The sequence below is a fragment of the Lactuca serriola genome, chromosome 2 (genome assembly GCF_051521515.1).
Source record: "Lactuca serriola cultivar US96UC23 chromosome 2, Lser_US96UC23_V15, whole genome shotgun sequence".
Taxonomy (NCBI): domain Eukaryota; kingdom Viridiplantae; phylum Streptophyta; class Magnoliopsida; order Asterales; family Asteraceae; genus Lactuca; species Lactuca serriola.
Window position 1 is genome coordinate 140,855,979 of NC_136409.1, and position 72,089 is coordinate 140,928,067.

The 72,089-nt window shown below is 40.1% G+C and overlaps 2 protein-coding genes and 1 pseudogene across 2 annotated transcripts; 2 read left to right on the forward strand and 1 right to left on the reverse strand.

Moving 5' to 3' along the window:
* The first annotated feature begins 5,220 nt into the window (after positions 1 to 5,220).
* Positions 5,221 to 36,699, forward strand: LOC145086886 (TMV resistance protein N-like). The gene is made up of 5 exons (XM_079024736.1): positions 5,221 to 5,752; positions 33,209 to 34,220; positions 34,315 to 34,584; positions 34,689 to 35,711; positions 35,869 to 36,699. The coding sequence occupies exons 1-5, from the start codon at positions 5,244 to 5,246 to the stop codon at positions 36,628 to 36,630; spliced, it is 3,576 nt and encodes a 1,191-aa protein (XP_078880862.1). The 5' UTR covers positions 5,221 to 5,243; the 3' UTR covers positions 36,631 to 36,699.
* Positions 36,700 to 38,298: 1,599 nt separating this feature from the next.
* Positions 38,299 to 41,855, forward strand: LOC145089616 (mediator of RNA polymerase II transcription subunit 22a pseudogene; annotated as a pseudogene).
* Positions 41,856 to 44,225: 2,370 nt separating this feature from the next.
* Positions 44,226 to 45,530, reverse strand: LOC145089617 (uncharacterized). Its single transcript, XM_079028033.1, has one exon. It carries the CDS (start codon positions 45,528 to 45,530, stop codon positions 44,226 to 44,228), a length of 1,305 nt encoding a protein of 434 aa, XP_078884159.1.
* Positions 45,531 to 72,089: the final 26,559 nt, after the last annotated feature.

Consider the following 72,089-nt stretch of genomic DNA (forward strand, 5'->3'; position numbering starts at 1 on the left):
CGATAAGAGATTCTCCATGACCCATCTTAGCGGAAATCATGTTAGTGAAAATCTCATAACGCTCTTGTCTCGCATTTTGGTGGTATCTCTCCAACAAGTCTTGGTGCATCTCATAAGGATACATGTCCTCATAGGTCTTTTGGAATTCGGAGTTCATAGTGGCTATCATGATGCAATGAACCTTCGTTGCATCACGTTCATGAATCTCGAAAGCAGTCATTTCAGCCGGAGTAGCGATTTCGGGGTTAATCTTCTCGAGCTTCTCATCGAGGACATACTCCTTGTCCTCATAGCAAGCAATTGTGCGAATGTATCTTATCCATTCGCTAAAGTTCGTCCCATCGAAAGTCACCTTTTGACAAAGGCTCATCAATGTGAATGAAATAGCAGCAACGTTGTTCGCGTTCGACATCTACAAATAGAAAGGACAAAGATAGATTAGAATTTGAATCCCTAATTATCACCCAATAAGAAAAATTAGGGCTAGGATCCAACAACAATATTTACACATTAGAAAAGGGATGTCGTAATCTAACATGCAAACAATTTGAAGGTAAGTGAATGACGATTCACTAATTCTCCATCATGAAAACATAACTTTAAGTTCTAAATGCATTGAGAATTCCTAGGTTTGGATGAGATTCATTGAAACTTTTCAATGGCATGTTTAAATCTCGATATGCCCCTCTCGTTTGTGACTGGGATACCGAGGATCACAAAGCGGGTGTAAATTACCATGCAAATTCACATGGTGTCTTCATTGTAACGATCACCTATTCGATGTGCCGGTAAACCACACACACTCCATCGAACTATGATAAAAAATGAATCACCCTTTTGCCACCTTCGCTTAGAACCAATTAGTGTGTCGGTAAACCACACACGCTCCACTAACTTCTTAGCAAGGTGCAAAGTGTAATTTCATGGGATTGCATCAATTCACTTTTCCTAAAGTAACTAGGATTGGGAAATTTTGAAAAACATGTAGTTACTTTGTATTTCATATTATACTTTTAATGAGAGGATGAGGTTGCCCTATCCTACCCGTTCGGCTAACGACCCTCCACGATCAGGCAAGCGATGGGTGTTAGTGTACACCCATTAAGCGCCATTTTATAGGCCGCAACCTTATACCCACCTTATAGACCGGCTTCGTGAATGAGGCCTACTAACGGTAAGACTAGCATTTTAATTATACATATATAGATATTAATCTTGTAATATTATATTAGTATAGGGTTGAATTTTAATCTTGTAAAATTCTAGGGTTTGAAATTTAAAGTTGTCTAAATTAAACTTTTAATCACAAAACATAAATTTCAAAACTTGAGGGCAAGTTTTAAACTTTTCAAAACATAGAGCATCAAATAACAAATAATCTAAATTAACAATTAATCACATAATTATCCATATTTGATTTATTTATGATTTCTTGCAAAACAATTTACCAATTTAATCAAAATAATTAATCAATTATCACATAAGGAAATTAAATATTTTATTAATTGATAAATATCTTTAATTAGATCAAGAATATAGTCATATATATCAAAAAATCGGATTTAGGTTGATCTAATATGATAAAGGCAAGTTTCCATAAGATAAATATCAAAAAATCCCGATTTTTGCTCTTCCTGACGCTCGGACTCGCCGAGTACCCAACTGGACTCGCCGAGTCAAGCCAACTCGCCGAGTCCACTATGGGACTCGCCGAGTCCATCACACAGAACCTCAAAATTCGAATTTTGCAAGCATCAAACAAAGAACTAATGCATCAATTTAATAGAAACCAATCTAGGCTCTGATACCACTGATGGGTTTTGGCCATATGAACATTCCTATGTGCACATGCAAACCCTAATGCTTGGATCTAGGTTTCTCTAATTAAACATGCATTGAATCCAAGACTTCTAATGGCTAATAGAGTATAAGAACAATACAAAATCAGAGTTAGAAGTTTACCTTGAAACACTTGTTTGATCTTCTTGTTCTTGGAGCTTTAGAGTCACAAATGTCACTCCTCTAATGGCTTACAAACACCAACTAGCAAGGAGGATGAGTTGAGAGAGAGGAGAGAGGAGAAAAATTGGCCAGGGTTCTTCCAAAGACAAGGGTGCCGATTTCCTCACCCCAAGGGGTCTATTTATACTTGTAAGGCTCCTAGGGTTTCACCCTTAAACCCTAATTGGATAACTTAAGCCCTAAGCAATCCAAATCCTTTCCATGATAAGCCTTGGACGAATTTATGGCTATCCTAAGCCCTAGAATTCGTCCACCTCTTATCCTTAAAGGATTTATAGCCCAAAGTGTAACTATCAAACAATTGACAGTTTATACCCCTTTATTTAATTAATCTCTTTAAGTCACCAAATTAATTCCTAATTAATTTATGACTTATATTAATCAAATAATAATATTATTATTCCTTATATTATTCTAATAATATTTATTCTCTCATAATAAATCATCCTGTCAAATTGCTGTGGTGAAGGCAACCCAAAAGGACCATGCAAAATCGGGTCAAATACTTGCCTAATATAGTTGCAGCCTTAGACATTATTCCAACAGATCTTGCCATCAGCTTGCCTCTTATGAATGTCTAGACTCACAAAACTTAATTTTGATCTTGTCATCAACTTATCCTTTGTGAGTGTCTAGACTCATAAGACTTAATGTTGATATTGTCATCAACTCACCCCTTGGCCTTCAATATGAAGTTGATCCACCTTTATCTTGGCCTTTCGCATAGAACTAAAACGCCTTAGCTCACCATGAAATATATCGACTTATATGTAATACATATTAACATACAACTCAAGATCACACATAATATTCTACAATTTTCAAAATAAAATTTTCATTTTTAAAACATAATAAACACCCATTTTCATAAAAATATATTCAATGTAAGACCGTTCACTCATAAACTGTAATTCAAAATCAGAGTTATAAATAAAAGCATCGCGGAATCTCATATCATAAAATTGATGATGTGTGTGTACAATCTAACTTTCGTCTTTCCACGATTTGATGAAGTTCCTAAAAAGGTTCAATCTATAACTGTAAGCCAAAGATTCACGAGTTCCCAAAATACCATATACAACAATAAACATACATGCATACAAGCAAAGCTCTCGATGCTAAAACCGGTCTGCCTGAACAACATCGAGTATGAAGGCTCACAACACTTAATGTTGATCTTTCCATTAACTCGCCCATTGTGAATGTCTAGACTCACAACACTTAATGTTGATCTTGTCATCAAATCACCCCTTGTGAGTGTCTAGAGTCACAATACTTAATGTTGATATTGTCATCAACTCACCCCATAGCCTTCAACATAAAGCTAATATGTCCGCATCTTGGCATTCTGTACAAATCTAAAATGTTTCAGCCCACCACAAAATATGTATAGTTTTCGAGAGAGGAAATTGCAGATAGCTAAATGCAATCTACGATTTCGGTCGGTGCAAAATGGGAAAAATCAATTTTTTTATACCCAAGACGAAATCTCAGATGGGCCGTTGAAATAGCATCCTGTTAATCGAAATGATAGGCGAGGAGGTGTATATGCGGTACCATTGGCTATTTGGGTCATTTCTTTATTTTTTTTTTGGCTATTTTCCGGAAATTGATTAAGGATTTTGGCAAAATTGTCTTTTTCTTATAAAACTATTGGAGAATGTTAATTATTACAGATGTCATTTAATTAAGAGTAAATCACCGTTTTGATCCCTATGGTTTGGTTAGATTTTTATTTTCAGTACAACATTTGAAAATTTAACAAAATGCATCCCTATGGTTTAAAGAAATTGCACTGAACATCCCGAATCCATTAAAAAGACCATTTTACCCTTACTTTTATATTTTGGTTTTTCATATATATATATATATATATATATATATATATATATATATATATATATATATATATATTACTTTTAATTTTATTTTATATTTTGATGCTTATATTTTATTTTATTTATTTATATTTTTTATTATTAAGAATTTATTTAATATTTTTTCAAGTATATTGTTTAATGTTTTTTTTACAATTTGTTCATTTATATTTTTTGATTTTTTTAGTAGTTTTTCTACTTTTTTGAAGTGTTGTTCGAATAAGTTTTAATATCTTTTTTGACGTTTTGTTTGTTTATATTTTCAAAAATATTTTTTTTGTAAAAAATATTAAAAAGTTCGTTAAATATGCATATTTTTAATATTGATTAGGTATAAATATTTTTTAATAGGGTTAATAAATTGGCTGATCGAAATTCAAAAATGGGTTTCAAGTTATATAATGGCTAATTGGAATTTGTATAACTCGAAAACGAACAAAATTTATAAAAAAAAACCCGAAAACACTGACTTGTGTTTGAGTTATAGGAATTCTGATTATCAATTGCTATTCGAAACAAAATGTCAAAAAAATTCTAAAACTAAAAAAGTTGAAATTGAAGCCATTCACACTCATTTCGAATTCTGGTTAGCCTATACAATAACCTTATTAAAATAAATAATTTATACCTAATAATCTAATATGTGTTAATCATATTCACATTTAACAAACTTTATTTTTTATAAAAAAAAATATCTATAAAAAGCTTTACAAAATAAGAAAAAAAAGCATATATATATATATATATATATATATATATATATATATATATATATATATATATATATATATATATATATATAAAAGATAAAATAATCTTTTTAAATGGGTTGAGGATGTCCAATGTAATTTTTTTAAATCAGAAAGATGTATTTGTCAAAATTTTAAAGGTTAAACTGTAAGTGAGAATATTACCAAACCATAAGGATAGATTCAATTTTTAATTTCGGCCGACTTCGGTTCCCTGGCCCGGTCCGGTTCGGGCTAATTCTAGCCGGGTCGGTTCCGTTGCTTATCCCTAGTTGAACTAAAGTGAAAAGGATGCAATTGTTAAAATTTTAAAGATTGAACCCAAAGCGAGAATGTATCCAAACCATAAGAACCAAAACTATAGTTTAAAGGTTACAGTTAATAGGATGACGTGTCACATGACAAATGATCTTAAAAAGGGAACCATTTTAAATTTTAAAACTACAAGGACCACTTATGTAGAGAAATTTAAAGTTGTCGTAAACCTAGAAGTTTTAAAAAACGTTATGAACCATTTATGAAACTTCGTCTTGATTTAATATCCCCGCAATTCCAAACAACCCCTTAATTTATTTCTTGAAAGTTGAAACCTCCAATGGCATCTTTCAAGTCGTCTCCATCTTCATCTTCTGTAGCAGCTACAAGATGGAGATATGACGTGTTCCTCAGCTTTAGAGGCGAAGACACTCGCAACAATTTCGTAGATCATCTTTATACCACTCTAGTTCAAAGAGGAATACATGTGTTCAAAGACGATAAGGAACTCCAGAAAGGGAAATCGATCTCTCATGAGCTGCTGAAAGCCATCGAAGAATCGAGGTTCTCAGTTATTGTTTTCTCTAAAAGTTATGCGGACTCCTCGTGGTGTTTGGACGAGCTTGTTAAAATCATGGAATGCGAAGATCGTATCGGACAAGTAGTCTTACCAGTGTTCTATCACTTAACTCCATCCGATGTTCGTGGACAGAAAAGAGACTTCGATACTGCCTTTCAGCAACACGATGACAAGTTTAAGGAAGAGATGGATAAAGTGAAAGATTGGAGGAAAGCTTTAGCTGCAGCTGCCAGTTTATCTGGCTGGCATGTATCGGAATCAGGCAATAGGTTAGTTTTCCTATATCTGTTGAATCAGTTTCTTTCAGGCACTTATATATGGATTATACAACACCCCTTATATCAAAAATATCCTGGTAATATATATAATATTAATTCTTGAATTGAACTTTGAAGTTACTATGAATCCATGGACTTATAGGATTAGGAACAGTGTGAGAAAAATATTGGGATTAGTGTGAGAAAAATATTGGGATTAGTTACATACTTACATCTACAACCACAATGACGTTACCACCAACCACTTGACAAGGGGTTATTGTAAATATACATATAGTCAATTTCTATATAGTCACTACTCAATATACATACACCTGCATGCCTATTATTATATTATATATTATTTTAGACTTTTATTTTTTTCATCATTATTATAATAATCACACCTACAATCATTTAACTTTTAAACATTTACTTTATAATAACATAATCATATTGACTTTATTAGCTAATAATTATATTTTTATTACTAACTTTATTAATATTATTAATTTTTAAACTTCTTTTTCTATAAGATAAAAAAATAACAATAATATTGTTTTTATATAAAAAAAATCATAAATTTGTTTAACCTTGTTTTCATTGATTTTTTAACTTGGTTTTTAGATGTTATCCCACAAATTTAATATATTTTTATTTTTTCCATTTGCATAAATTGAATACATTATATTTTTTGTTAGCAGGCCATTTTTTTTTTTTTTCATTTCAATAAACCTAATATCATTAGTTGAAATATATATATATATATATATATATATATATATATATATATATATATATATATATATATATATATATAGGGCTATGTTATTTTGTTTTTTACATTTATTGTGTGTTAAAATGCACCAATAGGAATTTAGTAAATTAAATAATTATTTAATTAAATAAATATAGATATTAAATGATTTCCATAATTATATGTATATTAAATGATATCCATAATTATAATTCTCTTTTTGTAGAAACTAACTAAATCTGTCATTAATGTCAGCAATAACATTTTTTTAGAATGAATTCACATCTAGGTTTTTATATATGAGTTCATATTTTGCTTCAGGGTTCACTCACTTAAAATACAATAAAGTTGCATTAAATATAAAGAACGAAAGTGTATTCTACTAAAATACACTCTCATTATTCTAGATATGAATTTTTTCTGAAAGAATATTATTGTTAACATTAATGATGAATTTAATTGGTTACTATAAAAATGAGTTATAAGTATGGATAACATTTAATATAGATATAATTAATACTAAATTCCTATTGGTGCATTTTAGCACACAATAAATATGAAAAACATTTGAACCTACCTCTCTCTCTCTCTCTCTCTCTATATATATATATATATATATATATATATATATATATATATATATATATATATATATAGACTTAGGTTCAAATGTTTTCACTATCTATTGTGTGCATGTATGATTAATTCTGAACCAAATATTTTTGTTATTTTAAGAAAGTAATTAATGCATATTAAATGCTGAAGATGTAATTAATATACATTATATCGTCAACATGTAATATGCATTAATTACTTTCTTAAAATAACTAAAATGATTGGTCCAAAATCAATTATACATGCACACAATAGATAGTGAAAACAAAATAAGTTAACCATATATATATATATATATATATATATATATATATATATATATATATATATATATATATATATATATATATATATATATATTAAACAAATCCTTTTTATAAAATATAGACATGACTTATATATAGTTTGTTGTAATTATGGTTATTGATGTTAGATTATCACCTCAAAATTGTATATCAAATAAAAGTTTTTCCGAAACCTTATTTTATATTAATGATTAAATGTTATGAACCTTATAAAAATTATATTGTTTTAAAAATAATTAAAGGTTAGAGTATCATATCTCCGATAACTCTCCGTCAAAACCGATTAAAATTTTTATTTCAATCTACCGACTAAAAAGTATTATATGAAAATAAAGTATATATAGAGACATTAAAATTACAATTATATTATGGTAGTTTAGTTTTTCAAAATTTACTGCACAAATATAAAAAGAAACACGAGTCTTGGTGTGTATAAAAGAACAAACAAAAAGAGGAAAAAAGGAAGAAACAACACATATATACATTAAAGGCTGTTATGTGTAAATTGAAAACCCTATAAATAAAATTGATTTGTGTGTTATAAAACTAGAATGGTGTGTAAATTCCAAGGTTCTAAATAACGTAAGGCGTGATTTGGCGGCAATGTCAAGCCTCAAACTTTTTCGAGCCTTGGCGAGTCATGACGTTTGTAAGGCAAGACATAAGGTGGCAATTTTCTATATAATTAATATTTTTATATATTTATTTTCAACTATTATTCGTTTTTATACACATATATAAGTTAAGGCGGCGTTTTGACAAAACTTGACGGCAGGAGCAAGCCTTGGAGTCGTGGCTCGTTATGGCGGAGCCATGACAAGCTTTTTAAAACCATGGTAAATTCTAATAATATATATTAAAAGTATAAGTCCCGAACTAATTTATTTTGTTTACATAGTATGCTATTTTCGTTATTTGAAATATTATAATTTAGAATTTTTATATTAATTAATAATTGTATCACATAAATTCTATTGAAAAGAAGAAAATGACTTGGAACGAAAAAAATAATTTAAAGCGCGTTATAAGTTTTGGAGAAAAGAGAAAAGAAAAAATAAATAACATTAAGAAAAATGAAAAACTACTCATAACTACAGGTAGGGTTGTGCAAAAAACCGCACAAATCGCCCGCACCGCACGAAACCGCACCGCATAATATGGTTTAGAATTTCGTGGTGCGGTTTGCGGTTAATCATTTTATCAAACCACACTATACGGTGTGGTTTACGTTTTGTATTTATAAATCTTCGGTTCAAACCGCACCGCACCGCATGTTATATATATATATATATATATATATATATATATATATATATATATATATATATATATATATTACTTTGTTATAACATCAAATCAGTATTTATAAATGATGTATATAAATATATTTCTTACGATAACCAAATATCTATAACGTAATATTAAATCACTATTAGATCAAGATCTCATGGTTTACAAGAATATAGTAACTATAACGGCAATATAAAGTTATAACAATGATACTTACAAAACTATAGTAGCGTGAGTCACAATTTATTAAAAACGATGAAACAACCCAAAAATACAACCCAAAAATTTCATTTTTAATATAGCCAAAAATCATAAATCTGAGTATCATATAATAAAACCACACACTATGTATCTCAAACCATAGTAAAATATTGTGAGGAAAACTGTATCACAACTGTATCAAAACATATCAAGAAACTGAATCAACTCCCAGGATAAAAACTGAAGCTGTGGTGTGTGCGATGCCATCATCCCGAGCTCTTCCCTTTGCTTGTAGAAGTACCTGAAACCAAAACTGAAACTGTAAGCACGAAGCTTAGTGAGCTCCCCCAAACTACCACATACCATACAATACATATAAAGCACATATTGAGCCTTGCCCACTGCATCGGACCGAAATCCGGAACTAGCTGCATCGGACAGAAGTCCGGAACTAGCTGCATCGGACCGAAGTCCGGAATTGACTGCATCGGACCGAAGTCCGGAACTGACTGCATCGGACCAAAGTCCGGAACTGACTAATCATAGCATAACATAACACATATCAACTAATATAAACACATATACTACATACTGCATCGGACCGAAGTCCGGAACATATAACACACAAACATGCTCGAATCACATAGACCTCAAGCATACTGCATTGCTGCTTCGGACTGAAGTCCGAAACTGCTACTAACTAAACGGGCCGGCATTGTGGCCGTAGACCCGTTCCTACTGGAAGGAAACTCACCTCGTGAACTGGCTGCTGTGTGTATGGCTCTGGAAGCTAACTGCTGCTGCTCCGGTATCTCCCCGGCTACAAATCCATAACACACTCAATCAAATGCTAATCACTGCACTGGGGTAAAATGACTCTTTACCTTGGTCAAAGTCAACTCTCCTGGTCAAAGTCAACCTACAGTTGACCTGACTCACCGAGTTGGGCCGCCAACTCGCCGAGTCCCTATTCTCACTTCTCAACCCTACTCGCTGCTACTCGTCGAGTATGGCATCAACTCGACGAGTTCCCTTTCGAATCTAAAACTCAGGCAATCTGCATCCGACTCGCCGAGTCGTATGAACAACTCGACGAGTTGTTCTTCGAGCTAAGAAGATTGCCTTGGACTCGCCGAGTTGTATGAACAACTCGCCGAGTCCCTCCATTACTGAGTCTGACCTCCAACTCGCTGAGTCCACTCTACTACTCACTGGTCCCCACTCGGCATCACTCAAAAAGGGAAAATCGGGGACTCACGACTCGACTCGCCGAGTCGTTCTTCTAACTCGCCGAGTCGCTTGCATGCAGCAACTCTAAACTCGATTCTGCTTGAATCCAGTGTATAAAACTTATAGATCTGGGCTCCCTTAACTCGATTAGCACGTAAAGATTCTATCTTTACGTGCCCATATGCATCCATGAAGATAAAATGGCTCAAAAAGCATAATAAAGGCTAGATCTAGGGTTCTCATGCAAAGTGTCTTAAAAAAGGCAATAGATCCGGGCTCTACAACTCCTAAATGAACAGATCTAAGGATATCTCGACTTATTAAGGCATCCATACAACTATAGGGTTTGGGAAATACATCAAATTAGCCCTAAAAGTGTTCTAATGGAGGTTTAAAGCATAAAACAGAAGGAATCCGAAGAATACCTCAATGAACTCTGATTTTGCCCTTGGATCTTTGCTCTACACCTCTTCTCCTTGTTCCTTTCTTCTTCTTCCTCTTCAAGCCTTCAAAATTCACACAAAAACACTTAAATCACTCAAAGGATGGATTAGGGTTTTCTCACAGCTCTCTGAGGGTGAAGGAGGCGAGTTTGGGGGCTCATAAGGTTGTTTAAATAGGGTGCAACCCGGGGATTTAGGGTTTCTTCCAGGCAGGCAGAGTCGCCGAGTCGCCGACTAACACGTACTCGTAATCCTGTCCCTACTCGGCGAGTCGGGCTATAGACTCGCCGAGTCCCTCAAGAAAACCTCTTAAGCAAATATCATGGAAGCAACATACCAGAGACGGGGCATAACAATTCTCCCCCACTTGTCTCAGACTTCGTCCTCGAAGTCTGCTATGGCTGAATCTGCAAATAACTCCGGGTAGTGCTCTCCCATCTCCTCCTCAGCCTCCCACGTCCACTCAGACCCCTTCCGGTGCTGCCATTGCACCTTCACTAACTGAATCTCCTTGTTCCTCAAGGTCTTTGTCTTCCGGTCCAGAATCGTGACCGGCCTCTCAATATAATTCAGGCTGCTATCAACCTGAATATCCTCTAGGGGAACAACTGCTGACTCATCCACCAAACACTTCCTCAACTGAGACACATGGAAAGTGTTGTGGATCTGGCTAAGCTCTACAGGAAGATCTAACCGATAAGCAACCCGACCCACCCGGGCCAAAACCCTGAAAGGACCAATAAACCGGGGACCCTGTAACAACGCAAATTTTCAAACAAAATTTTCATTTTTAAAATATAATTATTTCCATTCAAAACAAGGCATAAATAGTTTAAGTATTCTGTCAAATACAATTATTCAAAATCCCAAGATCATAAAAGCATTTCTCAGTGTGTATCGATCACGCCGGCGCCTTCCCACGGTCCTCGCTAGTACCTGAAATACATGCACAACAACTGTAAGCATAAATGCTTAGTGAGTTCCCCAATATACAACTTACGCACATACGCCTTTCCAGGCCCTGACCTTCCGGTCATCAACATCACGCCTTCCGGCCCATAACATATTCGCCTTCCGGCCCATAACATATTGCCTTCCGGCCCACATAACATACATAGCACATATAACAAATATCTTACCACATATAGCATACATATCACATATCATATCTGACCTTCCGGTCACACAGTCAAACCCTTCCGGGTACAGTATAGTGAGAAAACTCACCTCGTGAATGCTGAGAGCTAGCAAATCCTGAACTCACTCGTGCACAATCCGACGAGCTACAACCTTCCTATAACATCACATATCTCATTAACACATATATCTTCTAAGTGTGACTATCCCTAAGAAGTCAGACTTAGGTCAACTCTGGTCCACGGTCAACGGTCAGCTCGTCCGGACTCGGCGAGTACCATGGCGACTCGGCGAGTCTGGACGTCCTCCAACTCTCTGGGATTCCCTATCTACTCGTCGAGTATCCCCCCTTGACTCGACGAGATCCACGTGGAAGAATCGCGGGGCCACCCCGACTCCACTCGCCGAGTCTGAAGAACAACTCGGCGAGTCCTAGTGAATCTTCAAGCTACTCGCCGAGTCTGAAGAACAACTCGGCGAGTCCCAGTAAATCTTCAAGCTACTCGCCGAGTTTGATCATTGGACTCGGCGAGTCCATGCCATGCAGACGAGCAACTGCTTCCTGAAATACGTATGGTCCCGAGATATACAATCATGGGACTTTCTGGACTTCTAGACATCTTATTACTGGGGTATAAACGTCTGGGTAATAACATAATAACCCACCTATTCACTAAATGGGTTTCATAAACCCTAGATTCGAGTACACATCAAAATAACAGAAATGGTCCGAGTATTACCTGAAAACGCACTCTCTGTGTCCCCCAATCCTCAGGACTCGATCCTCCTTGATATTCCTTTGGCTAAACTCTTCTTCTTCTTGCCTAACAAGTTCCTCCAAGCTCCAATGGCTTTCTCTCCTGCTCTAGACGTCCACAACGATTTGGGTTCTTCTCAATCGACCAAAAGACGGACAATGACGGCCTAAGAGGCGTTATATACGATCCAAAACCAAACGGCTAGGGTTTCTGCTGAACAGCGTCGACTCGCCGAGTCCATATTTGGACTCGTCGAGTCCAGTCGCGAACCCGCGACCAAGTCTGCGGTCCTACTCGGCGAGTCCGGCTCCAACTCGCCGAGTCCCTTCCTAAAATGCCTCCAAAAATAGTTTTAAAGCGATACCTGAAATTCTGGGCTGGTACAACTCTCCCCCACTAGAACTAGACTTCGCCCTCGAAGTCTCACTCTGCGAATAACTCCGGATGTTGCTCCCGCATCTCACGTTCCGGCTCCCAAGTCATCTCCGATCCCTTCCGGTGTTGCCACTGAACCAACACCAGAGGTACCTCCTTGTTTCGCAGAACCTTGATCTTCCGATCCCTGATAGCTACTGGCCTCTCGGCGTAATTCAGACTCGCATCCACCTGAATATCCTCTAACGGAACCACTGCCGATTCATCGGCTATGCACTTCCTCAACTGCGATACGTGAAAGGTATTGTGAATCTGTCCCAACTCTGCTGGCAACTCTAGTCGATAAGCTACCCGACCTACTCTTGCAATTACCCGAAATGGGCTTATGAACCGGGGTCCCAACTTGCCCCTCTTTCTGAACCGGATCACTCCTTTCCAAGGAGAAACTTTCAGGAGAACGAAGTCGCCAACCTGGAATTCAAGCTCGGACCGGCGTCTGTCCGCATAACTCTTCTGTCGGCTCTGGGCGGTCAATAACCTCTGCCTAACCTGCTGAATCTGCTCTGTCGTCTGGAGTACGATCTCTGTATTGCCCATCACTCTCTGTCCCACCTCTCCCCAGCAAATGGGAGTCCGACACCTCCTACCATACAACAACTCAAAAGGTGGCATACCAATGCTCGAATGATGGCTGTTGTTGTAGGAAAACTCAGCCAAGGGTAAATGCGCATCCCAGCTACCCCCGAAGTCTGACACACACGCTCTAAGCATGTCTTCCAATGTCTGAATCGTCCGCTCGCTCTGACCGTCTGTCTGGGGATGGTATGCGGTACTAAAATGCAACTTAGTACCCAGCTCCTCATGAAATTTCTTCCAGAACTTGGAAGTGAAACGCACATCACGGTCTGAAACAATCGAAATTGGTACCCCATGCCGAGATACCACCTCTCTCACATATATCTCCGCCAACTTCTCCGTTGAAGAACTCTCACTGATGGCAAGGAAGTGTGCACTCTTCATCAACCTATCCACAATCACCCAAATTGCATCAACTCCTCTGACAGTCCTCAGCAATTTGGTGATGAAATCCATAGTGATCTGTTCCCACTTCCACTCGGGAATCTCCAATGGCTGTAACTTGCCATGCGGTCTCTGGTGCTCGGCCTTAACCCTACGGCAGGTCAAGCACCTCTCAACGAACCATGCCACGTCCCTCTTCATACAGGGCCACCAATACTCCTTCCTCAAATCCAAATACATCTTTGTAGCACCGGGATGGATCGAGAATTTCGATCTATGAGCCTCTTCCATCAAGGTAATACGCGTACCGCCCACGAACGGTACCCAGATCCGACCTTGAAACGTCATAAGCCCTCGCCCATCCTTAACGAACTCTGAAATTAACCCCACAACCCGCTCTTTCTTCTGCATTTCTGGTCGCACAGCCTCTGTCTGTGCCCCACGAATAGCATCCAATACTGGAGTCATCACAGTCAGTCTCAAGCATACCTCTCGCAATGGTGTGCTCTCCGCCCTGCGGCTCAATGCGTCGGCTACCACATTAGCCTTGCCTGGGTGGTACAGGATCTCACAATCATAATCCTTGACCACATCCAACCACCTCCTCTGACGCATATTTAGGTTGGGCTGATCCATCAAATATTTCAAGCTCTTGTGGTCCGTGTATATCGTACATCGAACCCCATACAGGTAGTGACGCCAAATCTTGAGAGCGAACACTACTGCCCCCAACTCTAAATCATGTGTGGGATATCTCGCCTCATGAGGCTTCAGCTGCCTCGATGCATACGCTATCACATGACCCCTCTGCATCAACACTGCACCCAGTCCCGAAATCGATGCGTCGCAATATACCACAAAATCTTCCATCCCTTCTGGGAGGGCTAATACCGGGGCTTCGCACAACCTCTGGCGAAGCGTCTCAAAGGAGGTCTGCTGCTCGGGCCCCCATGAGAATGCAACACCCTTCCGGGTCAATCTGGTGAGTGGCACTGCGATCTTGGAGAAATCCTTGATGAATCTCCGATAATACCCTGCCAACCCAAGGAAGCTCCTGATCTCAGAAGGTGACTTCGGCACCTCCCAACTCATCACCGCCTCAACCTTGGTCGGATCGACCAATATCCCTTTCTGATTGACAACATGTCCTAGAAATTGGACCTCCCGCAGCCAGAAGTCACATTTGGAGAACTTTGCATAAAGCTTCTCCGACCTCAATACCTCGAGGACCTCCCTCAAATGCTCCTCATGCTGCTCTCTAGATCTAGAATACACCAGAATGTCGTCGATAAATACAATCACTGACCGATCCAACATCGGTCTGCATACCCTATTCATGAGATCCATGAACACAGCCGGGGCATTGGTGAGCCCGAAAGGCATCACCACAAACTCATAATGCCCATATTGCGTCCTAAATGTTGTCTTCTGGACATCCCCATCCCGCACTCTCACCTGATGGTACCCTGACCTCAGATCGATCTTGGAAAACCAAGATGCTCCCTGCAACTGATCGAACAAATCATCGATCCTCGGCAACGGGTAACGGTTCTTGACCGTTAACTTGTTCAACTCCCGGTAATCAATACACATCCGGTGTGAACCATCCTTCTTCTTGACGAACAGAATAGGCGCTCCCCATGGCGAGCTGCTCGACCGAATGAATCCCTTCCCCAGCAACTCCTGGAGCTGCGAGGACAACTCTTGCATCTCTGGAGGTGCAAGACGATAAGGCACTTTAGCAATAGGCGCGGCCCCCGGAACTAGATCGATACCAAACTCTACTTGCCTCACAGGAGGTACTCCCGGCAACTCCTCGGGGAAAACATCTGAAAACTCGCGCACCACAGGAACCTCCTCAGCTGATTTCGGTCTCTCGGAAACCTCCCGCGTATCCATCACATACGCCACAAAACCCTTACAGCTCTGCTGTAGACACTGCCTCGCCCTAGCGGCCGAACAAAAAGCTGATCCCGAACGGGTACCCTCGCCGTACACCGAAAGAACTCCCCCACTAGGGTCTCGTATAGTCACCAACTGACGCTCACAGTCGATGACAGCGCCGAATCGGCTCAACCAGTCCATGCCCACGATGACACAGACATCACCCATCGCAATAGGAATCAGGTCAATCAGGAACTCCACCCCGAAAATCTCTAGCACACATCCCCGAAGAACCTCCGTGGCACAAATCACTTTCTCGTCAGCTATAGAAACTCTCAAAGGTCGACTCAACGACTCACGACTAACGCTGATATGCTGACTAAAGGCTAAGGACACAAAGGACCTACTCGCACCCGAGTCAAATAACACTAAGGCAGGCACAGAGTTCACAAGGAAAGTACCTACGCATATAATAACATAAGCATAACATCTCGACATTAAAAATAAATACATGAATTACAACATACCTGCCACAACATCAGGCGCAGCGCGGACCTCCTCCGCAGTCAGCTGAAAGGCTCTCCCACGAGCCCTCGGGGCCTCGACCTTCACCGGTCGAGTCTCAGTAGTCCTGGCAGTAGGTGCAGATCCCTGACGAAGCTGAGGGCATTCGGTCTTCCGATGGCCGGTCTGGTTGCAATGAAAGCAAACCATAAACCCCTTGGGGCACTCCCTAGCAATGTGCCCCTCCTTGCCGCACTTGTAGCAAGCACCGGCTCGACACGCCCCATCGTGACCCTTGCCGCACTTTCCGTAAGTGCGACTCTTCGAACTTCCCGTCCTCGAATCGGCGGACTTGATCCGCTTGGCTGCCGGTTGAGACTGAGCCGGCCGCCGGTCTGTCTGCTGAGACTCGGCCTCCTCCCTGGCCTGAGTCTCTAACTCGATCTCACGCTTCCTGGCATTCGCCTGAAGCTCAGTAAAAGTATGGTAAGTGGAGTTTGACACAAACTCCCGGATCTCCCTCCTCAGAACACCCAAGTACCGGCTCATCCGAGCCTGCTCTGTGGCCACCAGCTCGGGGCAAAACATCGCCCTCTCATGAAACTTCCGCGTGATCGCCGCCACCGAGTCAGTACCCTGCTTGAGGGTTAAGAATTCCTGAACCAATCGTTCCCGCTCCACCGGGGGAACGTACTCATCCCTGAACATGGCAGTGAACCCCTCCCATGTCACTGCTGTAGTCTCTGCCAAAGTGAAGTTCGCCATCACGAACTTCCACCAGTCCTTCGCTCCCAGACGGAGCTGGTTCAAAGCGAACCGTACCCTTAGGTGCTCCGGGCATGAACAAGTGTAGAAGCACCCCTCTATATCTGCGATCCACCTCATCACAGCAATCGGATCCTGCGTCCCATCGAACTCTGGTGGCTTCGTGTTGCTGAACTCTCGGAACAGCAACGAGTCACCCCCTTGTGGCCTAGCAGCGGCCACAGCTGCGGTAGCTGCAGCGGTTGCAGCCTCAGTCAATGCGGCGTACCGCTCATCGAACGTCTCCATCAGGGTGGTCTTAATAGACCCAAACATCTCCGGGATCTCAGCCCGGATCGCCGCCGCTACCTCCTCGTGAATCATTTGACGAATCTCCTCGTCACTCACACCGCTCGAACTCGCTCCGTGGCGTGGTCTAACCATGATGTCTCTGAAATACAACATAAAACTATCAGAGACCCCAGCGAGTGTATTTACACTCGATAACGCAACCCTACTCAGTCTCCGATCTCCAGGGATTCTTACTTGGGCCTCCCCCTGACCCGGTGTCCTCGGTAGTACGGGCCTAATACTACCGACCACACCGCATCAGTGTTCATCACAAGTCTTCCTCCTCGAACCCCGGATAGTGAGTACTCTACTTCTGATATGCACTATCTACCCGCATACTAGCAAAGCATCTCATATAGGCAAACTTCCCTAGACTAAGGCATCACAAATCAGACCACTCTAGTCCTATCATGATTACCTAGTCTTCTAGCATGCATAACAATTCATATCATATAATATTGTAAGGTATTTTGAGGATCTTTACCGTTCGGGCGCTGACTGATCGTACACACTGCTTCTTTCTTGCTTACCACGAAACCATTTACAAAAGTTTATGCCTTTATTTAAAAAGTTTCCTTAAATCCTCGGTTTGAGTTCAGTTACCCCCGAAGGTGCACCCGAATCCCTCAAACCAAGGCTCTGATACCAATTGTAACAACGCAAATTTTCAAACAAAATTTTCATTTTTAAAATATAATTATTTCCATTCAAAACAAGGCATAAATAGTTTAAGTATTCTGTCAAATACAATTATTCAAAATCCCAAGATCATAAAAGCATTTCTCAGTGTGTATCGATCATGCCGGCGCCTTCCCACGGTCCTCGCTAGTACCTGAAATACATGCACAACAACTGTAAGCATAAATGCTTAGTGAGTTCCCCAATATACAACTTACGCACATACGCCTTTCCAGGCCCTGACCTTCCGGTCATCAACATCACGCCTTCCGGCCCATAACATATTCGCCTTCCGGCCCATAACATATTGCCTTCCGGCCCACATAACATACATAGCACATATAACAAATATCTTACCACATATAGCATACATATCACATATCATATCTGACCTTCCGGTCACACAGTCAAACCCTTCCGGGTACAGTATAGTGAGAAAACTCACCTCGTGAATGCTGAGAGCTAGCAAATCCTGAACTCACTCGTGCACAATCCGACGAGCTACAACCTTCCTATAACATCACATATCTCATTAACACATATATCTTCTAAGTGTGACTATCCCTAAGAAGTCAGACTTAGGTCAACTCTGGTCCACGGTCAACGGTCAGCTCGTCCGGACTCGGCGAGTACCATGGCGACTCGGCGAGTCTGGACGTCCTCCAACTCTCTGGGATTCCCTATCTACTCGTCGAGTATCCCCCCTTGACTCGATGAGATCCACGTGGAAGAATCGCGGGGCCACCCCGACTCCACTCGCCGAGTCTGAAGAACAACTCGGCGAGTCCTAGTGAATCTTCAAGCTACTCGCCGAGTCTGAAGAACAACTCGGCGAGTCCCAGTAAATCTTCAAGCTACTCGCCGAGTCTGATCATTGGACTCGGCGAGTCCATGCCATGCAGACGAGCAACTGCTTCCTGAAATACGTATGGTCCCGAGATATACAATCATGGGACTTTCTGGACTTCTAGACATCTTATTACTGGGGTATAAACGTCTGGGTAATAACATAATAACCCACCTATTCACTAAATGGGTTTCATAAACCCTAGATTCGAGTACACATCAAAATAACAGAAATGGTCCGAGTATTACCTGAAAACGCACTCTCTGTGTCCCCCAATCCTCAGGACTCGATCCTCCTTGATATTCCTTTGGCTAAACTCTTCTTCTTCTTGCCTAACAAGTTCCTCCAAGCTCCAATGGCTTTCTCTCCTGCTCTAGACGTCCACAACGATTAGGGTTCTTCTCAATCGACCAAAAGACGGACAATGACGGCCTAAGAGGCGTTATATACGATCCAAAACCAAACGGCTAGGGTTTCTGCTGAACAGCGTCGACTCGCCGAGTCCAGTCGCGAACCCGTGACCAAGTCTGCGGTCTTACTCGGCGAGTCTGGCTCCAACTCGCCGAGTCCCTTCCTAAAATGCCTCCAAAAATAGTTTTAAAGCGATACCTGAAATTCCGGGCTGTTACAGACCCAACTTGCCCCTCTTCCGGAACCTGATGACACCCTTCCAAGGTGAGACCTTCAGAAGGACCATATCACCCACCCGGAACTCCAAGTCTGAACGCCTCCTATTGGCGTAACTCTTCTGCCGACTCTGCGCAGTCTGCAGTATACTACGGACTTGCTGGATCAACTCGGTCGTCTTGAGCACCACCTCTGTGCTCCCAATGACTCGCTGACCGACCTTGCCCCAACAAATCTGGGTCCTACACTTCCTCCCATACAGCATCTCAAAGGGAGGTCGATTAATGCTCGCATGATAACTGTTGTTATACGAAAATTCCGCTAACGGAAGATATGTATCCCAACTGCCACCGAAATCCAGAACACATGCCCTGAGCATGTCCTCGAGAGTCTGAATCGTCCTCTCGCTCTGCCCGTCCGTCTGAGGGTGGAAGGCGGTGCTGAAATGGAGACGAGTACCCATCTCGTCGTGGAACCGCTTCCAGAATCTGGATGTAAAATGGACATCTCGGTCTGACACCATCGATACCGGCACTCCATGACGTGCCACGATCTCACGCACATAGATATCAGCTAACTTTTCTGCCGATATACTCTCCTGGATTGGGATAAAATGAGTACTCTTCGTCAACCGATCCACTACTACCCATATCGAATCTACTCCTCGTGCGGTCCTGGGAAGCTTGGTGATAAAATCCATGGTGATGTCCTCCTATTTCCACACGGGAATGTCTAATGGCTGCATCTTGCCGTGAGGCCTCTGGTGCTCCGCCTTGACCTTTCTACAGGTCAGGCATCTCTCAACATACCAAGCGACGTCCCGCTTCATGCAGGGCCACCAATAATCGGGTCGAAGATCTCTATACATCTTCGTCGCCCCTGGGTGGATAGAAAATCGAGACTTATGAGCCTCGTCCATCAACACCTGCCGCACTCCACCCCAGTACGGTACCCACGCCCTCCCGTGAAGCGTTAGCAATCCCCGACTGTCATAATCAAACGAAGCTACTCGGCCCACTATCCTCTCGCACTTTTGCCTCTCCTCCTTGAGGCCCTCAACCTGAGCCTCCCTGAGCCGTTCCAACAACGGAGTAATCACTGTCATCCTCAAACACAAATCTCTGATAGGGGCTGCCGACACTTTGCGGCTTAGGGCGTCGGCCACCATGTTGGCCTTCCCTGGATGGTAAAGGATCTCACAGTCATAATCCTTTAGCACATCCAACCATCTCCTCTGCCTCATATTCAGACTCGGCTGATCCATAAGGTACCTCAAACTCTTGTTATCCGTGTAGATAGTACAACGGACCCCATAAAGATAATGTCTCCAAATCTTGAGGGCAAACACAACCGCCCCCAGCTCTAAATCATGGGTAGGATAATTAGCCTCGTGAGGCTTCAACTGTCTCGAGGCGTAAGCTATCACATGGCCTCGCTGCATCAACACTGCTCCCATACCTGTGATCGAGGCATCATAGTAGACTACGAAGTCCTCTACTCCCTCTGGCAAGGTAAGGATCGGAGCCTCGCACAATCTCTGTCTGAGGATCTCAAACGCTGCCTGCTGCTCCGGCCCCCAACGAAATACCACCGACTTCTTGGTCAGTCGGGTGAGCGGCACTGCTATCTTGGAGAAATCCTGAATGAATCTCCGGTAATACCCTGCTAACCCTAGGAAGCTCCGAATCTCGGATGGAGACTTCGGGACCTCCCACTGCATCACGGCCTCTATCTTGGCCGGATCTACCAAAATACCCTTCTGGTTGACGAGGTGACCAAGGAACTGCACCTCGTGCAACCAGAACTCACACTTGGAGAACTTTGCGAAAAGTCTCTCCCTCCTCAAAACTTCCAGCACCTCCCTCAGGTGCTCCTCGTGCTGCTCCTACGTCTTGGAATACACCAAGATATCATATATGAATACTATCACTGACCGATCCAGCATCGGCCTGCACACGCGATTCATGAGATCCATGAACGCGGCTGGAGCATTGGTGAGCCCAAATGGCATCACCACAAACTCGTAATGACCATACCTGGTCCTGAAAGCAGTCTTTTGCACATCCTCATCCCTAACCCGCATCTGATGATAACCGGAGCGTAGATCGATCTTGGAGAACCAAGACGCTCCCTGAAGCTGGTCAAACAAATCGTCTATCCTTGGAAGTGGGTAACGGTTCTTCACCGTTACCTTATTCAACTCCCGGTAATCTATACACATCCGATGCGACCCATCCTTCTTCCTCACAAACAGGATCGACGCTCCCCAAGGTGAACTACTCGGCCGAATGAAACCCTTGTCTAGCAGCTCTTGCAGCTGCGTAGACAACTCCTGCATCTCAGGGGGAGCTAGACGATACGGTGCCTTGGCTATCGGAGTCACACCAGGAATCAGGTCGATCCTAAACTCAACCTACCTCTCAGGAGGTATTCCCGGTAAGTCCCTGGGAAATACATCCGGGTAGTCTCGCACTACCGGAACATCATCTACTGCCACCTTACCCTTCTCCCGGGCATCTACAACATAAGCTATATATCCAGCGCAACCCTGTTGGAAATAGCGTCTTGCTCTCGCGGCGGAACAAAAGGTCGGTCCGTGCTGTGGCCTCTCGCCCTGAATCACTAACTCTCCCCCACTGGGAGTGCGAACCCTCACTAACTGTTGTTCACAATCAATCACCGCCCCATTGGGGCTCAGCCAATCCATGCCTACTATAACCTTATTCCCTCGTAGGGGAATAGGAACCAGGTCCACCGGAAACTGCTCGTTAAACAACTGAAGCGAACACCCTCTATATACTCTGGGGACCCTCACGGTCCTGTCATCTACTATCTCAACCTTTAGTGGACAATCCAGATCCCCTGGAGCTCTACTAAATCTCTTGCTAAGCGCAAGTGATACGAATGATCGGGTAGCCCCCGAATCGAATAATACCATAGCAGAAATGCCGTTCACAGAGAACGACCCTATAAAAAACATATAATCGTAAGCAACAATCAATCAGTAAAAATAGAGATGAAGGGAAGTTACATACCCGTCACCACATCAGGAGTCGCTCGCGCCTCCTCTGCTGTCATCTGAAACGCCCTACTCTTCGCCACTGGCACCTCGGCTCGGACCTTTCGGCCATCTGTAATCCTCAGAGTAGCAGGGGCAGGTGCAGCCACCTTCCCTGCTGCAGCTAAACTCGGACACTGGGACTTTTTATGTCCCATCTGATTGCACTGAAAGCAAATCAGATCTGATGCTGCAACGGCAGTAGCAGGGGCCGTACAATCCCTGCTCAAATGCCCAATCTAACCGCACTTGTAGCAGCCGGAACTCCCTGCCTTGCACGCCCCCTCGTGCAATCTCCCACACTTGCCACAACGACCGTGGCTCTGGTGACTCCTGGATCTGTGATATGAAACCTTGGGCTTTTTGCCCGAACTACCTGTACCCGAAACCGCCTCCGGTTTCCTCTTCTTCTCCATCTCGAGATCAATCTCCCTCTCCCGAGCCCTAGCAATCATGTCATCCAAGGTTTTACAGCTGGACCAGCTCACAAACTGGCGGATATCGCTCCGCAACATCTCATGATAACGGGCCTTCTTCATCTCCTCATCGGCTGCATACTGAGGAACGAGAAGAGCCCTCTCCCTGAACTTGGCGGTGATCTCCGCCACGGTCTCTGTAGTCTGGGTGAGGTCCTGAAACTCTCTAGCTAACTGCTGCACCTCAATAACCGGTGCAAACTCCGCCCTGAACCTGGTAGAGAAATCAACCCAGGTCATGGCATCCAATGCTGCATCATCTCCAATGGTATGTCCGACCTCCTCCCACCAATCCTGTGCCCTGTCCTTTAGAAGACAAGACGCCAATCTAACCTTGTCCCCCTCGGGACACCTGCTCGTGAGGAACGCGTTGGCCACATCCGCCAACCATCTGGTACTCGCTATGGGGTCCCGCGCCCCGTGATAGTTTGGAGCTCCACATGCCCTGAACTCCCTGAATGTAAGTGTGCGTGACCCCATCATGGCCGCCACCTCGGCACGGAAAGTGCCCAACCTCTCATCCATCAGCTCTAGGATACCCTCCTTGATCGAACCGAAGATCACAGGAGTCTGCTCTACAATGATACAAGTAATCTCTGAAGAAAGAAACTCTCGGGTCTGCTCATCCATGCGCTCATCTCCCGAGCCTGATCCTGATCCCTCCCCGACACCTCCACTGCCGGCTGCTGGCCTCGAACGCAATACCACCATTCTGAAACACATCATAGCAACATCAGAAAACTGAAATATCTCGAGGGATCATTGATACTACTACTAGCTTCGTGGTCTTGTCTCGGCCTTCCTTGATTCGAGTACGGATCCTCTGCTTTCAGTAGTACGGGCCCATACTACCTTCCACATCTATCCGTACTTTTCTCAAGAACTGCCTTGACTCCACCAAGTCACTTCTACTACTACTGATCTCTGCTACTCTCATCCTAGGCTTGCCCTAGGGAAATCTCTGACTCCACACCACCAGTCCTCAGCTGCTGAAGGCCTCCTTATAATGCTAATTAGTCATCACCTGAATACCATCACATGTGATGAGGCTCAGATAATCCTTCGAGTAAAAAGCTCGTCCCTACAACGGTTGGACTCAAACAAGAGCTGCGCAATAGGGCCAAATCCAACACTCTGAAATTATTCAACCCTGATCACATGTGACGTGACGTATTCACCTGATGGCTAACTCCCATCACTCGGAGTCCCACAAAGCACAAAGCAAGCAGCATTCGGACACAAGAAACTACTCAAGCAATCCTATCCCCATAACGAGGAAACTGTACTAGCATACAATGCTAAACTCATACTATCAGGCATAACCTAAACAGGATATCCTACTGCTGTCTAATCAATACTAGCATGCAATACTCATAAAGCTGAAACACATATAGTAGGCACATAAGGCATCCTCCTAGATCCTTAGTCCTATACTAGCATGCCGTTCTACTGAAACTGAAACTGAAACTGAAACTAAAACTGAAACTGAAACTGATAAACTTGTATGGGTAATTTGGGAGTACTTACTTGAGCTCGGCTGATCGCATGCACCACACCCTCATCTCGTTTAGAAATTCCTTTCTTTCTAAGTGCTTTCAAAACTCTTTAGAAAACATTTTTTTTAAATCTTTTTATTTTCCCCTTAGTTTGAGTTCAGTTACACCCGGAAGTGTATCCGAATCCCTCAAACCAAGGCTCTAATACCAACTTGAAACAACCCAAAAATACGACCCAAAAATTTCATTTTTAATATAGCCAAAAATATTAAATCTGAGTATCATATAATAAAACCACACACTATGTATCTCAAACCATAGTAAAATACTGTGAGGAAAACTGTATCACAACTGTATCAAAACATATCAAGAAACTGAATCAACTCCCAGGACAAAAACTGAAGCTGTGGTGTGTGCGATGCCATCATCCCGAGCTCTTCCCTTTACTTGCGGAAGTACCTGAAACTAAAACTGAAACTATAAGCACGAAGCTTAGTGAGCTCCCCCAAACTACCACATACCATACAATACATATAAAGCACATATTGGGCCTTGCCCACTGGACCGAAGTCCGGAACTGACTGCATCGGACCGAAGTCCGGAACTAACTGCATCGGACCAAAGTCCGGAACTGACTAATCATAGCATAGCATAACACATATCAACTAATATAAACACATATACTACATACTGCATCGGACCGAAGTCCGGAACATATAACACAAAAACATGCTCGAATCACATAAACCTCAAGCATACTGCATTGCTGCTTCGGACTGAAGTCCGGAACTGCTACTAACTAAACGGGCCGGCATTGTGGCCGTAGACCCGTTCCTACTGGAAGGAAACTCACCTCGTGAACTGGCTGCTGTGTGTATGGCTCTGGAAGCTAACTGCTGCTGCTCCGGTATCTCCCCGACTACAAATCCATAACACACTCAATCAAATGCTAATCACTGCACTGGGGTAAAATGACTCTTTACCCTTGGTCAAAGTCAACTCTCCTGGTCAAAGTCAACCTACAGTTGACCTGACTCGCCGAGTTGGGCCGCCAACTCGCCGAGTCCCTATTCTCACTTCTCAACCCTACTCGTTGCTACTCGTCGAGTATGGTATCAACTCGACGAGTTCCCTTTCGAATCTAAAACTCAGGCAATCTGCATCCGACTCGCCGAGTCATATGAACAACTCGACGAGTTGTTCTTCGAGCTAAGAAGATTGCCTTGGACTCGCCGAGTTGTATGAACAACTCGCCGAGTCCCTCCATTACTGAGTCTGACCTCCAACTCGTTGAGTCCACTCTACTACTCACTGGTCCCCACTCGGCATCACTCAAAAAGGGAAAATCGGGGACTCGCGACTCGACTCGCCGAGTCGTTCTTCCGACTCGCCGAGTCGCTTGCATGCAGCAACTCTAAACTCGATTCTGCTTGAATCCAGTGTATAAAACTTATAGATCTGGGCTCCCTTAACTCGATTAGCACGTAAAGATTCTATCTTTACGTGCCCATATGCATCCATGAAGATAAAATGGCTCAAAAAGCATAATAAAGGCTAGATCTAGGGTTCTCATGCAAAGTGTCTTCAAAAAGGCAATAGATCCGGGCTCTACAACCCCTAAATGAACAGATCTAAGGATATCTCGACCTATTAAGGCATCTATACAACTATAGGGTTTGGGAAATACATCAAATTAGCCCTAAAAGTGTTCTAATGGAGGTTTAAAGCATAAAACAGAAGGAATCCGAAGAATACCTCAATGAACTCTGATTTTGCCCTTGGATCTTTGCTCTACACCTCTTCTCCTTGTTCCTTTCTTCTTCTTCCTCTTTAAGCCTTCAAAATTCACACAAAACACTTAAATCACTCAAAGGATGGATTAGGGTTTTCTCACAGCTCTCTGAGGGTGAAGGAGGCGAGTTTGGGGGCTCATAAGGTTGTTTAAATAGGGTGCAACCCGGGGATTTAGGGTTTCTTCCAGGCAGGCAGACTCGCCGAGTCCCGAATATGGACTCGTCGAGTCCCGAATATGGACTCGCCGAGTCGCCGACTAACACGTGCTCGTAATCCCGTCCCTACTCGGCGAGTCGGGCTATAGACTCGCCGAGTCCCTCAAGAAAACCTCTTAAGCAAATATCATGGAAGCAACATACCAGAGACGGGGCGTTACAAACGATTTAACTCGAAAATTGTATTTGTATTTATAAAATGAAAGCAATCAATTTTTTTAACCCAGTCAGGTTTTTGGTTTTTTGATAGAATTAATGTTGAACAACTCATCAAACCGCACAAACCGCAACTAAACCGCATAAACCGCCTACATCAAACCGCACTGCATCACGTGGTTTTTAACATCTGTGGTGCGGTTTGCAGTTTCTAAAATATTGAAACCGCATATGCGATGCGATTTGCGGTTTTGACTCGAAACCGCACCAAACCGCACTGCGCACACCCCTAACTACAGGTGTCATATTATTGGAAAATGGAGAATTTTTGGAACTTGAATTTTACTGGTACCATTTATGATAGTGTTCCAATAAAGTTTAAGAGTAAAAAGCCAACAAAAAAAGATATATCGTCAAAATAGACTATCATTAAAAATAGGTTAGAGGTTAGATTGGTGCGTTGAATAATTTGACGTGTATAAAGAAAATTCCATATAAATATAACATTTTATTCTTGTATTGTTGGTGATGATGTGATATGAGATATGAGTTTGTATTAAAGATTAAGGCTGCATACAATTAGTTTTTTTCATGTTTTTTTGGTGTGTCTGTGTTTGGTAGTATTAGGTGTTAGCTTATAAACTATATTTTAATAAGCTACTCAAACTAACCTAAAACATAAAGCCTATAAAAAAAGCCTAATAAAACAATAGAGGAGAGTGGTTTTTGTTGGAGAAAACACATTAAAACAAACCTGTAACTTGTAGAAATATGATTCTACAATCACACCAAGAGGGAGAGAGAAGATGATTCTTGAACTCTAAAAATAAAGTCTTTTTATTAACATTCAAGAACAACATTTATTACATCAAATGAAACATGTATATATATACATTTTAAGCAACGGTTATTTCCTTGAAGCATCACACCCTTTAATACCAAACACTGCACCCCTTCATACTAACGGTTGTTTCCTGGAAAACTGCTATATAACTGTCACCCAACTACCATTTAACCAACACCTAACTATACCTAATACTAACAAACAACATAAATCTAAGTTTAGCTTATATTTTCAACAGTTTTAATATAGAACCCCTGATTTCTGTACTCAAGGAGCATAATGAAAAAGATTATCATACACTAATACTTACATTAATGAAAAAAAATACTTGTATAATTGAAAAATAGCACCTGGAAAAGTAATTACTGCTTCATAACTCTATTTGTTAAGTATCATAAAAAAAGCAGGGATTCTAAATTATATTCTTGTCCTATATCTGGTTCTAGTATAATATATTATTTTTTGTATGAAAAAAGTAGCTCAATTGTCCAATGTAATCACAATTAGAGATACATAATTAGGATCAAACCCCAGGATAACTGTACCAATCATGCATTATGGTTCATCTGGAACAACACTATATAGTTTGCATGTCAGTTGTTAGTTTATAGCCTTCTTGAATTACTTGTGTTAAGCATAAAGAAAATGGAAAAAGAAGATGGAAAGATTTTACTTGGTTTCGTGAGTATGTGTAGTGAAGAAAATGGAAAGAGAACAAACTGCCAAAAGTTATAACCAAGTTGCTGTTACATGTTTTCATTTATACATAGACTAATACAAAGAGAACAAACATTAAATAACATTAAATTGACAGCTGACCTCTAGACTTTTTATCCAACTACATCACTAAACATACATAAATGAAATTGGTTGACAACTATGATTAATGCAAAAAGGAAATAACAACTGCTGAAAATATGGATAGCCTCACGTGATTGTCATAATTCTTCTTCATTTTTTATAAATATTATGGATTAATATAATATTTTCCCCCTTAATCCATAATTTTTATCTGCTTCACTCCTAACAAATTACGGATTTCTTCAAACTTTTTGCTTGCCATGGATTTTGTGAGAATATCTTCCTTCTGTTCCTTATTGCTCACATGCATGAATTTTATATCTCCATTCTCAACACACTCACGTATGAAATGAAACCTTGTGTCTATGTGTTTGCTTCTCCCATGAAACACTGGGTTCTTTATCAAATCTATGGCTGATTTGTTGTCAACATGCAACACCACAGGACTAACTTTCTTTCCTGTTAACTCACTAAACAACCGACGCATGCATATCCCATGGCATGTTGTACTTGTCGCCGCCATGAATTCTGCTTCGCATGAGGAAATAGCTACACTCCTTTGATTTTGCAACGCCCAAGTAACCAGATTTTCATTAAGATAGAATGTCATTCCTGATGTGCTACGTCTGTCATTTACGTCCCTTGCAAGATCACTATCTGTGTACCCGGTTACAATGTCTTCTCCATTCCCCCTAGTGTACTTTAATCCATAATCAATGGTTCCTTTGATATACCTTAGAATATATTTCACTGCTTGTAGATGCTTGACTGTGGGTCTTTCCATGAATCGACTTACAATCCCGACAGCATAAGAAATGTCAGGTCGAGTGTGTGTAAGATATCTTACCTCCAATAATGCTTCTATACTCTGTGTGATTTACCGGGTCTCCCTCTTCATCTTTCGTTAGCTCTAAATTGGATTCCATTAGGTATTTACATGAGTTGCACTCAGCCATGCTTGCCTTCTCCAGGATATTTTTCGCATAAGCTGTTTGCTTTAGAGTAATACCATCCTTTTGTTGACCCACTTCAATACCCAGGTAGTATGTCAATGAGCCAAGGTCACTCATTTCAAACTCCTGTTGCATTTGTTCTTTGAAGAGCTTCACCTCATCACTACAATTTCCTGTAACAATCAGATCATCAACATACACCCCACCCATTAAGAGCTTACCATTCTTCTTCCTTGTGTAAACTGCATACTCTTGTGGGTATCTTGTAAATCCCAAATTTTTTAGACATTTATCCAGATAGAAGTTCCAAGCTTTAGGAGCTTGACGAAGCCCATACAAAGCTTTTGACAGCTTGTATACTTTTCTTGGTTCATTTTGATTCATAAACCCCTCCGGTTGAGTTACATAAACTTCTTAATCCAAATCTCCGTTTAGAAATGTAGATTTTACGTCAAGATAATGAACAATCCATCCATTTTTACCTGCAAGGGCAAGCAAAATACGTACTGTTTCAAGTTGTGCAACTAGTGTAAAGACTTCATCAAAATCCGTCCCAGGTTTCTGAACATATCCCTTTGCTACCAACCTCGCCTTGTGCTTCAAAACGTTTCCTTCTAAATCCTTTTTCAGTTTGTAAACCCACTTAAGACCAATGGGTTTTCGACCTGGTGGGAGTTCAACCAGATTCCATGTATTATTTCTTTCAATGGCTTCCAGTTGACTTCTCATTGCTTATCCAATCAACATTTTCACTAGCCATGGAGTATGATAAAGGCTCCTCACTATCATGCATGAATAAAAGTTCGTCACACTCATCATAAATATCATCCAATGAACGATATCATTTTGGGGCTCCTCCACCTGTTGATTCTGATTCAGTACTTGTAGAAGCATCTGAACTGGTCGAACTTGAGGGTGTAAGTGTAGAGGTTTGTGTACTTATCTGTTGGGTTTGTTCTGGTGCAGGACTTTGCATCCAGATTTGATGTTCCTGGTTGCTCACATCTTCATATTTATCTTCTGGAGAGTAGCCTTCAATTGTAAAAGTTGCTACTGGTATACTTTTTTTAACAAAGTTGACTTTTCCCATGACCAAGCTTTATCTTCTTCAAAACATACATCCCTACCGATGCATATTTCCCCTGTGTCTGGATCAAACAATCTATATGCTTTCGTTCCTGTCTCGCATCCTAGGTGCAACAAGCGTTTGCTTCGATCATTAAGTTTCTTAAAATGACTTCATATTGCTCTTGCATGAGCAATACACCCAAACACTCTTAAGTGATCAACTTGTGGCTTTCTTCCAGTCCACATTTCATAAGATGTTGCATCTTTTAAGGCTTTTGTGGTCACCCGATTAAGAACATAAACAACATGATGTACAGGCTCTCCCCATAATGTTTCTGATACATGCATGCTCTTGAGTATACTTCTTGCCATCTTTACAACAGTGCGATTTCGTCTCTCCACCACTCCGTTTTGCTGTGGAGTATATGGTGTCGTGTAGTGCCGATTTAGACCGGTTTCTCCATAATACCTGGTGAATTGTTTAGACAGAAATTCACCACCACGATCTATTCAAAAAGTCTTTAACTTTTCACTAGTTTCAATTTCAACCGATATCCGGAACTTTTTGAAAACACTGAAGTCTTCATCCTTAGACTTCATCATATATACCCACATTACTCGAGTAAAATCATCAACTAACAACATAAAATAGCGGTTACCAGTAGGTGTGGGTGGTGAAATAGGACCACAAAGGTCCTCGTGTACTAGCTCAAGCCTCTATTTTGCCATGAAGCTTGCTTGTGCTGGGTATGACTTTCATGTCTACTTTCCCACTAGACATCCCTCACACAACCGTGTAAGGTTATCTATCTTTGGTAGTCTACAAACTAAGTTCTTGTCTGACATTTGTTTGAGGGCACTAAAGTTAACATGACCCATTCGTGCATGCCATAACCAAGTTTGTTCACAAGTTTCTCCAAGCAGACATCTAGACCCAACATCATTCAAAATGATTTTATAAAGACGATTTGGAGATTATTTTACCTTCATGAGTAGTCTCCCTTTTACATCATGAACCATAGAAACGATCCATGTATCAAGATCCAGTCACAATTCCCTATTAGTTGACCCTAACTTATGATATTATTTCACAAGCTTGGGATATAGTTTGCAGCTTTCATTTCTCCCCATTCTTGCATTGAAATATGATAGAACCTTTCCCTTCTATGCACACCTTGGACCCATCTCCAAATTTTACATAACCTTGAGTTGTTTGTTTAAGATTATAAAACTTATCTTTCTGACCGGTCATATGGTTACTTGCTCCATTGTCTAGATACCACACATTTGACTGAGTTGTTTCATCACTTGCTAACTTCAGTTTTGGTGTCACTTTTTCTTCATTCAGGAACACCTCCTCTATTGCTTCATTATTGTCAAAAGAAGCCAATAAAAATGTCGGTTTAGCATGATCTTGGGTCAGATTTGCTTCATGGTTCCTTTCACGTCTTGGGTTTCTACACTCTGAGGCATAATGCCCAAATTCTTGACAGTTATAACATTGGAGTTTGCTCTTGTCGTGAGTGTTAGATGGCCCACAATTTCCTTCTCATTGTTGGTCAGCTACGCCTCCTCCATGGCCTCTTCTATGACCTCTACCATGGTTGCTATAGTTGTTCTATCTGCCACGACTTCTTCCACGACCTCATTGATTGCTTGGATTGCTATGGTAGGATCTGTGAGAGGATTTTGAGTCCTCTTCACTTTGCTTCTTGTTTCTTTTAGACCATTCTTGGTGAGTCAATAGAAGCTTCTTTTCTTCAACTTCACTGTGCCCTCGGATTCTCTCCTCGTGAGCTTTCAACCTACCAACAACTTCTTCAACAATGATATTATCAAAATCCGCGAATTGCTCAATGGTTGATGCAATATGCAAAAACTTTGATGGAACTGCCCGTAGTAGCTTCTTCACTATATAAGCTTCCTCAACTTTGTCTCCTAAGGCCCGAATATTGCTTACAATATTGTTTATCTTCATAGCAAACTCATCCACTCTCTCCATCTCCTTCATACTTAGAACTTCAAATTCTACTTTTAACGTGTGCACCCTTGCTGTCTTTACTCTATCAGCCCCCATGTACATGATTTTTACAGTATCCCATGCTTCCATTGCTATTTGTTTTTCTGCCAACGATAGCAGCATATCTTCTGGGATTCCTTGATAAATGGCTGCAAGTTCCATCTTATCTTTTCTAACTTCAACTACATCTTTTGGTTTACTGGGCTCTATAGCTTCCCAAACACCTTGTGCTTGCATGAACACTTTCATTTTAATGGCCCATGCAACATAATTGTTTCTTGACAGCATAGGATAGTGCAGTGTAATCTGCCCATCCTTCTCGTTCCTTGACGAATCTCCCATGGATGCAAATCGGGGTTGATATTTTGGCATAAACTTGGAGCGCTCTGATACCAAATGTTGGTTTATAGCCTTCTTGAATTACTTGTGTTAAGCAGAAAGAAAATGGAAAAAGAAGATGAAAAGATTTTACTTGGTTTCGTTAGTATGTGCAGTGAAGAAAATGGAGAGATAACAAATTGCCAAAAGTTATAACCAAGTTGCTGTCACACGTTTTCATTTATACATAGACTAATACAAAGAGAACAAACATTAAATAACATTAAATGGACAGCTGACCTCTAGACTTTTTATCCAACTACATCACTAAACATACATAAATGGAATTGGTTGACAACTATGATTAATGCAAAAAGGAAATAACAACTTCTTAAAATATGGATAACCTCAAGTGATTGTCATAATTCTTCTTCATTTTTTATAAATATTATGGATTAATATAATATCAGTAATTACCTTGCCAACACTGCTGAAATCTGTAGGGGTGAATCTGCCATCATCACCGAGATTGTTGAAGAAATCGTAAACCGTATACAACCTCATGGCATGGTGAAAAATTTAATTGGTATCAAGTCTCGTGTAGATGAATTATATTTGTTATTGGATATGGAGGCAGTGGAAGAGGTGCGCATGGTAGGGATATTTGGAATGGGAGGAATCGGTAAGACGACTATTGCTCATGCTTTGTTTCGATTAATTGCTCATAAATTTGAGTGTAGTAGCTTTGTTGAAGATGTTAGAGAGAATAGTTCCAGTAAAAAAGATATATACGCCTTACAAAAAAAGATTCTAAGAGATATGAAATGTCATCACAAGCAAAAGATTCTTCTAGTTCTTGATGACGTGGATGATGTTAAGCAACTAGAGTTCCTAGCTGCAACACCTGAATTTGGTCCTGGAAGTAGAATCATTATAACCACTAGAGACGAGCATCTGTTATCAAATGCAAACGCCAAATACAAACCTGATTTTTTACCTATGAATGAAGCTATTGAGCTCTTCTGTAGACATGCTTTTCAAAAAAGTAGTCCTCTGGAAGGGTATGAGGAGCTTGCATATCGTGCAATACACTATGCTAGCTGCCTTCCTCTAGCCCTAAAAGTTCTAGGCTCATTCTTCCATGGAAGACAAATAGGTGTGTGGGAAAGTGCTTTAGACAGATTAGCCGAAGCATCGGATGATAAGATTTTTGAGACACTGAAGTTAAGTTTTTACGGACTAAATTCTTTTGAGAAGCAAATATTCCTAGACATTGCATGTTTCTACAAGGGCAAAGATGAAGAACACGTAACTAGAGTACTCGACAGCTTTGGTTTTCACCCAGTGATAGGGATTAGTGTTCTTATTGAAAAATCTCTTATAACCATTTCCAATAAAAGGGTAGATATGCATGACCTCATACAGGAAATGGGTTGGAAAATAGTTCGTGAGAGTTTCCCGAATAGCAGGCTATGGCAACCTGAACAAGTCCATGATTTTTTCAAGGGAAAGAAGGTAGCTAGATTTAATCACTCTCTTTACTAAGTTGCTTTTCTTGTATGTTTTTATAATGAGTAAGGTGTGATCACTGTTTACTTCTTTGTAGCAGAATCCTAAAGCAATTGAAGCCATAATGTTGATGGACTATGATGCAAAGTTGGGAATAAGTGCTGATGTTTTTGCAAGAATAAAAAATCTCCGACTACTTGATATCAATGGGAAATTCACTTCTACCCAACCTCCATATTTCCCTGATGAGTTGCGCTGGCTTTGCTGGAATAAATACCCATTCAAGTTTCTGCCATTAACAGATATGTGTAAGCTTGTTGGGCTGGACGTAGTCGGAGGAAACATTAAACGTTTATGGAAGGGGCTAAAGGTAACTATTTAGCTTTTTCCGATAATTGTCGGCTTCTATTTGTATGAAATCTGAATGATGCTGATATTATTTTTTTCTTGATTTGTGTATTTATTACTTGTCAGATACTACCGAACTTGAAATTCGTGCACCTCGAAAACTTGTGCAACCTCACATCCTTTCCAGATGTGTCTGGTGCCCCAAATATAGAGAGGTTAATCTTGTCAGATTGTAGGGGATTGGTGGAGGTTCATGAGTCTCTTGGAGCTCACAGACGACTTATTTACTTGGACATAAATGATTGCTATCAGCTCAAGTGTCTCCCATCCAGGTTTGAGATGGAATCCTTGGAGACTCTAATTATCTCTAGATGCTTTAAGCTTGAGAGATTCCCAGAAGTCTCCCCATGTATGGTTAAACTATCACAAATACATATTTCTTCTTGTAAAAGAATAAAGGAACTGCCATCATCGATTGAATATCTGTCTAGCCTAAGCTTCTTGAGTCTCACAAATTGTTCGAATCTTCATAACATACCAGACTCTATTTGTGAGTTGAAGTATCTTAAGTGCCTTCATCTTAACGACTGCATGAAACTGGAATTTGTTCCAGAGAAGCTTGGAAGCATGAAAATATTAGAAGAGCTTTGGTTAGGATTGACGAATAGTGCACGTGAAGATATGAAAAAAGCTGAAGATTGTGAGCTACCATACTTTGGATGGCTAGGGAAGAATTCTGTTCGTTTTCATAGTTTCATAGGTTTGTCTTCCTTGAGAAAATTAGATCTCAGTTATAGACAAATTGAAGAGGAAAGCTTCCCCGAAAATCTTGATGCATTTTCCTCCTTGGAAGAATTATATTTAAGTGGCAACTCTCAGTTAGTCCAGTTACCTCCAAGCATCAGCCATCTTGTGAGTCTTAAATGCCTGGAGTTAAATAACTGCAGCCGACTTGAAAGTTTGTGTGCGCTTCCATCAAGCATACAAGTATTGAAGGCAAATTATTGTTTGTCACTGAAAAAGATAGGAGATTTATCAAAAGAGAGCGAATGGTTGTATAAGATATGGCTAAGTCATTGCCAAAGACTCCTAGAGGATGAAGAAAATCAGCAATACCTTGCTAATATGTTGCAACAATCTTTCATTAAGGTGGTTCCTCAATCTATATCTTATCCCACTTATTTAATTGCAATACTTGTCCCATATATATATATATATATATATATATACACACATCCTACTCCATAACATATATATTGTTTATGAAAGAAACAGTTGAAGCATGATGTTTTTCTTTTGACTACAGAAATGTGCTGCTGTAAATCATCGTTTAAGTATTGCTGTTCCTGGAAGCAAAATTCCAAGCTGGGTTAAAGAAGAAAAGCACGGGTGCAGAATATCAATAGAGTTACCTCACAAATGGCATACCCAAATCATGGGTTTCGTGGTATGTGCTGTGTTTCGTAGGATGGGGCCATATGCTTTTCCTCGCATCATCTTCAAAATTTCAAGTGTTGGAAAGGTGACTCTTCAGTCAGAGATTCATCGCATGGATAAAAAGGAGTATTGCATGAAGGATGCAACTGAAAAGGCTGAGTATACGTCCAATAATGTGTGGATTAGCTATATGCCGGTTGGTTTTTTTCAGAAGATGTATAATGATCTTCAACCTGAAGATTGGTCTCATATTGAAGGTAATCTTCACATGACTGTAACGTTAACCAATGGTACACAGTCTTTAAGATGTGGGGCACATGTTATCTTCAAAGAAGATGTCCAACGCACCACGACTTGTATGTCTGATTTCGGGAATGTGATGCATGTTGATGATGAGGATCCACGATATGATGAAATTATATCTGGAAACACTTGCGTCGTCTATGAAGAAAAGTCTAATGAGAAGAGCTTGATGCCTTTAGGAAGTAGAATCTCAAAAAGGCGCAGCACGAAGGAGATACATGCCGTCTTTAAAAAATACATTGAGGGTAAAAGGAATGACGTTCCTTTCAAGGAACTATTTGTCTTTAGCTTCAGTTTATTCATCGTTATCTCTTATTTATTCAAATAGTTCGGTCTTTATCTATAACTAGAGTTAGAGTCCTACTTTTATTCATCTTGTAATCATTAGCAATATATAAACCCTTCTAGGGTATCGTTTGAATAATAAGAAGAAAACAGAAGTCTTGAATAAAATATTTTTGTTCCAAGGTTAGTTTCTTCTTGGTAATTATAAGTCCCTTGAGGAATTTTAATTTTGTAATTATTTAGTACAAGGATAGTTTTAGAGAGTTTAAGAAGTATGATGGGAAAATGCAACCACAAATGGTAAGATTGTGTTTGGTTGCGGTAACCTGTTTTTAGTTTTATTTTATTTTAAGAATGGAGCTTTTATTGGGAAATTTATAAATTATGTTTGGTTAAAACTTTTTTAGTTTTTAGTTTTTGTTTTAAAAAATTAATAAACGTGTTTGGTGTGTATATTTTCTATTCATTTTTCAGTTCTATTATTTTCAATATATAGGGTATAAAGTGTTTTTGAAAAAAAGCTACTGAAATTTTTTAAAAGCTATTTTAAATAAATAAATAAGGGTTAGGGTAGATGGGGTGGGTGCATTGATAGGTAGGTAGGGGTAATGTATGAAGGTGGGGTGTGTAACATCCTAAAAACTATAGTAATAATTTTCATTTTTAAGAGAAGCATAACTCATCAAAATCATTGTTTCACATCATGACATCAAAATCATAGTATCAAAATATAACACCTCTCAAAACATAAAACCAACAGATGATGTGCACAGTCAAATCCTCTGCTTGCTCCGATCCTTATAAGTACCTAAAACATTTAAATCCACAACTATAAGCCAAAACTTAGTGACTTTTCCAAAATACCCCACACAATAATACATATATAATGCATGAACACCAGGCCTACAACCCAAGGCCAAACCGCCATCAGAGCCTACAACACACAAGACTGGACCGCTCTTCTAATGCTCAAGTATGTTTTTCCTTTTTCTACATTAAAATCAAAAATATACTTCCAATAGATCCTTCTTCTGCATGAATTGTTTGATTCTGTGGATCCGGTCTAAGGTGATTATGTCACTGGTATTCATCGTTAGGGTTTGCAGAAATGAAGGGAGTTAAGGCGTAGGACAAACACAAGATAATTTGATAACTCCCATTACTATTTACTGGTTTTTTTTTTTTTTTTTTTTTTTTTTTTTTTTTTTTTTTTTATAAATAAATCTATGTATATTAACTTTATATGTGAAAGCAAAGCATAGACTCCAGGAAATTGATAGTTTTTGATTAATCACATGATATATTTAATAACACTCAACACTATTAGTTTGCAAAGATGGGGTTATTGTTGTTCTCCATGTCAAAGTTGTGATTGGACTTCTATTGTCCAATTTTTGATTGATCACATGATAACCATTAGATTGCCTTATATCTTTCTTCTTCAAAATAGTTACACATATTATTAAAAGGCGATGAGCTTTCTTTCATATAGATTGACTTTTTGTTAATTCTTCTCTTTTTCTTGAAAAGCATGAAATTTTTTGTTATTAGTTTCTTAAAAGAATGCAAAGACATGTGGAAGGACTGATATCACCAAACTAATAATATCTTCATTTATTTGGACAATTGAAGTGATAATTTGTTGTTTATATATATATTGATTGATCTTTTATGTTCCAAATGTATGACAACTAGCAGATTCAATTTTACAATGAACAAAGGAGGGGCAAGTGGTGGCACAAGTGTGGCAGGTTGTCCCACAACTGCAACATCAACAGCTGTTTCCCAAAAACAAAAATCTTAGCAGCAGACAGTTGATAATGATATTGGAAGTATTGTTGACAATTTCAGTATTGTTGTTAATGTTGCAAGGGTAAACTTTCTATCTTTTTTCCTTCAAGAAGGAATTGTTATTAGTAAAGTTAGGTACTAGGTAGTGTTTGATATGATGGAAACCGAGAATGAATGGAATGGTTCATTCTATTGAAATGTTAAAAAGCTAGTTATTTAGCTTGATGGAATGGAATCGACCATTCCATCTTTCCATTTTGTTAGGTGCTTTTTTTATCATTCCATCATTGTGTAGCACTTGGTTCCTGGTACGTAAATCTTATTTGAGTATTTTCCATTTTTAGCCTTGGACTCGGCGAGTCATAGGTCCGACTCGCCGAGTAGAGACGGGACCCGGGACACGTTTAAGTTGGCGACTCGACGAGTCCATATCCTGGACTCGGCGAGTCCGCGCTGTCTGATGAAACCCTAATTTCCAAGGGTTTGCACCCTATTTAAGCGGCCATTTGCGCCCGAACTCCGCCCCATTCACCCTCAGAAGCTCTCCATACGTCCTAGCCTTTGTTCTTGTGAGTTTGAAGCTTATTAGTGTGTTTCCTTGAAGATTTTGTGAAGGAAGAGGAGTAGATCAAGAGGAAGGGAAGGAAGCCAAGCATCTTAGTGATTCTCTCAGTGATTTCTTTGAGGTATAACCCGTTTTCCCTCTGTTTTTATGCTTATTTCTCCATTAAGTCTTTCTTGAGCCCTTCCCCAAGTTTGTATGTACAAGATAAGTCGTAATAAGTTGTTTGACCTTTAGATCTAGGCAAGATTAAGCTCCAGGAGCTCAGATCCGTTACCTTTATGGACCCTTGTTGCTTGTTCACCCTAGATCTACCCTTTTGAGGCATTTTGAGCCCTAAATCCCTCATTGGTGAATATCTACATGTAAAGTTGGAAACTTTACGTGTGATTCATGCTCTAGGAACCCAGATCTGTGAATGGCATAGGATGGAATCGAGCAAAATCGTGTATTTAGTGATTGCATGGCGACGACTCGGCGAGTCGTTCATCTGACTCGGCGAGTCTGCTCGCGAGTCTCCGAGTTGTCCCCTTTTCGTTGTGTCGAGTTTGAGTAGTGAGTCACGGGGTGTGACTCAGTGAGTTGGAAGCCGAACTCACCCATTGAGGAACTCGACGAGTCAATGCCCTGACTCGGCGAGTTCAAGGCAATCTTCTTAGATCAAGAACAGGCTCGACGAGTTGTTCATACAACTCGGCGAGTCTCAGCATGGTGTTCATCGGATGAAGATGAACTTGCCGAATTGTTCATACAACTCGGCGAGTAGGATGAAGGACTTGAACAATCAGTTTGGAAGGAGAACTCATCGAGTCAACACCTAACTCGACGAGTAGAAACAGGACCCAGGTCAGTCGATTGGACAGGGACTCGGCGAGTTGGCAAGCCAACTCGGCGAGTCGGGTCAACTGAAAGTTGACTTTGACTTTGGCTTATGGCATGATTAGGGGTAAAATGGTCATTTTACCCAAAAGGACAGTTAGCAGTGTTTGATTTAGTATGTTGTGGGAATTTCAGCCGTAGGATTTCCGGAGCAGCAGCAGCAGTAGTAGATGATCAATTCCCACATAGACCAGCAGCTATTTCGAGTTGAGTTTCCTTTCTAGTAGGAACGGGTCTAAGGCACCAAGGCCGACCCGTGTAGATGAGATGCTAGTACTAGAGTGTGGTCCGAGCCCGTATCTCTGGGTTTAGTCAAGTATGATATATGTGTCGATATGATAGAGTTGCTTATACTTGTTGTCTGTGTGATACTTGTATGTTATGGGTTGGCGGTTGAGTGTGGGCAGGGCCTGTATCTCTCCGAGAGTGGAGTGTAGGCTAGGCCCGTATCTCCCAGATAGTAGAGTGTGGGCGAGGCCCGTACCTCCCGGCTAGCGAAGTGTGGGCAGGGCCCGTTCTTCATAAGTACGGGCGAGGCCCATATCTCCCGGCTAGCGAAGTGTGGGCAGGGCCCGTATCTTCCCGAGTGTGGGCGAGGCCCGTAACTCCTAGCTGAATGTTGTTTGTTATATGCGTGCATGGTATGAGGTATTATGGGGGAACTAACTAAGCTTTGTGCTTACGGTTTTCAGTTTTGGTTTCAGGTACCTCCTCAGCCAGGGGAAAGGAGCCGACGCAGTAGCAGCATGTCACACACACTCTCTTGTTTCCACAGTTACGAGTTTATTCTGGGATTGTTACTCTGATATTTTGGTTGATCAAATGTTGTGGTTTTCACTTTGGTTTTCGATGTGAAGTGGTTCAACTAAAAAATGTTTTAACTGTTAATGTTTTCTATGTTATGTTTTATAAACGAAATTTTTGGACGTGAAAATTGGGTCGTCACACATTGATTGGGATGGAATGAAAATTGTGATATAACACACTTTTATTTACAGAAATCTGTTAAACAAATATTTTTTTAAAATTTAATGATTTTAGTTATATTGTAGTCTTTTAGGGGTTTTAAATGAACTATTATTATGTTTACCAGTTTTGTAAATAATGATTTATATAGTAAATTGCACTTTTGGTCCCTAAGCAATTTGCTCAAATTAACATTTTTTTTAATTTTTTTATTTTTTGAACAGAAAATGACAAATTACGTGATTTTCCCAAAATAATGAGACTTTTCTGTTAAAAAACATTTAGTACTTTATCAAAAATTTTCCAAAATAATGAGATTTTTCTGCATAATACCATTTTTTGTAACGTGTTTAGACTAAAGTTCCAAAAATCATCTATAATTATGGGGACCAAAATTGTCCAAAAATATTACAAAAACATCAAATAAGGACTAAAATCGCAAAATCAACTATACCTAGGGACTAAAAATGTAAGTTACTATAATTTCTATGCTTACAATCAAATAATATATTATAACATAGATTTAAAACCATATCTTGTATTTACATATAATATAACAAACTCAAATTCAAATTCATTCCATTCTTTTACACTAACCAAACATGATCATGGAATGGAATGACTCATTCCATTCCATCCTCTGATTTATCTTGTAGGTCATCGATCCTCCTGTCAGAAACTCACAAGAAGCTTTCATGATGGAGGTGCGTACATCAAGAATGGTAAGAAGAAAAATTAATACAGTCATCACCTTTTGATACTGATTATCTTTTCTTTTCAACTAATGAATGGAAACGAATGTACAACTTGTTAAACAATAGGTACAAGCAACAGATTCTTTGTTGAAATTGGTATCAGAGTTGAAGCAAACAACTATATTTTCAGGATTTGCATCATTGAATGATCATGTGGAATAGAGAACAAAGGAACTAAAGCATCAAGCTGAAAAGACTGATAAAATATTAGCAAGAATTGGTGAAGATGTTGCTAGCCTTAAGGAAATGGAATCACTTTACTTTTCATATGTTTTTAGGGCAACAAAGTCAAACCAACACTTTCATGATCAATGAACATTAATTATGTCAATCATATGCTATTTATGATATGTTTTAGGTAAAACAAATAAACTAGAAAAACAATTCCTAAGTTCACATGCAACCTACTTTGATTCTATGTTTTGACTATTGAACATATAACTTTGAATTGCAAAACAAGAACCCTAAGAGTGGAGGCTATTTTCCAAAATAACAATCTAGGGTTAAGTGTTACATGCCTTTTAATTGTTATAGTAAACAACTGGTGATCCTCTTGATCTTGATCTTCTTGGAAGGTTAGCACCACAAATGTAATGCTTCTAATGGAATCACACCCAAGAACTAGCAAAAAGAAAACTTGTGAGGAGAGAGGCTAGGGTATGTAATTTTCAGCCTAGGTTTCTTCAAGAGAATGAGAGTGACCGATTTTGGGAGCTAGAAGGCTCCTTATATAGCTGAGGTGGCAAGGGTTTAAGGAAAACCCTAATGTTCCTTTACTTAGGGCCTAAGCTAATCCAAAAGCCTCATCTAAGCCCCCTTGGATGCAATCATTAGGTTTTCCCCTATAGATTTCATCCACCCCCTTCCAAGGAGGTTCTGGAACCTTCCGCTTAACTATTTGATAATTGCAAATGAGTCCCTATACTTTATAATTAATACAATTAACCCCAAAATCAATTCTAATTAATTTCTGGCTAACTATTAATTAAACATTATGATTTCTATTTAATATATTGATCTTTTAACATATTAATGAATCATTTATATTAATTTATTAATCTTATAATAAGTTAATATCTCTCATTTCATAATTTCTTTGTCTAGTTGCTAGGTTTGAGGGTAACCTAAAAGGAACGTGTTGTTATCAATTCAAGTACATACCAATTATACTTATGGGCTTAGACACCTAATCCAACAATTTAATCACTAGATGTGTTTTTGTTACTTAATCTTTTGCAAGATTCAAACTTGAAAACATAAACTTTATATGTTTTATGTGAAAAGTTAAAACCAAAGGTTAAAGACAAATTTGTGTAGAATACATACAAAATCAATTTGTATACTGATGTTGATATACTTGTTGTATTTTTGTATTCGCCCAATTGTATGAGAATCCGTATGTTCTAAAGATTTATGAATTACCTAGAGAAAAGTTAATAATTTCAATTATTAACTTCAGTTACTTAGATACCAACAAATATACAAATTTTTGGGATTGTGAAGTACCCACATTGAGTTATCTAATGTTTGTGAAGGATCCACTTTGCGTTGATTAAGGAGTTGAAATTAACTGAGGAAGGGGAGATCGAGGTTTGAATGACACACAAAGTTGATTGTTTAATGCTACTATCACATCTATTTGTTATGTAGGTTATTGCAAATATGGCATTTGTTTCTTATGTAGGTCATTGCAAATTATTCTTGTATGGGGATACTTTTATGATGGATTTGAAGGTGTTGAATGAAAGTAATTGAATGATATTATGGAGTTTATGGGGAAGGAATTGAAGGAGGTGAAAGAGTTGAATGAATTGAAGGATGAGGAGATGAAAGAATTGGTGAAAAAGATGGTGTTTTGCTTTAACGTGATCTATAAGAACATCTTCTTTTCTTTTCTTTCATTTTTTAATTTTTTTAGAGCTAGACTAAATAGAAACACACTTTCTTGTTTTCTTTTTCAGACTTGCACTACATAGCAATGTATGTTGGTTTTTTGGTTAGGATGTTTAGATCATCCATATCAATGCAATACAACTAGTCTTTTAAAGTGCCACATCAGATTTTGCAATTACATCTACTTCAGTGTGATACCAACCTTCTTTCAAATATGATCTCCATTGCCACATCAATAATTTCTTTATTTTTTTTATAAAATATTTACTTTACTATTACTTCAATAATAAAATCGCATGAATGATGACCGTTTGTAATCCAAATACAAACAATAGTTAAAATACATACTCATCAAATAATAATGAAATTGACGATTAATCTGAAAAAAAAATGTTGAAAACAAAATTTATTGATTAAACATATATTTGTTAAAATAATAAAAAGGAAGTTAATTAATTAGAGCATTAATATAAATATCGATATTACTCCCTCCGTCCCATTTTAGTTGTCCAGTATACTATTTTGGTTTGTCCCAAAATTATTGTCACCTACTAAAAAAAGACTAGTATAATTAAGAACGTTTCCCATACTACCTTTGGTAATAAATACGCCTAATTACTACCGTGCATTAATTAGTGGAATAAAAAAGCAAAAGACATTTGCATCTCATAATTACGTATGCTACTCTTTGCTTATAAATGCAAATAAACATTCTTTTCTTTTTTCTTTTTAAGAAAGCCAGCAACGTGTTACACATCAAATGAAAATTTGATTTGTTTTCATGTTTACATCTTACCGACTCAAATATGGAACTACTTCATCTATGAGGCTTTGTTCACACTCAATTTGTATTGGCAAAATACCTTGTCGTTCCAACCTACTTTTACCGATATGCGGTATTCGATAGTTGTTACCACCTTTAACCTTTATGATTTCTTTCATGCATGTTTGCAAAGTTAAGAAAACATTGTTAAGCTCATGAGATTGCATCTTGTCAAATGAGGTTTGAACTGCAGTAACCAATTCATCCACTGTATGGAGTACCTCTTGTTCTTGAAGTGATTGAATGGCCCGAAAAAACCCAAGGTCCAACACATTTAAATCTGGACTATTTGGGGGCTGAAAACAAAGTCGAATATCAAACCCATCTTGAGACGATGCTTCAAGAAATTCGCTATCATTGACATCAATATGAGGTTTTGCATTATCCTGTTGAATGAATATTGGACCAGTATGGTTTGGTGGCCATTTAGCTTTAATAGCGGGTAAAACTTTTTCAATCAACCATGACCTCGTTATTTCTTTAGTAACCGATAAAATTGGTTTTGTCTCCAATGTTCCCGCAACACGGTTCTTGCTTGAACGCTTAGCGGTTTCTTTTGTTGTAAGTGGGAAGATGCCAATCTTTCCGGAAAAAAATTCATTTCCTAAGGCATCAAATCTTGGCCGAGCAACCGCTGCGAGAAACATGACTTTTGTAATGAACTTTTTGCTTTTACATGTTCTCAACGGTTCATCCTCACCGGGAACGAGGTAGTATCGTTTTGATGATCTTGATATGTAAAACCACTTTTCATCAATGTGGATGACATTAAACATATCATGGAATGTGGTATTGGAATTAGGTAATGACCGAGTGATCATAGATAAACAAAATTCTAACCTCTTTGTTTTATTTGCATCGGTAAGGTCCGGCTTGATAGCATTTGTGTGTGGTCTAAGGTCACCTTCTTTTATTCGTCTATGCAAAGTTGATTTTGCAATACCTAATGACTTTGCAATAGACCGAATGGTAGTTCGACAACGTAATGGAATTTGTGAAACTTGATTCAAATCGAGTTGAACCCTTTTTCGCCCAACAACTTTTAGCTTCTTTGAAGAAAAATCAATTATTGATCCATTCTCCACTTGAAGTTTAGCCCGATTCCAAATACGACTTACGGTGCGTTTAGAAACTCCGAAAAGTGCAGCTACATCATTTATGGAACCCCTTCTTAGCTCTCCATTAGAATTGTGCTGCAACAAGGCTTGAAATATATCTTGACGTTGGACATAGGTTGTGTGTGTTTTAGTCAATGAAGTTAAAGTGTTCTCCATGACTTACGTAAGAAAAAAAATATGAAGGAAAATGGTTTATAAAGATTCATTGAATTGTTTTTGGTGGGAGAATTTGGAGCCAAATTTTGCTACTGCATGGCTTAAATTTTTTTTTCATTACAAGGTAAGTTTGGTTTCAATTTACAGTAAAACAAAAATTTGTGGGAACATTTTGCCTCCAAATACTTTCATTTTCCGATTAGTTAAATTAAGCATTTAATGGTTCTTTAATTATTTTTGCTTTTCTCCTTATTCCATCAGAGAGAAATGGTTCAATCGTTTCTCTTTATTAATGATTGATTAATTGTATTAATAGCTCATAAGAAGGGTAGATACGTCATTTTGTTTACAAAAAGTTGCATTAAATGTACTTTTCTTAAACAATGTGTTTTTTACTTGTGGACAACTAAAATGGGACGGAGGGAGTATATATAAAGATGATAGGTCGTATTTGTGTTTTGCAAGCCTTTCATCTGCTAAAAAAAAAGATATGTTGAGTTGGCTTTCAAATCAAGTCCACAAAATGTTCTGAAAGAAGATTGCAAGAAGCGTTGTGGGCAATCTACTTGTATATCACGACTAGTAGAAAATACATCATGTTTGTGACAACACTATGTGCCTGATATTGATCATTTAACTTCTAAGGTATCACATTTTTTGTTTTGTGATATATGGTGTGTATTAGGGTGTTTAAATCTGGATATCCGAAAAATTTAGATAGTGAATATTGTCATATTGATATCCAAACCCATATATCAAATTTTTGATACGGATTGAGATATTAAATAAGATATTTGAAAATACTAAACTTTCAAAAAAAAAAAATAGACATTATCCACTATAAACAAAGATTGTTTTCCTTTTTCATTTGACTAATTAACCAATTAGGTGAAATATACTATGGTAATAAATATTTTTAACTAGCAAATATTTAAGGTGAAAAACTCAAAAACTAAATAAAAGTCATAAGTAGAGTCCTTAAACAAAATCCAACTCTCTCGATCTATTTTAATGTTGGTAGTACCATAGTATAATAAATATAATAAAAATGTCTCTTGTTTCAACTAATGGCACACCCTAAAAGTAAATAGGTCAAAACAGTTTGTTGACTTCTTTTCAATTTATTGAAAAGGTCCTTTAATTAACCCTTATTATAATAAATAATCTTCACTTATACGTAATTCAACTTAGACTAAATTACAGGAATGATTCCTATGGTTGGCATAATTCTACAATTTTAGTCATAGTTTTTTTATTGTATCAAAAGTAGGGCTGAAAAATATGTACAATGAAATATCAACCAACATGTTACCAATCGAATCAATAATGTTGGTAGTACCATACCAATTACATAATCATAGTACTGTACCGACCAATTCAATTTTAATATATATATATATATATATATATATATATATATATATATATATATATATATATATATATATATATATATATAACTTAAAGTTTAACTATGTTTTGAGTTTAAGATTTAAAGGCTCTAATGTTACCATCTACCGTATTAAGGAAGTTTATAATTTAAACTCATGTGACATGTCATATTTTCCTCCATTACCTAAAAATTGAACGTTGTGGTAGAAATTAATAAACCCTTTCTAAATCGAGTTTATAATCTCATCCATTCACAAAACCCTCGTTCATGTTTCACAATGTTCAATAACATTGAAATCTTTATTCATAAAACCTCTAAACATGTTGGTATATACTTTTACCAACATGTATCAACCGAACTTATTGGTAGCCAAATAAGTTTGTACCAATTATACTTGGTATGGTAGTCGTAGAATTTTTTTTTTGTATCAACTATAATTGGTATGGTAGACCAACTATAATTGATACGATACACGGTTTAGGGAAAAAATGCTCGGTACCATACCCGTAACACCTGTTCCAAGTATGAGCCAATTTCTAAATATTAACATTTATTTTGGGAGGCCACGATGTGGATGAGCTTCATCACGGCGTAACGGTAATGTTTTAGGATTGCAAATTTAAATGACCCGCCACAGTTTGACCATAGGTCCCACGACGTGGCAGGTGATTTTAGAGAAAACCCTAATATTTAGGCTTTAGGCCATATTTAAAGAATATTAAGGCTAGGGCTTCGTGATCATTTAGCCTTCATCACCATTTCAAGCTTAGAAACCCTAACCCTAGCCTCCATTGAAGTTGTTAATTCATTCTTGGTGTTTTTGTGATCTTTTAAGGAAAATGAAGCCCTTGGTGTGGTAGTTTACCTTGTAAGCATCATGTACATCAGCTAGCACATCTCCTGGACCTTAGTGGGTATTGAAGATCCAACCTTTTCCTTGCAAAGTTGTTAGATCTATTGATTTTTCCCCTTTTCTTCATGTCTTGACGGATTTGAGTGGTGAGATCTCATAAAGCTTGTAACTTTATGAATCTCTAGGTCTTGTAAAGTATTTGGTGCCTTGGATCTAATTTTTAAGCTAGATTTGGTGTCATGCATGGAATCTTAGTCATAAACCCTCATTTTGACCTAATAAAAGTCAAATACATGCATTGGACATGCATATTTCAAAAGTAAGGGTTTTTATGTTGTTATATGATGATAGAAACATTTCGGGGTTTGGGGACCCAATTGTCTTCAAGAGAAATTGCTTAATGAATTAAGCCAAGTTATGTTTTTCCCCTATTTAGACCTAGAAGTGAGACCTCTATCTCTTCGAGGGTCTAAAGGGATAATGTTGGAAACTTTATCCACTTGGAACTTAGAATGAACCAGATCTGAGCTTTAGAGCCCTTGGGATCAAAGAAAACGACTTAATCTATTAAGCTGTTGGTAGCCCAGAGCTAACGGCGAGGCTTAGGCTGCCACGACTTGGTGACTGGGCTAAGACTCTTTTACTTTGTCATTTAGTGGCCATGACGTGGCCAAGGATGGCCATTGTGTGGCGACCAACTGGAGTTGACCTTGATGTTGACCGTTAACTTTAACCAAATTTGACTTTAGGTCATTTTGGGTATTTTCAGTAGTAGATTGAAGCTTGAGTCCCTATTATTGTATAGGTGATCAGTAAAGCCAGTATCTAGAATGATGATTTGTTTAGCTATCATTGCAGACTATGAGTTGAGTTTTCCTCAATGTACTTGTGGGTCGAATGCACTAATGTCGGCTCAATGGATTATGTATCTTGGTATTTTGGATTGATGTTATATTGGTTATGTGTTAGACTGGTATATTTGTATGATTATCTGAGTTCTCTAAGTATGTGTTAGACTGGTAGATCTATATGGTTACCTGTACTTGTTGGTTATTGATTTTTATTGTGCATGTCGACATATTATGTTTTGTTGGGTTAAGGCGGTCCTACTTTATGCTACAACCAAGATACATGGGGCAGTCCGAATAGACTAAAGGCTTGAGAGGCGATCCAGTCAGTCTGAAGACCCGGAGAGCGGTCCAGGTAAGCTGTGGGCCTTGCGAGTTGGTCCAGTCAGGCTGAAGGCTCATATATGCATGTTGTTATTTGTGTGGTTGTGTGTGGTACTTTGGGGGAACTCACTAAGCTTTGGCTTATAGTTTAAATGTTATGTTTCAGGTACTTCAGATGATCGGGGCAAGGCGAAGGCTTGATCGTGCACATCCTTCAGATATTATGAGATTTGATTTTTGGATACTCTGATTTGTGATTTTGACTTATGGAAACAAAGTTTTTTAAACATTATGGTTTTTGGTTTGGTTTTGAAAAATAAAAAATTTACCTTGATTTTTGGAATGTTATAAGTTGGTATCAGAGTCTTGGTTTGAGAGAATTAGACGAGCATTCGTGTGAATCCAGACTCAAACTAAGGATCTGTAAAAAAATTCAAAATTGTTTCGAAAGTAACCAAGGAAGGATGAGATGCATACGATCAGCTAGAGCAAGAACGTTTACCCCAAGATACCCACAATGTATTTATTTCTAATAATTGTGGTAGAACTACATGCTAGTTTGTAGGTTGGGGATCTTCAGGAATTACATGATATAATTTCCTGATATACGATGTCTGGTAGCTTAGGGGAATTTCTTGTTATGCTATATGGAATTGAAATTATGACAGTGGTTGCTTAGTGTATGCATCATAGTTGTACATAACTAAGATTTTATTTCTTGAGAATGTTTGATTTAGCCTTATTTCTTATTCCTCATATGGTTGTGAGCTTAGGGTAGAATCAAGTATTCGACTGTTTATCGAATCCAGTGTTATGTATGATTAGCATAATGACGAGCTACAGGGTTAGTGGAAGTTTCATGAGTGAATGTGGGTTGTAGAAAGCCATAAAGTAAGGAATTGTTAGTTACACCTGAGAGGGTAGACATATGACGTATGTGTATCCTAGATCTGTGGGCCTAATGGTCAAGAATTGCTTATGGGGATCTGATTTTTATGGTGTCCTAATGTCAGTTGGTTTCACTGCTCGAGTGTTACTTGCCTTGTGCTTTGTGGGACTCATATTGATGTGAGTTAAATATTAAATAAATATGTTAAGTTACACGGTACAAAGTTTAAATAATCCTAGAGTATAGATTCTCTCTTATTGCACAAACTCGTATGAGTCTAACCATTGTAGGGTTGAGTCTTTTAGTCTAACATTATTTAATTTTTTTTGCATGTAATTTTATTCATGAGGTAGTTAGCTGACATTGATATGAATCCTCTAACTGCCTACGACAGAGTAAGGTGGGGATCCTAGGAGAACCTAAAGAGTGCTTTAGAGCGGGTAGTACACTGTTTAGTGGGTATTTGGAGTATTATTACGACTTGGTGACTTAGAGGAATTAGGATGATTCTTGAGGAAAGTATGGATAGGTGTGGAAGGTAGTATTGTGCCCATACTACTGGAAGCATAGGATTTGTACTCAAGATAGGGAAAAATCATGGGAATCTAAGAAGTCGGTAGGGGATTGATGTGCGTATTTTTGTATATCAGGTAAAGTGTGATGGAGTACTGATGACATTTTGGTGTTATTTAATAGGATTTCCGTGCCTAGAGGGGGAGCAGGGTCCTCCAAGATTGATGTGGGAAACATTAGATTACATGATTGGATTACCACTAAGATTTCTCAGATTTTACTGGAAGAGTTGTCTGGTATCATTGGTCGCATCAATGATAGACTGATTGTAAAGTTTGAGGAACGAATTGTGTAACATCCCAAATATACAAACCAAAAAATTTTGTTTCAACACATTACTAAAACCATAATATCAAAATATCATATAATAAAACCATAAGTCATGTATCTCAAAATATCATAAAATATGTCTCATATCACAACTGATGTCAAATCACGACAAAATATCAGAGTCTAACTCCCAGGCTAAAACTGTGGTGGGTGCCATGCTATCATATCGAGCCCTTTCCCATGCTAGCAGAAGTACCTGAAACCAAAACTGAAACTGTAAGCACGAAACTTAGTGAGCTCCCCCAAACTATCACAAACCATACAATAACGTATAAAGGACATACTGGGCCTTGCCCACTGCTTCGGGCCGAAGTCCAGAAACTGTATCGGACCGAAGTCTGGAAACTGACCAGGGCCTTGCCCTCTGTATCTGACTGAAGTCCGGAAAATGCATCAGACTGAATTCTAGAACTAACCAGGGCCTTTCCCTCTGCATCAGATCGAATTCCGGAAACTGCATCGAACCGTAGTCCGGAAAATAACTAGGGCCTTGCCCTCTGCATCAGACCGAAGTCCAGAAACTAACCAGGGCCTCGCCCTCTGCATCGGACCAAAGTTCGGAAACTGATTGAACATAGCATATCATAATCACATCTACTAGCATAAACACATATACTGCATATTGTATCAGACCGAAGTCTAGAACACAGAACACAAAGATATGCTTGAATCACAAAGACATCGAGAACACTAAACTAATGCATCAGACCGAAGTTCGGAACTACTGCTGACTCAACGGGCCGACATTGTGGCCGTACACCCGTTCCTACTGGAAGGAAAACTCACCTCGTAACGCTGGCTGCTGAGATGCTAAATCTGGAACTGGCTGACTGCTGCTCCAGAACTCCCTGGCTACAATCCCATAAACACTAAATCAGATACTGATAACTGTTCTCAGGATAACATGACTATTTTACCCCTGGCCAAGTCAACTTCCTGGTCAAAGTCAACTTTCAGGTAAAAGTCAACTTTCAGTTGACCGGACTCGCCAAGTTGGGCCGCCAACTCGCCGAGTCCCTATCATCCATTCTAATCCTCTACCCGCTTCTACTCGTCGATTTTGGCAAAGAATCGATGAGTTCTTCTTCGATACTAACCTCGAGTCTAACTTCATCCAAGTCGCCGAGTTGTATGAACAACTCGTCGAGTTCTCCTTCATCATATGAAATCGTCCAGTCTGTGACTCGACGAGTTGTACGAACAACTCGTCGAGTCTGTTCTTGAGCATGAACCGACTCGTCGAGTCCTACGAATGATTCGTCGAGTCTCATGCATGCTAATATTATGCAGTCAATTCTAGTTGATTTCAGTGCTTCCAAATTATATATCTGAGCTTCTAGGACTGGTTTTACACGTAAAGTTTCTAACTTTACATGCATGCACAAGAGAATGGGGCTTAAACACCAAAATCCTCCAATAATAAACAGTTAGGGTTTGAAACAAGCCTATATTTGCATAAAGGTGGCTATATTGAGCTCCTGGAGTTCAATAACATCCAGATCTAAGGTTTCTATCCAAAGCAGAGTTCAAATTCGAGTTTGACTCAAATCAAAATTCCAAGAGAAGCATAAACAAACATAAAAGAGGGTTTAAAGGAATAATAAGCAAAGTGTTAACTTTATTGCCAAAATTTGCAGCAAATGGAGACTAGAATCTGAACCTCCTTTCCCTTATCTTGATCTTCTTTCCTTCCTTTTCTTCCAAATCTTCCAAGCTAGCACAAACACACTCAAGCTCAACAATGGGGGCTAGGGTTTATAAGGGAAATGCTCTAAAGGTGCTGAAGGCTGGGGTGGGAGGCTATAATGACGTTTAAATAGGGTACAGACCCTGGGATTTAGGGTTTCATCCAAACAAGCGGACTCGCCAAGTCCGGAATATGGACTCGTCGAGTCGCCAACTAAAAATGCTTGTAAGTCCCGACTCTACTTGACGAGTCGGGCTTCTGACTCGCCGAGTACCTCTTAAGAAAGGAAAAATATTATATTTAAAACACATACCAGAAATGGGGCGTTACAAGTCTCCCCCACTTATCTTAGACTTCGTCCTCGAAGTCTGCTACTGCAGAATCCAAAAATAACTCTGGATAATGCTCCTTCATCTCCTCCTCGGTCTCCCACGTCCACTACGAACCCTTCCGGTGCTGCCACTACACCTTCACTAGCTGAACCACCTTGTTCCTCAAGGTCTTCGTCTTCCGATCTAAGATCCCAACTGGTCTCTCAATATAATTCAGGCTGCTATCAACCTGAATATCCTCCAATTGCACGACTGCTGACTCGTCCACTAAACACTTTCTTAACTAGGAAACATGGAAAATGTTGTGGATCTGGCTATGCTCTGCTGGAAGATCCAACCGATAAGCAACCCGAACCACCCGTGTCAAAACCCTAAAAGGACCAACAAACCTGGGGCCCAGCTTGCCCTGCTTTCGGAACCTGAGAACACTCTTCCAAGGTGATACTTTCAAGAGAACCACATCACCCACCTGAAACTCCAAGTCCGAACGCCTCCTATCGGCGTAACTCTTCTGCCGACTCTGCGTAGTCTTCAGCCTGCTACGAACCTGCTGGATCAACTCTATGGTCTTGAGTACCACCTCCGTACTCCCGATGACTCTCTGACTGACCTCAACCTAACAAATCGGGGTCCTACACTTCCTTCCGTAAAGCATCTCGAAAGGAGGACGGTCAATGCTGGCGTGGTAACTGTTGTTATACGAAAATTACACTAATGGAAGATACATATCCCAACTACCACCAAAATCTAGAACACATGCCCGCATCATGTCCTCGAGAGTCTGACTCGTCCTCTCGCTCTGCCCGTCCGTCTAAGGGTGGAAGGCGGTGCTGAAGTGAAGTCGAGTCCTCATCTCGTCGTGAAACCGCTTCCAAAACCTGGAAGTGAATCGGACGTCTCGATCTGATACTACTGATACAGGCATTCCATGCCGTGCCACTACCCCGCGCATATATATATCGGCTAGCTTCTCAGCCGAAATGCTCTCCTAAATCGGTATGAAATGCGCGCTCTTGGTCAGATGATCTACTATGACCCAAATCGAATCAACTCCACGTGCGGTCTTGGGAAGCTTAGTGATGAAATCCATGGTGATATCGTCCCATTTCCACACGGGAATGTCTAACAGCTGCATCTTGCTTTGGGGTATCTGATGTTCCGCCTTGACCTTCCTGCAGGTCAAGCATCTCTCCACATACCATGTCACGTCCCGCTTCATGCAGGGCCACCAATAATCAGGTTGAAGATCTCTGTACATCTTCGTCACCCCTGGGTGGATGGAGAAACGAGACTTATGAGCCTCGTCTATAAGCAACTTTCGCACTCCACCCCAGAAAGGTACCCAGACTCTCCCATGAAGGGTCAACAATCCTCGACTTTCATAGTCAAAGGAAGCGACTCAGCCCATAATCCTTTCACACTTCTGCCTCTCCTCCTTCAGGCCCTCAACCTGTGCCTCTCTAATCTGCTCCAACAAGGGGGTAATCACTGTCATCCTCAAACAAATGTCCCTGATCGGGGTTGCTACCGCCTTGTGGCTCAGGTCATCGTCCACTACGTTGGCCTTACCCGGATGATAAAGGATCTCACAGTCATAATCCTTTACCACATCTAACCATCAGAGTTGCCTCATGTTCAAATTCGGTTGATCCATGAGGTACCTCAAACTTTTGTGATCCATGTAAATGGTACAACAGACCCAATAGAGGTAATGTCTCCAAATCTTGAGGGCGAACACCACTGCCCCCAACTCTAAATCGTGCTTCAGATAGTTAGCCTCGTGAGGCTTCAACTGTCTACAGGCGTAAGCTATCACATGCCCCCGCTGCATCAACACTGCTCCCATACCTATGATCGAAGCATCACAGTAGACTACAAAATCCTCTACACCCGCTGGCAGCATAAGAATTAGTGCCTCACACAATCTCTGTCTAAGGATCTCAAATGTTGCCTGCTGCTCAGGCCCCCAACGAAACACCACAAACTTCTTGGTCAGTCGGGTGAGTAGAACTGCTATCTTGGATGAATCTCCTATAGTACCCTGCCAATACCAGGAGGCTCCGAATCTCAGATGGAGACCTCGGAACCTCCCACTGCATCACGACCTCTATCTCGGCTGGATCTACTAGTATACCCTTCTGGTTGATGAGGTGTCCAAGGAACTGCACCTCGCACAACCAGAACTCGCACTTGGAGAACTTCGCAAAAAGTATCTCCCTCCTTAGCGTCTTTAGCACCTCCTCGTGCTGCTCCTGAGTCTTGGAATAAACCAAGATGTCGTCAATGAACACTATCATAGACCGATCCAACATCGGTCTGCATACACGGTTCTTGAGATCCATGAAAGTGGCTGGAGCGTTGGTGAGCCCAAACGACATCACCACAAACTCATAATGACCATATCGGGTCCTAAAAGCGGTATTCTGAACATCCTCACCTCTGAACCGCATCTGATGATAACCGGAGCACAGATCAATCTTGGCGAACCAAGATGCTCCCTGAAGCTGGTTAAACAAGTCATCTATCCTCGGGAGTGGGTAACAGTTCTTCGCCATTACCTTATTTAGCTCCCGATAATCTATGCACATACGGTGCGACCCGTCCTTTTTCTTCACAAATAGGATCGGGGCTCCCCACGGTGAACTACTCGGTCTGATAAAACCCTTGTCTAGCAGTTCCTGCTGCTGCGTAGACAAATCCTACATCTCTGGAGGAGCCAACCGATATGGTGCCTTGCCTATCGGAGCCACACCAGGAACCAGGTCAATCCTGAACTCGACCTGTCTCTCAGGAGGTATCCCAGGCATATCCTCTGGAAATACGTCCGAGTACTCTCGTACTACCGGTACATTGTTAACAATCACCTTTCCCTTCTCTCGGGCATCTAAAACATAGGCGACGTACCCCGCGCAACCATGCCTTGACTCCACCAAGTCACTTCTACTGCTACTGATCTCTGCTACTTTCATCCTAGGCTTGCCCTAGGGAAATCTCTGACTCAACCAAAACCAGTCCTCAGCTGCTGAAGACCTCCTTGTAATGACAACTAGTCATCACCTGAATACCACCACATGTGACGAGGCTTAGATAATCCTTCGAGTAAAAGACTCGTCCCTATAACTCTTAGACTCAGACAAGAGTTGTGTAATAGGGCCAAATCCAGCACTCTGAGATTATTCAACCCTGATCACACGTTACGTGATGTATTCACCTAATGGCTAACTCCCATCACTAAGAGTCCCACAAAGCACAAAGCAAGTAGCATTCGGACACAGGAAACTACTCAAGCAATTCTATCCTCATAACGAGAAACTGTACTAGCATATAATGCTAAGCTCATACTATCAGGCATAACCTAAACAAACTATCCTACTGTTGTCTACTCAATACTAGCATGCAATTCTCATAAAGCTGAAACACATATAGTAGGCACATAAGGCATACTCCTAGATCCTTAGTCCTATTCTAGCATGTTGTTCTACTGAAACTCAAACTGATAATCATAACAAAAACTTGTATGGGTAATTTGGGAGTACTTACTTGAGCTCGGCTGATCGCATGCTCCATACCCTTTTCCCTTTCTCAAAGCTATTTTCTTGTTAAGTTTCTTTTTCAAAAATTCTTTCGAAAACGTTTTTCATTTGAAAACCTTTTAACATTTCCTTAGTTTGAGTCCAGTCATACCCGAAAGTGTGTCTGAATCCCTCAAACCAAGGCTCTGATACCAACTTGTAACATCCCAAAAATACAAGCCAAAATTTTTTGTTTCAACACATTACTAAAACCATAATATCACAATATCATATAATAAAACCATGAGTCATGTGTCTCAAAATATCATAAAATATGTCTCATATCACAACTGATGTCAAATCATGACAAAATATCAAAGTCTAACTCCCAGGATAAAACTGTGGTGGGTGTGATGCCATCATCCCGAGCCTTTTCTCTTGCTAGCAGAAGTACCTGAAACCAAAACTGAAATTGTAAGCACGAAGCTTAGTGAGCTCCCCTAAACTATGACATACCATACAATAACATATAAAGCACATACTGGGCCTTGCCCACTGCATTGGACCGATGTCCGGAAACTGCATCGAACCGTAGTCTGGAAACTGCATTGGATCGAAGTCCGGAAACTGCATCGGACCGAAGTACAAAAACTGACCAGGGCCTTCTGTCACACCCCAAAACCATGAACGGCAGAAACGTTCAGGGGTGGAGGACGTCATGTACAGTATCACAACAGTGTAATATAATAAACAAGCAACAACATCATCCATTGCATTATAAGTAGAGTTTTAATACATGTGTGTTCTTTCTTAATGTACAACAATAAAATGAATAATCAAAATAAGGCGAGTCTTGTCTGTGCTCTATCTTCTTGATAACCTGGCCATCTCACCTGTCTAACTGATGACCTGAGAATACAAATTATTTTGAAAGCGAGTATCAGCTTTAAAGCTGGTGAATTCATAAGTAATGAAGGTGTCAATGTCTGGCTTATGAAAATCTATTATGAAGGCCATGCAAACCTTTAATGAAAATGTTGATGTAAGTGTGAAAAACCCTAGAAAATCCCTTATTTTCTATCAGTTTGAGATGTAGTCTTCTACCAAGACCCGAATGTTTTGTTTATGACAATGTAGTCTTCTACCAAGACCCGAATGTTCTGTTGATGACAATGTAGTCTTCTACCAAGACCCGAATGTTTTGTTTATGACAATGTAGTCTTCTACCAAGACCCGAATGTTTTGTTTATGACAATGTAGTCTTCTACCAAGACCCAAATGTTCTGCAAGTAAAATGATAGTTTTTCCTTTCTATTGACTAGTACTAACAGTGCTTAGTCTAACTCATCGTTTATGTGAATATATCACAAAATAAAGTAAACAGGAAAATGTACTACTGTAAGTGTTGTCACTGGGTACTAGGACTAACACAGCATATATGTAACTGTTATCCCAAGGTACTAGGGTTAACACGACCTATATAACCTAATGAACATCCGAAGGTTGTCCAATTGTCCTCTGTAGCAGCAGCAGGGCGGAGGAAGGGTTAGTCCCTGTAAAGGTACTCCTAGTATAAGTAATAACCGTAGGCATCCGTAGATGTTCATCACCCATTGTTGCTAACAGATGGGTTCCGGAATGGTTAGTCCCGTCCGTATATCCCGAGGTACTAGGGATAGGGGCCCATCTAGGTATCCCGAGGTACTAGGGATAGGGTCCTGTCCAGATATCCCGAGGTACTAGGGATATGCAGGAAGATTTAGTCACACCCCAAAACCAAGAACGGCGAAAACATTTTGGGGCGGAGGACGTCATGTAAAGTATCACAACACAGTAAATGTAAATAAGCAAACAATATCATCCATTGCATTAAATATATAATTTTAATACAAGCGTGTTCTGTACAGTTTTAGACACCAAAAATATAATGTAAATCAAAATAATATGATGAGCCTTGAATGCGCTCCATCTTCTCAAAAGCTGGCATCGGTACCTGTCTACTGATGACCTGAGAATACAAGTTATTTTGAAAGAGTTTATCAGCTTTAAGCTGGTGAGTTCATAAGTGTTTTAGTGTCGGTGTTTGTTATTAAAAACGTTTGAACCTGTCGCAAGTATAAGTTGTAAAATGTATGTAAGTATTTGTAAAAGTTTGAATCTCTCAGAAAAACCTATATTTTCTATTAAAGTAGCCTTCTACCAAGGCTTAACTGTTTTGTATGCTCGTTTGTTGTAAAAGTGTGTAATTTCCCAAGTTTAACTATCATTTAACAAAATATAGTTTGTACATTATTGTTTAAGTGAGGTTATCACTAAAAATATGTAATGGGTACATCATTGTAGTACTGTAGTTTTGTATTATAGGAACTACTGCTATACTAACTACCTTAAACCGGATTTATATTAAGGTATAATGTCATAATTGCACCATACTATCGACTGATAACAACGACATAATGAATGGTCGTAATAACGGAATGACGTTTGGCACCCGCAGACCTGCAGGTCCGGCTGTAGCTAGCAGCAAGGTGTAGGATAGTCAATCCAGTATAGATCTATACGCAAACTCACGCTCTCCCTCCAAGAGAATTCTGGCTACAACTCGGGCCATGAAATTTAAGGCATGCTCCGATACAGTGGATCACAATTGTTAACGTATTCTTGTATATGTAATGAAATGTTTCTCATTCTAGTATAGTTGTATATGTTCTCCTCCTAGTATAGTTGTATACGTTCTCATAGTATAGTTGTATATGTTCTCATAGTATAGTTTTATATGTTCTTTTCCTAGTATAGTTGTATATGTTCTCATAGTATAGTTGTATATGTTCTCATAGTATAGTTGTATATGTTCTCTTCCTAGTATAGTTGTATATGTTCTCATAGTATATAATGTATAGACTCATGAATGAACTGACTCATTGATCTAGCAGTTGTAATAGTATGATCCTGTGTTACCCCGATGGTAACTTACTAATGATGTGTCTAGTACGTATGAATATGGAAGTACTTTTATGTCTATATATGTATATTTGATATATAATTAATATGGAAACGACCTTCGGATGGTCACCCGAAATTCCACCAGACCACATCCAAATCGAGGAAAAGGAAATAGGGCAGATGGCTTTCCTAAGCCCTTTAAACATTATTTATACATCTATACATATATGGGCATGCAATTTATAAGAAGTAAAACAAAGTTTAAATAATAGCATTTGATAAGTAAAAGAGTTTGTAAAACATTTTGAAGTAAAACAGTTTGATAAACAGTGTGAACAGTGATAAAATCATTGGTTTCCTAATTATTAATCACATGTGATTAATGTAATCACATGTGATTGAAGCAATAACTATATGTATTTAACTTGTATCCCCCCATAAAGTATTTAAACATTTAAAATCATTTCAAAGGTTGATTTAAGGGGGGTATGAACTCATTTGTGGTGAGCTGTTCAGATTGTAGTGTTGGATACCGTGCTAGGTGGCAAACGGAGACTTGTTTACACGCACGAGCCTAGTTATCATATAATAAGCATATATATAACTAATTAGCCAAATAATAACTTAATAAAATAAGTTGGGACACTCAAGAACATGTAAACACTTTGTATAAGTGTTATAGGTCCTAAGGGTTGCATCTAAGTCGATACGGGACAAGGCAAAAGGGTTTAATGCACCAAAAGACCTTGTAAAAGAGTTCACCACCCAACAAACCCCACCCTTGGAGTTTACGATCGTAAACCCTTGAGTTTATGGCCGTGAACTCCACACTTGGTGGTTTTGGGTGTTTTGAAGTGTCAAATGAATTCTAGAATAAACCTAGCATTGTTGGAATAATCCTTGAAGTAGTTTAAGGCCCTAGAATGCTCCATAGAGGAGTTTACGGCCTAAAGACCATATCCCCTAGAGTTTACGGCCGTAAAATCCTATGGGGTGTTGGTTTTAATTCTTTTAAGTCACTTGCACATAAAGGATAGCTTCTAGGTTTTTGTTTAAGGCTAAAGGGGACATTAGGCACACCTTTGTGCCTTTACTTGGAGTTTACGGCCCAAGAGATGTTCCTTGGCCGTAAACTCCCTTTAAGGGATGATTTTGATGTAATTTACTCCCCATTCAAGTCATAATATTAAAGGGTAGTTGTCTTAAAGCCTTAGGGGTGTTTAGGGTACTCTTAGCCCTTGAAAAAGGTGTTTACGGCCCAAGAGCATATCCTTGGCCGTAAACTCCTAAAACTAGATGATCTTGATTGATTTCTAGCCTCTAATGTTCATACAAAAAGTCCCTAACTAGATACCTAACATGGAAATGAGACTAGGTAGCTTTTAGGCCTTGTTTTGGAGTTTACACCCCAAGAACGTTCTTGGGCGGTAAACTCCCGGATCTTGCATTTTAGACATGTAAATAATGTTATTAAGCATATAACAAGTATTAAAACACATCTAGGAAAGTAGACTCACAATCTGGGATGAAAACCCGAAGATCCGTGAGAGAGAAAATGGCTTTTCTCTATTTGGAAATGTGAATAATGAATTAATTTAATTCAGAAATCTATTTATAGTCCTGAAATATTTTGACAGAAAATATTTTTATTCTGGAAATTGGACTATAACATTATGAAACTTGGAATGTTCAAATTTCACAAACCCAGGAGCATCCACTCTCCTGATATCTCCTTAAACGTAAACCCTAATGTACACAAACTTAAACGGAAAAGTCTGAAAATCACTGAAACTGGACTGGCTTCTATTGAATAGATATTGTTCGTACAAAATGGAAATTTCGGGTTGTCACATCATCCCCCCGTTAGAAGGAATTTCGTCCCGAAATTAGAATTTAAGCAAATATGAAGTTACAACAATTAAGCGAAAAGATGAGGGTATTTCAGCTTCATCTGATCCTCGCGTTCCCAAGTGAATTCTGGTCCTCGCTTGGCATTCCAGCGAACCTTCACGATAGGGATACGGCTTTGCTTCGTCTGCTTGACCTCACGGTCCATGATCTCCACTGGTTCTTCCACGAAGTTGAGGCTCTCGTTGATCTCGATCTCGTCGAGTGGGATTACAAGAGTCTCTTCGGACAGACACTTTTTCAAGTTAGATACGTGGAATGTAGAATGTACGTTACGAAGTGTGTCGGGTAGGTCGAGTTTGTAAGCTACAGGGCCGACTCTTGCAAGAATCTCGAAAGGCCCTATGTACCTCGGATTAAGCTTCCCACGCTTGCCGAAGCGTATCAAGCCTTTCCAGGGTGAGACTTTGAGAAGGACTCGGTCTCCCACCTGAAATTCCAAAGGTTTTCTTCGTTTATCAGCGTAGCTCTTCTGTCGGTCTCTAGAGGCTTTCAATCGTTCACGGATCTGAACGATTTTCTCTATCGTTTCCCGAATGATTTCAGGACCGGTGAGAGTATTGTCAGAAGCTTGCCCCCTGGCTAATTGGGTATCACCCACCTCATCCCAGCACAGAGGGGATCTGCAATTTCGGCCGTAGAGAGCTTCGAATGGAGCAACCTTGATGCTCGTGTGATAACTGTTATTATAGGAAAATTCGACAAGGGGTAAATGAGTATCCCATGCTTTCCCAAAGTCAATCACACAGGCTCGCAACATATCTTCCAGTGTTTGGATGGTCCTCTCACTCTGTCCATCTGTCTGTGGATGGTAGGCTGTGCTCATGTCCAGCCTTGTTCCTAAGGAATGTTGTAGTGACTGCCAGAATCTTGAGGTGAACCTACTATCTCTATCGGAGATAATGGACATAGGTATACCATGCAGTCGTACGATTTCCCTAATGTATGTTCTCGTAAGTTTCTCCATCTTGTCAGTTTCTTTGATAGGCAGGAAGTGTGCAGACTTGGTCAGTCTATCAACGATGACCCATATGGTATCAAGTCCACCCGTTGTCTTGGGCAACGTGGTTATGAAATCCATAGTGATCCGCTCCCACTTCCATTCTGGAATCTCTGGTTGTTGCAGTAAACCAGAGGGCTTCTGGTACTCGACCTTAACCTTTGTGCAAGTAAGGCATTTACTTACGAAGGTAGCAATCTCTGCTTTCATATTAGGCCACCAGTATAGCTTTTTAAGATCCAGATACATCTTATCTGAACCTGGATGGACGGAATACCGAGTGTTGTGCGCCTCGGTCATGACCAAGTCTCGGAAACCATCGTGTTTCGGTGTCCAAATCCGGTTCATGAAATATAAGGCTCTGTCACCCTTGGCTTCTAAATTCTTGTCCATTCCTCTAAGGGTTCACTCGTCACATTTTTAGGTTTCATGGCTTCAAGTTGAGCCACCTGAATTTGCTTAGACAAATGCGAATGGATGGTTATTGATAATGACTTGACTTTGCGACCAGAATATTCCTTCCGACTTAGGGCGTTTGCTACTACGTTGGCTTTACCCGGATGATAACGAATATCGCATTCGTAATCACTGAGTAGCTCGACCCACCGTCGTTGTCTCATGTTAAGCTCCTTCTGATCGAAAATGTGTTGCAAACTCTTGTGGTCGGTAAAGATAGTGCTTTTCGTTCCGTACAAGTAATGTCTCCAGATCTTCAGAGCAAACACCACTGCTCCTAGTTCAAGATCGTGGGTCGTGTAGTTGACCTCGTGTGTCTTCAACTGTCTCGAGGCGTAGGCGATGACCTTACCTCGCTGCATCAGAACACACCCGAGCCCTTGATTGGATGCATCGCAATAGACTACGAAGTCTTCTATTCCTTCGGGAAGGGATAGTATTGGCGCGGTGCACAAGGCTCTCTTGAGCGTTTGGAACGCTCTCTCTTGTTTCTCTTCCCAGTCAAAGGCCACGCCTTTCTGGGTCAGGGTCGTAAGAGGTTTTGCTATTCGGGAGAAGTTCTGAATGAATCTGCGGTAGTAGCCAGCGAGACCTAGAAATTGACGAATTTCATAAAGCATCTTGGGTGCTGAACAGTTCTTAATGACTTTAATTTTGGATGGGTCCACATGGATTCCCTCTTCGCTTACCACGTGTCCTAAGAATTCGACTCTTTGGATCCAAAATTCACATTTCGAGAACTTCGCATAAAGTTTCTCCTTTCGTAAAGTCCCTAGAACTTGTCGCAGATGATCGCCATGCTCTTCCTTACTTCGAGAGTAGATCAGGATGTCATCAATGAAAACGATGATGAACTGATCCAAGTAAGGTCGGCATACTCTATTCATCAGATCCATGAAGACTGCGGGCGCATTGGTCAATCCGAATGGCATCACCATGAACTCGTAGTGTTCGTATCGAGTTCGGAAGGCTGTCTTCGGCACATCCTCCTCTTGCACTCGTAACTGGTGATATCCGGATCTCAGATCAATCTTAGAAAAATAGTTCGCCCCTTGCAGTTGGTCGAATAGATCATCTATGCGAGGCAGAGGGTAACGATTCTTGACCGTCAATTTGTTGAGCTCTCTGTAGTCAATACACATACGGAATGATCCGTCTTTCTTCTTAACGAACAAGACCGGTGCTCCCTAAGGTGAGAAACTTGGTCTTATAAAGCCCTTGTTGAGCAGTTCGTTAAGTTGACCAGAGAGTTCCTGCATCTCAGCTGGTGCTAAACGGTAGGGCGACTTGGCTACTGGGGTAGCTCCTGGGACTAAGTCGATTCTAAACTCGACTTGTCGTTGCGGAGGTAATCCAGGTAGCTCTTTTGGGAAAATGTCGGGGAAGTTGCTCACTACTGGGATGTTCTTTAGTTCTTTCGTTTCGAGGTTCGTGTCGACGACGTGAGCAAGGAATGCGTGGTATTCTTTTCGCAGATATTTCTGTGCTTGAATACTTGATATAATGCGAAGACTCGCACCAGGTTTGTCGCCGTAGACTATAAGAGTTTCGTTAGACGGGAGGTTTAGTTGGACTGCTTTCTCGTAGCACATGATGTCAGCGCGATGAAGACTTAACCAATCCATGCCGATAATAACATCGAAACTTTTTATTGAGACCGGCATGAGGTCGATCAGGAATGAATGGTTATCTAGAGTTAGGATACAACCTAAGTATATGCTATTCGTACTTTCAATTTTCCCATTAGCCATTTCTACGGTGAATTGTTCCCTAAGTGTGTGTGGTTGTTGTTTAAGCATGCGAGCAAATTTATAGTTTATGAAGCTTCGCTCCGCTCCACTATCGAACAGAATGCATGCATAGGAGTTATCAAGGAGGAACGTACCAGTCACCACGGTCGGGTCAACAACTGCTTCCCCGTGGCCTATAGCTAGTACCCTCCCTGCTCCTCCAGCATTTCTCGCTTTGGGGCAGTCCCTCTTAAAGTGGCCTGCCTCGCCACATCCATAGCAAGTTGGGCTCGCGCCAGAGCCAGGGACTTGGTTGATCGGTTGTGCCGGGAATTTACAGAAACGGACGATGTGTCCTTTCCTGTTGCAGTTAGAGCACTGCATTTCACGGCAGGGGCCGTTGTGGTGGAAGTTGCATTTGTTGCAGTTAGGCAAACTTCCAGCATACTGCTTCCCCGGAGTAGTAGCAGCAGTAGGGGTTACCACGGCATGCACTGCCACGATTTGCTGCTTTTTGGCAGCTTGCTGCTTCTTCCTTTCATCCCAGTATTTCCGCTTATTGTCAGCGGGTTTGGAGGGTTCCGGGATGGCTAGGGTTGTTGTGGTTGCAGGGGTTTTGACTCCATGGTCAATGAGTCATTGTGCCAATCGCTTGGCACTGTCGAAGGTAGCGGGGTTCGATGCTAGGACGTTCCCCTGATATGGAGGCACTAGCCCCCATATGTACTTCTCGATCTTTTTCCCTTCAGTGGGAACCAAGTTGGGGCAGAGGGCCACCAATTCGCTAAATCGGGCAGTATAAGCGACCACGTTGGTGCCTTTCATAGTCAGGTTCCAAAGTTCCTGTTCCAATTTCTGGACTTCGCCCCTCGGGCAGTATTCCTCCATCATGAGGTCTTTCATCGCTTCCCAGCCTATGTCGTTGGCTATGACGAGGGTTAGAGCTTTCACGTGGCTGTTCCACCACGTCAGGGCCTTTCCCTCAAAGGTGCATGTGGCATATTTGACTTTGCTCGCAGCAGGGCATGAACAGATTTCGAAGACTGATTCAGTCTTCTCGAACCATTGCGAGAGGGCAATGACTCCGCCGGTGCCATAGAAAGGCTTCGGCTTGCAATTGGTGAAATCCTTGTAGGAGCACTCTCTCGAGCGCACAGGGGTTTCAACCGGGGTTGATTCAACAGGGGTTCCACCTCTGCTGGCGTCAGAAGAGTGATACTGAGCCATGGCAGTTGCCACTGCTGCAGCTACGGCAGCATTCAGGGCTGCAGTATCGATGACCGGAGGCGGTGGAGGCGGTGGAGGTGTAGGGTTGTTCCTGGGAGATTTGCGAGGAGGCATCTTTCAGCTATAAGTTTATAAAGATAAGATAAGTGGTAAGAATCAATTTGTAAGCAATGTGAGAGTGACACATGGACTAACTACCCATAGCCCAACAGTTGAATGAGTGTTTGAAAACATAACAAGGAATAGTAGTAGGAAAACACAAGTGTATAGATTTTTCCCACAGATAGGAAGATGTCAATTTTTCTGGTATTACTGATGTAATAAGTTCATGGAAAATCGACCTAACAGTAGGTCTTACATCATACCGTACAGAAAAGTTTGACAGTTCTTAGATTCCTAATTAGAGTACTGAAAGTTAGGAATATTTTACAGACAGGTGCTACTTAGAGCACAGATGTTCAAGGCTATTCCTAAATCAAAAGACAGAGATGTACCAGACATCATCTAATGGCGATGGGAATTCCTCGGGCGAGCCATGAGGTCTGTCACTTGACGAATCACCTCTTGAAGGTGTCGATCCTGAGCTCTCTGACGGGCTCGAAGTTCCAAGACCTCAGCTCGGGAGGCAGTCAGCTGTTGCTGTAAGGTTTCATTGGTTCTCCGGGTCCGTTCCATGTCTTCTTCAAGACGGCGGATGCGGACTGTGTTGACACCTGAGTTGGCATCAATCTCCATGACCCGGTCGATGGCTGCTCGACCTTGCTCGACATTACGAGCTATTCTGCGGATAATGACAGGCAGATCTCGGTTAGCAGAGCCACCATTGCTGACGTTATAAAAGCTTCGGTCCCCAAAGTACGGTAAGGGTTGACCCTGTTCATCACTCCAGCGATTCAAGTTGGTTGCCCACAAGGGAGTAGGACCTGGAAAAGCTGGTCGGGGGTTGTTGTTCGGGGCTTGACCTACTAGCGGTAGGTTGTTGACTTCAGGCTCGGAGTCAGATCCATCAGAAAAGCCTTCTGCGAGGTGATCATCCAAAGGGATTAGATGGTCATCTTCGGGCTCTTCTTCGATCCACCCGGCATTGCCTTCATTTGGAAAGTACGGGTCGCCATGATGGAATCCAGCCATTTAAATCTACGCAAGAAGAGAGGTATAAGAATATAGTATACATGTAACTAGTAGTACAAAATACACCTATAGTATTTTAAGTTTTAGTTCTACTAATCTTCTTGTGGTATTGTTGGTAAGTTTTTAGACTTGTTAACACATCACAACCATTCTAGGGCACATGCTAATCACTCCTAGGACCAACATAGTTGATCAGGCTATGCCATTTCCAGGACTGACCATACATCCCCGAGCTCACTTGTGATATTTAACAATCGTAATACTTTTGTTCTTGTCATTGTGACACTGATTTTAGTATGAATGCAGACTAGTATACTTAATTAAATATTTTAATATTTAAAGTATAGACTCTTGGTCAGTGTGCTTTAATCCCTAATGGGTTTATAGTTTAGTATATCTTTTATGGGTTGATATACTTGATTCACTATAAACAATGCTCTGATACCAATCTATCACACCCCAAAACCAAGAACGGCGGAAACGTTCTGGGGCGGAGGACGTCATGTAAAGTATCACAACACAGTAAATGTAAATAAGCAAACAACATCATCCATTGCATTAAATATATAATTTTAATAAAAGCGTGTTCTGTACAGTTTTAGACACCAAAAATATAATGTAAATCAAAATAATATGATGAGCCTTGAATGCACTCCATCTTCTCAAAAGCTGGCATTGGTACCTGTCTACTGATGACCTGAGAATACAAGTTATTTTGAAAGAGTTTATCAGCTTTAAGCTGGTGAGTTCATAAGTGTTTTAGTGTCGGTGTTTGTTATTAAAAACGTTTGAACCTGTCGCAAGTATAAGTTGTAAAATGTATGTAAGTGTTTGTAAAAGTTTGAATCTCTCAGAAAAACCTATATTTTCTATTAAAGTAGCCTTTTACCAAGGCTTAACTATTTTGTATGCTCGTTTGTTGTAAAAGTGTGTAATTTCCCAAGTTTAACTATCATTTAACAAAATATAGTTTGTACATTATTGTTTAAGTGAACAGTGATAAAATCATTGGTTTCCTAATTATTAATCACATGTGATTAATGTAATCACATGTGATTGAAGCAATAACTATATGTATTTAACTTGTATCCCCCCATAAAGTATTTAAACATTTAAAATCATTTCAAAGGTTGATTTAAGGGGGGTATGAACTCACTTGTGGTGAGCTGTTCGGATTGTAGTGTTGGATACCGTGCTAGGTGGCAAACGGAGACTTGCTTACACGCACGAGCCTAGTTATCATATAATAAGCATATATATAACTAATTAGCCAAATAATAACTTAATAAAATAAGTTGGGACACTCAGGAACATGTAAACACTTTGTATAAGTGTTATAGGTCCTAAGGGTTGCATCTAAGTCGATACGGGACAAGGCAAAAGGGTTTAATGCACCAAAAGACCTTGTAAAAGAGTTCACCACCCAACAAACCCCACCCTTGGAGTTTACGATCGTAAACCCTTGAGTTTATGGCCGTGAACTCCACACTTGGTGGTTTTGGGTGTTTTGAAGTGTCAAATGAATTCTAGAATAAACCTAGCATTGTTGGAATAATCCTTGAAGTAGTTTAAGGCCCTAGAATGCTCCATAGAGGAGTTTACGGCCTAAAGACCATATCCCCTAGAGTTTACGGCCGTAAACTCCTATGGGGTGTTGGTTTTAATTCTTTTAAGTCACTTGCACATAAAGGATAGCTTCTAGGTTTTTGTTTAAGGCTAAAGGGGACATTAGGCACACCTTTGTGCCTTTACTTGGAGTTTACGGCCCAAGAGATGTTCCTTGGCCGTAAACTCCCTTTAAGGGATGATTTTGATGTAATTTACTCCCCATTCAAGTCATAAGTATTAAAGGGTAATTGTCTTAAAGCCTTAAGGGTGTTTAGGGCACTCTTAGCCCTTGAAAAAGGTGTTTACGGCCCAAGAGCATATCCTTGGCCGTAAACTCCTAAAACTAGATGATCTTGATTGATTTCTAGCCTCTAATGTTCATACATAAAGTCCCTAACTAGATACCTAACATGGAAATGAGACTAGGTAGCTTTTAGGCCTTGTTTTGGAGTTTACACCCCAAGAACGTTCTTGGGCGGTAAACTCCCGGATCTTGCATTTTAGACATGCAAATAATGTTATTAAGCATATAACAAGTATTAAAACACATCTAGGAAAGTAGACTCACAATCTGGGATGAAAACCCGAAGATCCGTGAGAGAGAAAATGGCTTTTCTCTATTTGGAAATGTGAATAATGAATTAATTTAATTCAGAAATCTATTTATAGTCCTGAAATATTTTGACATAAAATATTTTTATTCTGGAAATTGGACTATAACATTATGAAACTTGGAATGTTCAAATTTCACAAACCCAGGAGCATCCACTCTCCTGATATCTCCTTAAACGTAAACCCTAATGTACACAAACTTAAACGGAAAAGTCTGAAAATCACTGAAACTGGACTGGCTTCTATTGAATAGATATTGTTCGTACAAAATGGAAATTTCAGGTTGTCACAGATTTACACAGAAGGTACTAATAAATCATCCTCACAATTCGAGATACAAGTATTCATGTGAATGTGCACAGTTAAGTGTATCTACGTAAAGGTACTCATGTAATGCGTTCATGTAAGCGTGTTCGTGTAACAGGTAAGTATATGTAAACATATTGATGTATCATGTAATCCTAAGTAAGTGTACTCATGTATCATGTAAGGTATTGGTATAGACTCATAAATGAACTGACTCTTGTGTGATTCCTTGTAGTAGTAATAATGTTTGATATCTTCTAACTATCCCTATGATAGTAAACTGAAAGGTAATTGGTTGTTTACGTAGGTTTATGCACTCTTGCTACCCAAGAGTATTGGAAACTAAATGAAGGGTGAAAACTATAATCTCTAACATATATATGACCATATGCGCATAAGTATAGTTTGATCCAATAAGGTAAAATAATGGTTTTGCAAGATATCTAGGAGTTTTGAACAATAATTAAGAATGACTTGATGTCATTTTAATAAACATTTCAAAACTAATACTTTTGTTATCAAGGTATTTTAAGATAGAAAACCACTTCATGTGTCACCTTTTGATATATGTGAAATCTACTGATTGAAAACACAGTTATAAAATACATAAGATTGATTTAATAACATATTGTTTTCCACTTGTATTCCCCCCCCCCCCCCATTAAAATGTTTAAAATCAGTTAAAACATTGATTAAGGGGTATGAACTCACCTGTAGTTGGTGATTGGGATGAACTGAACGGTATAGGATTTCTAGGTGTCAAGCGAGGACTTGTACACACACTACGATCCTAATGAACATATAATCACACATATATGCATTCAATTAGACTTAAATCACTAATTGATAATGTTAAGACATCCTAGACACAATTAAACACTTTAGATAAGTGTTTTAGGCCCTAAGGATTGCATCTAAGCTAATGTGGGACAAGGCACTTGTGTTTTAGGGTTCCAAAGGACCCTATATGTGAGTTTACTCCCCATATACCATCACACATGGAGTTTACGGTTGTAAACTCCCAACCATGGGGGTTTGTTGTGTTTTGAAGTCCCTAATGATTCCTATAATTATTCCAACTTGGTGGCTAAGTCCTTGGAAGGGTTTAAGGTCTAGAAACACTCCATTTAGGAGTTTACGGCCCTAAGGCCATTCCCCTTAGAGTTTACGGCCGTAAACTCTAAGTATAGGGTGTTTTTATTGTTTTCAAGCCTCTTTCTTTTGAAGGATATGTTCTAGACAATTGTTTAAGGCAAATGAGGACCCTAGGCACACTTTGGTGCCATTCTTTCATGTTTACGGCCCAAGAGCATTCTCTTGGCCGTAAACTCACTTTGATAAGTGATTTTGATGAGTTTTGGTCCTTCAATTAAGTGGAAACAATTCCTTGTAAAGGTCTAGGGCTTTAGGTGTGTTAAAAACACCCCTTTTGTCCATTTCTATGGAGTTTACGGCCTAAGATACACTTGGGCCGTAAACTCTCATTTTTTTGTGTTCTTTGATGTGTTTAAGGCCTTACACTAAATGGGAACTAGTCTAGATAAAAGCCTTAGAGTTTTAGAGTCCTTAAAACACCATTTTGAGCTTGAAAAGGGAGTTTACGGCCTAAGCAACTCTTGGGCCATGAACTCCCAAACTTGGGTGATTCATGGTTGTTTTCTTGTCCCTAACACACATACATATGAGTCTAAGGCAATAGCATACCACAAGGGTCGGTCTCGGCTTTGTTTCGGGAGTTTACCGCCCAATTACACCTTGGGGAGTAAACTCCTAAATCTTGTGATTTAGCCTTCTAAATCATATTATAACTACATATAATGCTTTCTAACACTGCTAGAAAGTGGTACTCACGATTTGGGATAAAAACCCGAAGATCCGTGAGAGAGAAAATGGCTTTTCTCTAGTTGGAAATGCGAATAATGAATGAATTTGGTTCAGAATTCTATTTATAGTCCTGAGATATTTTTGGTAGAAAATATTTTTATTCCTGAAATGACCGCTAATATAATAGAGTGATGGAATAATAGAGTTGCACTAAACCCTAGTGCATCCACTCTCCTGATATCTCCTGAAGTATAAACCCTGAATTACTCAAACTTACACGAGAAAGTCTGAAAATTAACTGTGACTGCTATAACTTCTATTGAAGTGATATAGTTTGTACAGAATGGAAATTTAGGATTGTCACACCTTCCCTCTATATCTGACCGAAGTCTGGAAACTGCATCGGACTAAAGTCTAGAACTAACCAGGGCCTTGTCCTCTGCATTAGACCGTAGTCCGGAAAATAACCAGGGCCTTTCCCTCTTCATCAGACCGAAGTCCAGAACCTAACCAGGGCCTCGCCCTCTGCATCGCACCGAAGAACGGAAACTGACTGAACATAGCATATCATAATCATATCTACTAGCATAAACACATATACTACATACTGTATCGGACCAAAATCCGGAACACATAACATAAAGACATGCTTGAATCACAAAGACATCAAGCACACTGAACTAATGCATCATACCGAAGTTCGGAACTACTTCTGACTAACGGGCCGACATTGTGGCCGTACACCCGTTCCTACTGGAAGGAAAACTCACCTCGTAACGCTGGCTGCTGAGATGCTAAATCTGGAACTGGCTGACTGCTGCTCCAAAACTCCCCGACTACAATCCCATAAACACTAAATCAAATACTGATAATTGTTCTCAAGATAACATGACTATTTTACCCCTGGCCAAGTCAACTTCCTGGTCAAAGTCAACTTTCAAGTCAAAGTCAACTTTCAGTTGACCGGACTCGCCGAGTTGGGCTGCCAACTCACCGAGTCCCTATCATCCATTTTAATCCTCTACCCGCTTCTACTCGTCGAGTTTGGCAAAGACTCGATGAGTTCTTCTTCG

Bases quoted from the DNA above. Each gene is read 5' to 3' on its own strand.
- LOC145086886 (XM_079024736.1), top strand. From the start codon at position 5,244: ATGGCATCTTTCAAGTCGTCTCCATCTTCATCTTCTGTAGCAGCTACA. The intron at 34,221-34,314 runs GTAGCTAGATTT...TCTTTGTAGCAG, and splicing joins ATTTTTTCAAGGGAAAGAAG to AATCCTAAAGCAATTGAAGC. The intron at 34,585-34,688 runs GTAACTATTTAG...ATTACTTGTCAG, and splicing joins GTTTATGGAAGGGGCTAAAG to ATACTACCGAACTTGAAATT.
- LOC145089617 (XM_079028033.1), bottom strand. From the start codon at position 45,530: ATGGAGAACACTTTAACTTCATTGACTAAAACACACACAACCTATGTC.